Source organism: Schistocerca americana, chromosome 4, assembly GCF_021461395.2.
Source record: "Schistocerca americana isolate TAMUIC-IGC-003095 chromosome 4, iqSchAmer2.1, whole genome shotgun sequence".
Classification (NCBI taxonomy): domain Eukaryota; kingdom Metazoa; phylum Arthropoda; class Insecta; order Orthoptera; family Acrididae; genus Schistocerca; species Schistocerca americana.
Window position 1 is genome coordinate 669,554,305 of NC_060122.1, and position 72,089 is coordinate 669,626,393.

A 72,089-nucleotide genomic window follows, 5' to 3' on the forward strand; every position below is an offset into this window, starting at 1 on the left:
TAAAATGTTCAAATGCACCTACATTCTGTATTTCAATTTAAAAAACCTACCTGTTAACAACTGTTTGTCTAAAATTGTGAGCCATATGTTTCTGACTATTAGAGCGCCATCTATCGCAAAGCGAAAAAAGTGGTCCAACAAAAATATTCATATATCTTTATCTACTACATGAAAACGTAACAAAAAATGAGGGTTCCTATTTTAAAAAACGCAGTTGATATCTGTTTGACCTATGGCAATGACATTTAGCAGGCCAAGCATAGCACTGTTTGGTTTCCCCCTTCAAGCTATACAAGTTTTGTTCATTGTAGTTTTTTCGCTTGACGCTTATTTCGCGAGATATTTGGCCCAGTCACGATAAATGGACCACCCTGTATCCCTGTGTATATATATAATCTACTCTACATTTCGCATACTTAATACTTCATTTAATCCCTAGAATCCTCATTTTATATATATATATATATATATATATATATATATATATATATATATATATATATATAAAATGAGGATTCTAGGGATTAAATGAAGTATTAAGTATGCGAAATGTAGAGTAGATTTGTAGCTTTGCCAGAAAATACTTCATAGTAGTATACATAGGAACATATACTGGGGGAATGAAACATGCAGCCCATTCAGAAAGTACAAGGGAAGTGTACCCAGCATTTGATAAGTATATAGGGCAGGCATACCTGCATGGAGATAAGGACGACCTGTGGTCCAAAGAATAGGAATGTTTTATAAAGGGCTGTACCTATCAGAATGCAAATAGGAAGTGCACTCATATGGTCAACCCACAGGCAACGTATAGGTACTGATCTTAGAAGAAGGGGACAGAAGTCACACATTTATAAGATTTATTCTGGAAAGTATGAATTCTACGCACAACGAGCATTATTACAATTTATGTAATTTTACAAGTGTCAAAAAGACCACTTTCATGTTGCCCAGAGCTCCTCCAAACTACAACACATAATCAATGAGTACATACCTACCAAAAATAGTACGAAGGGTGAGAACAGAGAGTAGATTACTCATGTGTCATGAACTCCTGGAGTTTACGATTGGATCGATGGCAAAAAAAAAGAAAAAAAAGGACAATATAGCCCTTATGATTTCTACATATTAAGGTGCTGACTAAAACCTTAAGTGAAATGGTAATGTTTCATTGTTGTTGTTGTGGTCTTCAGTCCTGAAGTTGGTTTGATGCAGCTCTCCATGCTACTCTATCCTGTGCAAGTTTCTTCATCTCCCAATACCTACTGCAACCTACATCCCTCTGAATCTGTTTAGTGTATTCATCTCTTGGTCTCCCTCTACGATTTTTACTCTCCACACAGCCCTCCAATACTAAATTGGTGATCCCTTGATGCCTCAGAACATGTCCTACCAGCGATCCCTTCTTCTAGTCAAGTTGTGCCACAAACATCTCTCCTTCCTAAACCTATTCAATACCTCCTCATTAGTTATATGATCTACCCATCTAATCTTCAGCATTCTTCTGTAGCACCACATTTCGAAAGCTTCTGTTCTCTTCTTGTCCAAACTAGTTATCGTCCATGTTTAACTTCCATACATGGCTACACTCCATACAAATACTTTCAGAAATGACTTCCTGACACTTAAATCTATACTCAATGTTAACAAATTTCTCTTCTTCAGAAACGCTTTCCTTGCCATTGCCAGTCTACATTTTATATCCTCTCTACTTCGACCATCATCAGTTATTTTGCTCCCAAACAGCAAAACTCCTTTACTACTTTAAGTGTCTCATTTCCTAATCGAATTCCCTCAGCATCACTCGACTTAATTCGACTACATTCCATTATCCTCGTTTTGCTTTTGATGATGTTCATCTTATATCCTCCTTTCAAGACACTATCCATTCCGTTCAACTGCTCTTCTAAGTCCTTTGCTGTCTCTGACAGAATTACAGTGTCATCGGCGAACCTCAAAGTTTTCTATTTCTTCTCCATGGGTTTTAATACCTACTCCGAATTTTTCTTTTGTTTCCTTTACTGCTTGCTCAGTATACAGATTGAATAACATTGGGGATAGGCTACAACCCTGTCTCACTCCCTTGAAAACCACTGCTTCCCTTTCATGCCCCTCGTCTCTTATAACTGCCATCTGGTTTTTGTAAAAATTATAAATAGCCTTTCGCTCCCTGTATTTACCCCTGCCACCTTCAGAATTTGAAAGAGAGTATTCCAATCAACATTGTCAAAAGCTTTCTCTAAGTCTACAAATGCTAGAAACGTAGGTTTGCCTTTCCTTAATCTAGCTTCTAAGATAAGTCGTAGGGTCAGTATTGCCTCACATGTTCCAATATTTCTACGAAATCCAAACTGATCTTCCCCGAAGTCGGCTTCTACCAGTTTTTCCATTCGTCTGTAAAGAAATCGCGTTAGAATTTTGCATCCGTGACTTATTAAACTGATAGTTCAGTAATTTTCACATCTGTCAGCACCTGCTTTCTTTGGAATTGGAATTATTATATTCTTCTTGAAGTCTGAGGGTATTTTGCCTGTCTCATACATCTTGCTCACCAGATGGTAGAGTTTTGTCAGGGGCCTTGTTTCGACTCAGGTCTTTCAGTGCTCTGTCGAATTCTTCACACAGTATCGTATCTCCCATTTCATCTTCATCTACATCCTCTTCCAGTTCCATATTGTCCTCAAGTACATCGCCCTTGTATAGACTGTCTATATACTCCGTCCACCTTTCTGCTTTCCCTTCTTTGCTTAGAACTGGGTTTCTATCTGAGCTCTTGATATTCATACAAGTGGTTCTCTTTTCTCCAAAGGTCTCTTTAACTTTCCTGTAGGCAGTATCTATCTTACCCCTAGTGAGATATGCCTCTACATCCTTACATTTGTCCTCTAGCCATCCCTTAGCCATTTTGCACATCCTGTCGATCTCATTTTTGAGACGTTTGTATTCCCGTTTGCCTGCTTCAATTACTGCAATTTTATATTTTCTCCTTTCATCAGTTAAATTCAATATTTCTTTTGTTACCCAAGAATTTCTACTACCCCTCGTCTTTTTACCTACTAGATCCTCTGCTGCCTTCAGTACTTCATCTCTCAAAGCTACCCATTCTTCTTCTACTGTATTTATTTCCCCCATTCCTGTCAATTGTTCCCTTCATTGTCAAAGTAAAATGAAAAAAGAATAGCTAAACAGTAAGCAAAAGATTATTCATGGTTATTGAAAGAAAATAAATGTATACTGTTCAAATGTGAATTGTTATTATGTGTGATATTAATGTACATAATGAGCATAATGGTTATGTATAAAATATCGCATTTTCGATCTGAGGGATGGGGGAATATGTAGTGATTCGAGAATTTATGAGTAAATTCTAGATCCACTCGGCCTTCCACCGTCTCGAAAACACGATATTTTAGAATGTGTGGGAAAAAGGAAACCTGGTTACTGCATGACACCTACCTGTGTGTGCAGGTCTGAAGTTTGTAGTTAGTCAACCCAGAGAAGTCGTAGTGAAAGCACATCTAAGGACCAAGGAACTTCTGTGTTATTCTGTGCTGTTTTGTAATTATGACTATTGCTAGTGAAAAAAGAACAGTTGAGTTGAAATAGACTTTTAAGCTATTCTTAACACAGATTTACTAGAGGCTAGACGTGTTTATGAATTCTGTGGCTTTTACACCAACTCTGCTGTAAAAGTTTCTTAATTGTGTTCCTTGTCTATATAAACGATTTTGGAGATAATCTGAGCAGCCATCTTCGGTTGTTTCCAGATGACGCTGTCGTTTATCAAGTAATAAAGTCATCATTAGATCAAAACAAACTGCTAAACGATTTAGAAAAGATATCTGAATGATGCGAAAAGTGGCAGTTGACTGTAAATAACGAAAAGTGTGAGGTCATCAACATGAGTGCTAAATGGAACTCGTTAAACTTCAGTTACACGATAAATCGGTATAATTTAAAAGCCGAAAATTCAACTAAATACCTAGGTATTACAATTATGAACAACTTAAATTGGAAGGAACACACAGAAAATGTTGTGGGGAAGGCTAAATAAACACTTCGTTTTATTGGTAGGACACTTAGAAAATGTAAAAGACCTACTAAGGATACTGCCTGCACTATGCTTATCTGTCCTCTTTCAGAATACTGCAGCGCGGTGTGGGATCCTTACCAGGTAGGACTGACAGAGTACATTGAAAAAGTTCAAAGAAAGGCAGCACATTTCGTATTATCGCGGAATATTGGAGAGAGTGTCACAGAAATGATACAGCATTTCGGCAGAAAATCATTAAAAGAAAGGCGTTCTTCACTGCCACGGAATCTTCTCACGAAATTCCAATCACTAACTGTTTCCTAAGAATGTGAAAATATTTTGTTAACACCGACCTACTTAGGGAGGAACGATTACCACGATAAAATTATGGAAATCAGAGCTCGTACAGAAAGATATAAGTGTTCATTCTTTCTTCACGCTATATGAGATTTGTATTACAGAGAATTGTGAAGGTGGTTCGATGAGCCCTCTGCCAGGCACTTGAATGTGATTTTCAGAGTATCCATGTAGATGCACATGTAGATAAATGTGAGACGGCATGGGTGTCTTACAAGAAATCGAGTATTTATTGTGAGAAATGATAATTTTGTCCTTTGTGGAAGTTGAAATATTCTTCGAGTACCTACTAATTTCACGAGTAAAGAGGTAGTCTTATGTGTTCCTTTGTAGCGGGACTTTGAATTTCGCCACGCTACACTCGTTCCCTCAGATAAAAATTATACCGTCGCAGTGGTATGAGCGCTCGACGGCTGAGAGTAACTCTTTTTTGTTTTCTATCCGTTTCTTTATTGTCTCTCGAGAGCGGAAGCTTAATGCAGACGTGATCTAATGAAGACGAAAAAAACTTATTAATGTGTAGACATATTGTGGAAGTTGTTATGACATTTGGAGGTGGGAAGCAACGTAAAATAAATTGCATTTAATATCAAGAAGGTTTTTGATACATTAGAAATTCCTGGACAATGAAACTTATTGCAAGGTTTCGGAGCAGACTTTTCACGCAGTAATGAAGTAGATTTTTGAAGACCTGGACGCCGTACGAAAGAAGACATTTAACCTGGTAAAGGATGAACTCTTATCTACGCCATTTCCCCCTATCAGTTACATTTTGTTTGTCTCTGTTCTTTTTCAATAATTTTTGTAGTGGAAATTGGTTTAACTTTTGCTCAAAAACGCCACAAGGACAACCCCAACAATAGCTTTTCCGAATCACGAAGTCCGATAACTTTTCTGTAATACGAAGTCCGATTTGCATTTCTTTCTTTCTTTCCCTTTTTTCATGGTCATTAACGATTTAAAAAAAAAAAAAAAAAAAAAAAAAAAAAAAAAAAAAAAAAAAAAAAACCTTTTCACTCACGATTTCTTCCCACATTTTCAACCTTTTCTTTTATTTTCTTCTCTTTTTCTTTTTCTTTCTTATTAACCACTACACCTTTAACTAGCATCATTTTTTGGAGAAGAAGTTTTTAGAAACTGGCGTAGCCAGCTATCCAGAAAAGAAGTTCAGCTGTGCGTACCAAGTAAGTCGACTCAAATAAAAGAAGTGGGAAGGTTGCAATTCAACTTCACACATTCTTGTCATCAAAAACGTTAGAACGCTGGTACATCCTCTGTACAGTCCTGAACTTTCACCTTGTGACTTTCATGCATTTGGACCTATAATACAAGCTATTCACAGACATCATTTTGCAGTGGATGATGAAGTGAGTGCCTGGGTCCAGACCTGGATCCAACACCAGCCTACCAACTTCTTCAAGGATGGAATCGACCAGCTAGTGTTGCAATGGGATAAATGTGCCCACAGTTTTGCCGACTATTTTTGAGTGTGTGTACTGCGTTTAACTACATTGTTGAGTTAATAAAATCGTTACCGTTACTTTGCACTAGTGCCCAGGTTTCATTTGAATGCCTCTCATATATAAGAAAAGAAAAGTACAAAAGCATAATGTGATTCAATACAATTGACCTCCACTGTGCACTGTCATCATATGGAGGTGCATAGTGTCTGAACTTATTTCCATTTCTGAGGGTTGATAACCCTGGCCGGAATGGACATAGCCTTTATTTTCGGCCATTGGAGTTATCCTGAATGGTTATAAATTTATGCTTCTTTTAACACATACCTATATAAGTTTTCTCCCCTAACAAAGTGCTTGATGTAACCGCAAAATCCCATTGTTGTCAGTCAGCATCAGCACAGTGTTAAGTTTGTTAAGTATGCATGGACACCTGAGGTCCATTATCATCAAAGATCGCACTCACATGCTGAGTTTGAGGCCAGGGTGTACATGTTGTGCGTTTACAGTAGCTTTAACTGTGCAAATTCACAAAGCTCGTGTTCAGCATCATGATCCTTTGTGAAATCTGCGAAGCAGTGACTACTGTTTTCCGTATCAGCAGCCTGAGGAATTTATTTCACCTTATAGCTCTCACTTATTGAGTGGGGAGACCAGCTGTCCCACAACATCCATCAACAAGATAAGTTTCTTGTTGCTTTTACGACATTGCCGAGCACAGAAAATTAATGTCACATGAAGAACTGTCATTTTTAGTTTACCACTCGCACACCCACATATTGTTTTAACACACTAACATGTAACACTTTGCAGCCACGTTTCATATGTTTCTGTGCTTTGTTTTTGAGCAACTTTCATACAGTTGCATTACATAAAATTTCTGTAGCGTCCTTTCCACATACCTTACACATAACACAATAAAATACAAATACAATTACAAAATACACTTATCCTACTCATTTGCTGACATGCTATTATTGTCGCTGATATACATTATAGCCTGTAACATATTCTCTCCCCTTTTTATACATAGTGTCATTGTTTGTCATTTTACTTTATTTTCGTTACATTATTCGATTCCAATTATATGAGTGCACATTTTTCTATCGTTTGGTAATAAATGCTTCATATAACATTCATAGAATATTCATGTGATGACATGCTATTATCGACGCCGATATACATTATAGTCTGTAACATATTCTCTCTTCTTTTTATACATAGTGTCATTGTCTGTCATTTTGTTTTCATTTTTGTTATATTATTCGATTCCAATTATATGAGTACACCTTTTACTATCGTTTGGTTATACAAGCTTCATATAACATTCATAGAATAATAGATTGTGTTTTTATTTATAGCAAAAATTGACATAAATTTCATTTCAATTTAGAATGACTTCTTGTCAGAGCATATTTATCTGTTCAAAAGAGTCAAAGAAGTAAACAATAGTTACTATAGCAGATACTACATGCTGCTCAGATAACTACAGATGGCCTTGCCCCTCTAGTATTTTCCAGGAAGGGTCTACACACTACAGGGTTGTGGAAATTTCATGGAAAGACATTTATGTGCTCCATTACGTCTCGTTAACAGATTTAACTGTAATCCCAAGAACAAAATAGTTTGTTGTTTCCAAGCACAACTCAAATCTGACATAATAATTGTAAAGTCCTCTTTTAATTCATTTGGCCCTCCATTGTTGATATTATTAATCTTCGTTGATCCATTATGGATCGTGGGACGATGGGTGGCATGAACTTCTTGATGCAATAATTTACCAACAGCCGTATGTCTGTGTCGCCTAGCCACCAAGAGCTGTTGGCGGACAATTTGATTCATGGATCCAGTTATATGACTCCTTCCGTGTATAGTTATTTTACGACTATGACGAGTCGGGCCTGAAGATGGCGTCGATGTAATGTCGAAGCTGGTAGCACATAGAAGTTCATAAAATAAAATAAATTTCTAAAATACATATGGCTGTTGGTAAATTATTGCATCAAGAAGATTGTTGATATTATCTCGTCACTGTTGATCTGCAACTGAAATTTTGACTTACTGCATTCCAGATGACTAAATAATGGATTAAGTGCTATTTGTTGCTATGATCTTCTTTTATTTTATCCCATTCTTCTAGATCACACTGACTTCACAATCTCCATTTTCATACAACCATCAGTTTCACTGTTGTAGACAAAATTAAAAAACACATGCATTTCCATCAAAGGCATGATCACTACTACTAACATTCTGCAGTACTCACAATATTCCAAAGAGTTTAAAAAAGAAAAGAGTTTACAAACTGTCTTGACAAAAGAAAAATAGGCTCTAAAATATATCATTATTTTAAAATGAGTCCACAAATGAACTTTATAATTATTATCAGATTGTGCAATTAATAATAGGAATTTTAAGTACACCAGATATTTCGTAGTTTCAAATATTTCTAAGAGACAAATGATTTTATTTAGTCATCCAGAATCCTGTAAGTCAAAATTTCAGCTGCGAGGATGTATCCCTAGATGCAAGAACTAGAGCCAACAGATTACTAACAAAATGATTTCTTTTTACATATTTTAGTAAAAATCATAATACATTGTTTACAAAATCATATGAAGTTCATTCAGTAAACTGCTGATATAATGTTCACTACACATGAATCGATAGTATACATGGTATCAATTATTTATATAAAAAAAGGTAGTGTTAGATGAGGGTGTCACACTACAGGGCCTACTTGATGTACTGGGGTTTGTCCAGTATTTCGTTTTATTCAAATATTTTTCAAAATAGCCCCTTAAGCTTCCGTGTTTGCTATTGAATGGAGCTGGGTTGAATATTTCACGTCTGAGTCTCTCTTGTATGGCCTGAGACTTATATTTATCCAGGAAGGGTCTCTCAAACTGTGCATAATAGTGGCAACGTTCCGCCATGTTATTAGCCCATAGCTGAACGTCACAATTGTGTATCCAACAACAAGTCTGATTTCCTGGGCTTCAGTCCAGGTATGAGGTAAAACATTTTGAAATGCTCTGATAAAGAACATTGGGTTTGTTCTTTTTCCTTCAGAGGTAAATACCAAAAACTGTCGATGCCTAAGTAATCCCTCATCTAGAAACTAGGTTGACAAACACACCGCACTCTTAGTGAGAGGTGTGCTTATATTTGCTTGTGGCATAGTGCATGGCAATGCAGCTTGCTCTACAGGTGCAACTACTGGCAAATGTTGCATTCTGCAACCTTCTTTTTCAGCAGGCTAGCTACGTACTATGGGTAATCAGTGAAAGTATCTATAACTTCTCTAAAGGCATGGGTTCGTTTTCTGTCAAATGTTGTTTTGGAATGTCAATAGCTTTAGCAATACTGCCTCACAACCTTTCCTCCGCTTCCTTTAAATCTGAATCTGTTTTAGCTAGAAACTGACTTCCTTTCTCTTTTAGAGCTTCTATTATCTTATTTACTGCATCTACATACATTTTGCACTCAGACACTATCTTTTCAGCAATGGTGCTGGCCTTATCCGGCATTCTGGATTCAGCTTTTTCAGTTAATTCCTTTACATGTGCACTTATCTTACCTCTCTGTTTTTCGGAAAATTTTAACTCTAAACTCAACTGGTCCACTTTTAGACTTTTGAACTTCTGTAGGTTAGTTGTTGCACATATCTTGCAGCTCACTGAGTGCATTCGTAAAATTTTTTACCCATGCATTCTCTTGGGATGGCGTCTCCTGAAATTGAGATTTTGCTTCACTGCTGGTCGTTCCTATTTGTCGTCTACTGATGATACTTTTTCCATTGATGTATTTATATTTTGGGATATGTTAGGAATTATTTCTCGAATTAATTGTTTATTTATCAGTGTCAGCTTTCCAGATACTTTATCAGACAATTTAGTTCGTATAGTTTTGCACACCTCACTGAACTGTTCACCAATATTATTCTCGAAATCGTTAAATGCCTGATTTTGCTGTGTAAATTGTCGTCCTATACCCTTAAGCTATTGTGTTACACTTTCCTGAAGTTCCTGTTTTTTTGTGAACTGTTGTTTTAATTGTTGCATGGCGTCTCAGTAGTATTTACATTGCTTTTAAGAACTGTATCCTGTTACTGTATTTGCAATGTCTTGAGCAAGTAATCAAAGGAATTTTCGCTCTTGTGCGCATCTGTTTCACTATTTGGAAAAATGTTTCCCAGTGAGAACTGAGAAATTGTCTCGTTGAGCATCATAAAAGTGACATCATGATTAGTTACATTACCAGTGTCGTCATTTATTGAGAGGGGGACGCCAGTGTGATTATTTTGGTTGCCATCAGCCAGTTCACAGGTTGGTGTGTTACCTTCAACTGTCGCCAAGCTCAGATTTCCAAGCTCAGATTTCCGACATCTTGGCATATTGCATTTTGTAATGAATTTTCAACAATGACCGTTTCCTTTGACTGCATTGTGAATAGTTTTTAACAAAATTATGAATAAATTTTTTTTCAAAAATGAAATTTTATCAATACCAGATCTTTTCGATTAAAAATGGTTTAGCTACATATTCTGTAATAAACCTGATTATTATCTGACACAGTCTTATAGAGTTCGAATGGCTTATCTTGCACTTTAATCACGACTTTGTAAAAATTTTCGTCTTTTGTGTAGAAATGCACTTTCTGTAAAGGACATTAATTGGAAGGAAAGGAGGTAATCTACTGCCAGAGAGACGGCACCAAGTGCTCACATATAAGTATACAACATAGCAGCTTCCTACTTTACCACTGAAATCAGTATTCCCAGCTCATATCATTTGTAGGCAGACTTTAATTTTAATTTGCTCCTTCGATGTTTTTATCATTTCCAGTCTCATGGACATATAACAAATACAATGAATATTTCGTTAGTTTCTTGTCACAACAATATGAATAATTTATCTCAAAAATTTTTGTCTCAACATTTGAAAGGTATGTAAATATTTTGCTCAGCGCTGTCCTTTAAATGGTTGCCTTAGAATCGGGTTGTGGAAATGTGGTGTGTGTACTGTAAGACCTTCGGTACACACACCATCAGATTATTTGACTTGTTGCTCTAACGAAGTAGGCGAGTGTCAGCAATATGTCTTGTGGTCTTATTGTGGCGTGTTTATCTTCTGCCGTTAGGTCAGATGATAGAAATGCCACTTGCACGCTTAGAGTAGCAGATTGATGGTGACCAACTTTAAACAGAACTTGATTAATTTTCACACACATTTATTAAAATAATAAAAAGTATAGCCATTACGTAACTTGATTCTGGATGCTGTATATAATTGACAATCTGAAGTTCCTTTGGTCTTGGTACGTTAATCTTATTCTCCAATATATCTCTGATACTTGACAAAAGTGTCTATACATTTATCTTCATGGCTATGTACAGGAATATGGTAATCTTATTAGGCGCAGACTGAAACTTGACTATAGACTGGTACAGACAAGTGTAGAACTCGTACAGACTGGTACAGACTAAAGCAGACTGGTACAGGCTAATCGGAGGTCCATACGCTCGTTATAATACCTCGCACGTTCAGGTATCACTGCGCGAGTGTGATCCGCGAGGAGAAAAGGTTCTACGTTAGCAGCAATGTCATTGGCTGCGTTACATAGTAATACGTGGATCGGCGGAAGCAGAATTTGGTCTGTCGCTATGACAGCACCATCTCGTAGTGCGGAGACGGATGAGCGCTGCGCCTGCGCTGTTGTGCTTAGCGGGGCACGCTGTAGTGGGAAAGTTGTGTATGCGCTGACTACGCAGAATAATGTACACAACAGGAAATGCATTAATAATTGCTTGAATAATTGAAAAAAATTGATAGAAAATTATTGAAAAGAAATTTTGAAGGTAGTTTAGGGATCAGTGCACAATCTTGGGTGAACTTTAACTGATACCAATATCAACAGACCTTTAATACTAATACATTCAAGATCAATAAACCTAATTTGTAATATGTACTGCTTCACATTAATTCCATTATGTTTAGTCTTGATCGTGACAGTTTCAGTGCAGGAACGCTCCTCCAGGTACACTGTAAAATATTCTTCTCTGCACCGAACCTCTTGATGCGCGATCTCAGCAGCGAGTGAAATGAAAAACGGGATTGGAGTTGAGCTTTCAACTGTGATAATAAATTTTGCTTTTCTAATAACTTTTTATAACACTTTTAATGTATGGTTCGAATGCACATTTTTGACAATGCTGGTAGGACAGATCCAAGCATATGTCCTTATGCTGTCACTTCTCGAAACGAAAATGTGAAAATGCAGGAATTAATAAATTGAAGAGCATATTCCTTACTTTGTTTCATACAGATATTTAATGATTTATCAAAACATTATCCTTGTAGCTAGTATTCCTGGTCCTGTCAGCTTGGGACATATTTGGTCCAAACAGCGAGTATCCAGTACTTCTGTGAACTGCTGTAAACTGGTGTTTACCTTTCACATCACTGTTGTATGTCTTCTTGAGTGTTCAGTGCCGTCTGGAAAATTGTTGCCACAGCACTGCGATCGAGAACAGTTACAGCCATTCACTGTTGTCCCCTCCATAAAGTCGCTAAAGGATAATAGGAGTGACCCACAAAACTACTGTCCAATATCCCTGACACTGATTTGTTGTAGAATCTTAAAACATATTTTGAGCTCAAACATTATGAGGTATCTTGAACAGAATCACACCATTAGTGCCAACCAGCATGGATTCCAAAAACTTCGATCATGTGAAGCGTAACACACTCTTTTCTCACATGACATACTGATAGCTTTGGATCAAGGCAAACAGGTAGAAGCAGTATTTCTTGGTTTCTGAAAAGCATTTGACTCAGTCCCACGGCAAAACTTACTGTCATAAGTACAATCAGGGGGAGTTTCAAGTGAAATGTGTGACTAAATTCAAGACGTTTTATAAGGGAGGATGTAGCATGTTATCATGGATGGAGAGTCATTGTCAGACGTAGAAGTAACTTCAGGTAAAACCGTGGGAAGTGTATTGAGGGCCTTTTTACTCATGTTGTATGTTAATGAGCTTTCACCCGATATTTGTAGTAACCTCAGACTTTCCGGACATTATGCTGTTATCTACAATGAAGAACTGTATAAAGGAAACTGCATAAATATTCACTCACATCTTGACAAGATTTTAAAGAGGCACAAAGATAGGCAATTTGCTTTAAATGTTCAGAAACGTAAAATTGTGCACTTCACAAAACGAAAAAATGGAGTATCCTATGATTATAATATCAGTGAGTCACTGTTGGAATTGGCCAACTCATACAAATTACCTGAGGGTGTGCACTTTGTAGGGTTTGAAATGGAATGTTGACATAGCCTCATTTTTAGGTAAAGCGGGTGATAGACTTTGGTTTATTGGCAGAATACTGGGGAAGTGGAATCACCCAACAAAAGAAATTGATTATGAATCACGTGTGTGACTTTTCTAGAATACTGCTCAAGTGTTTGGGACCCTTACCAAATAGGACTAATAGGGGATATTGAGAAGTGGAGCAGGTTTGTTTGATACATGAGAGTGTGTCACAAAGATACTGAAGGGGCTGAACTTCATGATACTTGTAGAAAGTCTGTTAGGAAAGTACCAAGAACCGGCTTTAAATGATGGCCCTAGGAATATACTACTGCACCCCCACGTATCCCCGTCATAATGATTCTGAGGATAAGATCTGAAAACCTACTGTATGCACAGAGACATTCAGACAGTCATTCTTCCCACACTCCATATGTGAATGGAGAGGGAATAAACCCTAGTAACTAGTACAATGGGACACGCTCTCTACCATGCACCTCACTGTGGTTTGCACAGTACAGATGTAGATGTAGTTGTAGATTTCCAAAAATCATATCTTTTATTTGTAATTTGATTTCCTGTGGATCAATTTCATGTGAAATCATCAGTCACTGAATTTGCAGTGGTTAGCCAAGGTGTTCAAAGGATGTTACCCATCATGGATGTTTGGACTTTCAGTTCATATAAATGTCTCAAAACTGTGGAGACATTCTGCTGCCAAATTTCTTTATGTACAACACTTTCTGTATCTGCTGTTTTGGTGATCTAGCTAATCTTCAGAGTCAGGTTACTTTTGCCTTATTATAACTGCTTATTACAGACATTGATATTATCACATCACTAATGATATGATGGTATTAACTGATTTGCTGAACAGTACAGCATACTTTGATTCATTCTTCACAATGCCATGATTACCAAGAATGGTTTCTGCAGTGGCAAAACACATTGTTGGTTGATCTGATTGGACAGGCAGTAGTTTAGGGCGAAAGCACTGTCCCACATATACTTAATGAAAATTATTTCTATTTGGCACTTCTTTTGTCAATCCAAGGACTTAAGTGAACAAAATCCCATTGATTGTACATAATGTAGAATGACTCCTCGAAGTCTTTTCATGTAACCCAGATGCCTCAGCTCCCAAATTTTATAATAACAAGTTCTTATGGATTACCCCCAGCGTGGGATCCCTAATGAAAGTATATGGAGGAGTGTTGGACAAGTGCCACTTTCCAGGAAACGTAGAATTTACCATGTAAACACTGTCCTGTAACTATAGAATGTGATCTGAATAGATCTGTAAAGCCACTGAATGGATCAGTCTCTGCCGTCATTATCTGTGTAAATCTTCTGTATTGTTGCCACTAGGAGAAGATTCCAGAACTTCATTGTCTGTGCGATTTCATTAAAACCACTCTGAGAGCCACTGTTAAAGTCACCATGTTGGTAAAATTATCCAAGGAACTTTTGATCATTGCAACAGGTAATTGTTGTTGTGAATCATTCTGCTGTGTACCTCAGATCTTGCTGAAAATAATTTTCTTCCTTGTCACTGGCCACCATTTGGGAATTCCAAGTAGGTTATTCGCAGAAAACACAAACTGTATTGGCTGCAAATAAGTACTGTATTTTTTCACGGAATTTTGGAGTGCATGCATAGTATGTTGACACTGCAGAAAGGTAGAGAAAGGACTGAACTCATGCTACACTAGTAAGATACAACTCAACTCAAAGAATATGTGACAAAGATAATTACACACTCAATTTGTACACAATAAGCTGTTGTTCAGAGGCAAAATCCCCACTAACTCAATATGTCATAATGCAAACTCTTTGTACCAACAGAATTTAAATAACAGAATAGGCAGAAGACATCTGTTGAAGACAAAGAGTATGTTTCCTATCAGTTACTTAGTTACATGCTCCTTAGAACATTTGAATGGTTCTTTCATCAAAATGGTTTTGAACAAGTCAGCTTGCAGGATACATGTACATGACTAGAGCTGACATGAGTACAGAAATTATTTTTTATTTTTGCTCATGCAAGTACAAATAAAAACTATATTTTTTGTTGGCTACCAGTTTTTAAATTGAAATCTATCCATGAAATTGAAGGAACTGTTGAGGAGAAATGATTTCAAGCAAGAATAAAATTTGCCATGCTAAGTGTTGAAATTTTATACTATTGATGATAAAAAAAATTGTTCTGGCAGATTGAGCTCCTTTCTAAGCCACTAACAGCTTTAACAATGGGTGACAAAGGTCATCTGTTCCTTCAACTATGTAAGTATGGAAATCACTATTCTTAAATTGTATTGGATTATTTATGACATATTTAATTATCAAATATATCTGTTGTGATGCTGCATTTAAGATGCCAAGCTCCTTGAAGAGGTACCTACAGGACACCTGTAGGTGGATCTCATGTATTATTTATACTGCTTGCTTTTGTGCAATCAGTACATTTTTTCTAAGTGATGAATTTCTACAGAAAATTATTCAATAAGACATTTTTGGAAATGTGCAAGGTATCAGGAGGTTGATTTACTTTAGCAATTATATGATGAACAGAAGAATTAGAATTTGGCACAGCTAGCAAAAAAGGCATCTCACTTAACAAAATCCACTTTGTCTGACTTGCATCAAGTAGCAATGTGGTTGATGCCTATTCACTAGAGACGTAGACAGAACTTGTAATTCTGGAACTAATCCTCCCAATATTAAGCACTGAGCTTTCTTACACACAGACCTGTAAATCCCTGTAGAATAATGAAGCAGTTTAGAAACCACAATATTACCACAGGAATTAACAAATCCTCCACTATCAGTGTTGTAACTAACATACTGAATTTTGGAAAGACAGGAATGAGGCTCTATATCCCAGATCAGAGGAAACTGAAGTCCTCTGACCAACTGAAGTCCAAAATCGAAAATTTCTTTGTCATAAGCAGCATTAACTCAATTTTAAGCCTCTGAAAGCTCTAGAAATTACAAGGAACACTTACAGAACAAAAAAACATTGTTAGCAATGCAAGAAACAATATTGTCAAATGAGAACAAACTGGATTATGGAAATTATAGACTGCTCAAAAATTAAATAGACAAAAGTATACTTAAAAATACATTACACTTAAGGGCTCCAGTTGCAGTTTTACAAGACATTTTTAGTTCCACAATCGAATTAAAGTCTGTAAACAATAGATCCATGACAGTTTCATTAAAATATGCAAATAAAATGTACCAGTTTATGCTGATCAACAAAGAAATTAAAACAAGTTCAGAAAAAGTAAATAAGTCATGCAAGATGATAAAAAATACAATATCTAAAATTCCACAAAAACAAGTGAAAGGTGTATCAGATAATTTTAGAGCACAGATAAGTAAAGAAAGATAATTTAAGGAAATGGTTGGTGATATCTTTGCACATAGACGAACCAATCAAAACAAAAAGAGACTGGCAGAACTGTGTAGAAATAATGTCAAGACAGTTTAAGAAAATCCATCAAAGCAAAAAAAAAAAAAAAAAAAAATGTGATCACTCAGTTAGAATGTAGGTGACTCCAAGTTGACCGTATTGCAATCTTCCATCTATATCACAAGAAGTTTTTTAAAGATTCAAGTAAACAAAGGGACAACAACTAACCCAGACCACTACATAACCTGAGTGAAACTAAATTCAAAGCCAGTAGAATTCAGTCAAAGAATACCAGTAATTCCTAAGTTGTATACTAATAAAACACACTCACTGCTGTTAGCATGTGTAGTTGATAAAAAATAAGAACAACATTGAGAACAACTCAAACATAAGTTTACCAAAACTGTTCATATCCAAATTCCTATGCAAAGGTACAAAAATATGTGTGGTGGAATGTAGATTGTGAACAGGTACTAAAATCTTGACATTCAAAACATGCAATAGTAGCAAATCAGTAAATGTATATTACATGTTCGTAGTAACTTGAAATGAAGTTTCAGAATTGGTTAGACAAAGAAAAAGGCAATATAAAAAAGACAGTACTGTAAAGTTGAAGAAGACTTCCAAACGAACAACCCAGGACTTTTTTTATCAAACTCCTTGAACAAATTTGAGTGGGTACCAGCTATCGAGCCCCTGCTTTGAGATTAAAACTGGATTGTTTGCACTTATTTCTACTAGAAATTCCACTAGAAACCAATCCATATTCTCAATCATGAAACAAACAGGAAATTACTACACAAATTGAAAGGTTGGCAAAAATAGCAAAGCATTTGGTGAAGATTCAAGTGTTGCAGAACTCCTGAAGTAAATTAGCCAAAAAACCTTAAAAGTGTTTACAGTGACTATATAAAACATTTTGCAATCTGAGAAAATCCTAGATGACTGGAAAACTCCATTGACACATTCACCGCATAAACAGGAAGACAATATGGATATTGCACAGGGATTTCCCTTCGACATGTGCTATACATAATTCTGTCATATATCATGGACTGAGCACAGTAATAACTTGAATGTTAAGGTGATTAATATCAGGCAGGTTTCAAGCCAAACAGATGTTTCCCAGAATAAATTTTAGCTCTGAAACTAATTCTCAGGTATCTGTAAGTTTATAAAAAGAAAGTAGCTTGTAACTCCATGAATTTTGAAAAAGCTTGTGACTCAGAGACTGTCTTCCAAGTTCTTTTAGTACACTGATAAAAATGCCATCAATTCCCAGTTTTTATTTATGAGTGAATTTATTATTTTCCTAATTTCAGTTGGGGAGGTGGGTTGAACATCAGTTTTATCAAATTGCATAGGCATTGCCTCCTCCAAACACAGCCTTGCATTTTCTGATGAACAGTTGGATCCTATTTTCTCTACAACACTTAAAAATGATATTAAAATTATTTCATCTTCTGACTTTTTGTTAACAAAATTTTCATTGAGTATGATAGAAATACAGTATTCCTGTGCTCTCAGTTGAGCTCTTTCCCTTATAACAATACACCAGATTGTTTTAATTTTACTATCAGGGGTGCTACTCTCAGACATGATATACATAACTCTGGATTTTTAATAACTTATCTTAATACACCTCAGTATATTTTGCAATGTTTGATTGTTTATCATTATTCCTTTTGGCTATCAGATACAGGTCCCTTCTCTATTTACAAGAAATTTTTATCCCTTTAATAAGCCAAGGCAGTAATAAGAGATATTTTACTAAGCAAACACTACCCATCCACAGAAATAAAATATAAAAATATTATATCAATAAAACTTTACTCACACAATGAACTACAGATTGGGAAATTACTTATCAAAATGTTTAGTTCTCTTCATGACTTTATACTTCAACTTAATATAGCAACCTTAAAAAAATTGGGAGTCCCAGTTACTCTTTTACTTTATTAATCCTGTCTGGAAAAATTATTTTAAATTTATTATCAAGCTCCATACAAATTTTATCTTCACATCTAGTATTTAAATATTCACAGCCTGTAGTTTACAATTAGCTGACTAATCTTATTAAACAAATTACCATTGCTTGCATTATTGAGCTTCATTACTAGAGTTTCCATTTATACATAATAAAAAAATAGTAATGTTAAATATTTTGTTTCAAAATTCTATGATGAACAACATATGTCAAATTCTTTTACCATACATGACTGAATAGGCAATTGTATCTTTCCAGATTTTATCATTAAAAGTGGCAACAGTTGAGAAATATGGTACTGTTGTGCACAGAGCCCGGCCATCGAGCGACAACATCTCTTACTAACAAATTGTGATCACTAATGGTTTGTCAGTTAAAGGAAAAATATGATTTCCTATTGCGGAAAAGTTCAGCATTATGTCCTCCAGGAGACTGAATTCTTATATGGCTACAATCCAACGTACCAAGAACGGCAGTAAATCTGTCCAATTGACTAAAACCATACATCACGGAGCGCATTTCTTCTCTTGTAGGAATATTTATAAAGCGAGGAGACAGTGATGCTATGATGTCTGATACATCACTGATGATTCGTTGTGCTATTGTACGATGTACATTACTGTTGTCCCCAATAAGAATGTTGAATGCACCTGTTGCATATGCCCTTAAAGTAATCAAAAGTCTGTTTATCGGAGAAACAGAGTTATTCCGATCAGTAGGAAATTCTAACCTGACATTAATTTGATTTAATAACCACCACAATGTTTCTTTGGACAGACGAAATCTCTCTTCAAACTTCCTGTCACCATAATCTTCAAAAGGGTTTCCCCTTTCCACAATCACTCCAGCACGATTTCTGTCATGATTTAAATGAACAAGGTACAACCAATCTTCCTCAATGCCATCCATAACATCAAAACGCGCTGCCATCTTAATAACATATGCTTCTAAAACCGTGGGTATATCGAGAAAACCGGGAAAGAGCTCCGGTGAAATATAACCGCAATTGATTCCCTCGTTTAACTTAGATCGATGTTGATGCACCAGAATACTGCGCTAAACAGGATTATATATCGACTTAACTGTGATTAACTGTTAATCGAGTTTGGTGCACTCAGCCACTAGTGCTACTTTTATTATATTTCTTCTCAGTAGACAATTTGTACGATTGCTGACTATTTTTAAGTTGAATTTTATTGAAGAAGATTCACTATATCATTAATCAGTTTTTCTCATAAATAGTTATCAAAAGTATTGAAATAATTTCAATGATAATTAATTTTTTAAGTTCATTGAAAGATACAAATTTACTGAATTTGGCATATAATTAATTCTGATAAAATTATCCACAATTTAGTTGTGTATTTCTGATAATATCTCTGAGTTTGACCATTTTTAATCTGTGTTTGAATAATACAATATTCGAAATGAAATCATGTGAATTTTCATCATTTGGTTGAGGATTAACCTGTGGTAATAATGCACTTATTTCTTCATTTCTTCTGCTTATTACTTCAAAGTCCACATCAACAGTTTCTCTCAAATATTCTCCTTGTTTTTCAGGCAGTTTATTTATATTCTCTAGTCGTTCTTTACAATAATTTTTATATTCTATTTCTTTTCGGTCGGAATATGTCATTTTTTCTAATCTTATATCTACCATGTTTGCGAATTGCTGAATGCTTTTACTTTTTCTTTTTTACTTTTAATATCAAACAATATAACAACGATTCATTAATAAATATAGTTTTCAAATCAACATATTAGTTTCCCCATTTTAAGGCATCTGAAAAACCTTTAAATATTTGTTTATTTTCTTCGTCTACATGTTTTTGAATAGAATTTCTAGATTTTTTGTATTCTAATATTTCACAAACATCTCTTGCTTTATACCACAGATTACTATTTTCACAAAGTCTATGACTGATTCCATTTTTATAGAATAAAAATATATTAGATAAATCAAAATTCTATAGTGACAACATTCAAACTTTCGTGATATTTAATATTTCTCTTCTCTTTTATTTCAACAGAAGCATCATTGAACTGATCACACATGTTCCCAAGGAAATATGTCATACTCTTAAAAATTTTATCTACTCTGTGTACATCGAAATAAATATAAAGTGTGTGTTCTACTAATTTATAATCTGTACATTCATATTGTCTGACAAAATCTTTTATCTTGTTTAGGTCTTCCACTATTGTGATTGTATAATCTTCCTGAAAGGTGATTTTTGGACAATACACCACCAACTTTAAAATATTTTTCATGGTATATTGCTTGGTTGTGGCACTGTAGACAATTGTTTCTTCTCATTGCTTCAACAGAAATTAATTTTTTTGTTGTAGACATTCTTGGTCTTTTGCTTGCATTTCTCTCAATTGTTGTTCAATAATGTTTTGACATTTATTTTTTGAACAACATTCGTAAACTTCAGGTACCCGATTAGTACTCTTTTAAATTAAGATAATATTTTCCTACTTGTTTACATTGTTTTGTATTGAATGTAACTACCAAATTTTTAAAATTTTCAACAGTTAATAAAATGGACATCTTTTGAACAAGATTTGGTATCTCATTATTTTTAAGAAATTGAACATAATTTCTTTTATTTTTTGATATATTTTTAGGCACTAAATACTTAGTACTTGGAATATTATATAAAAATTATAAAATATCATTAGTAATCATACATTTTTGGCTTCAAACTGTGAAATCCGAATGTTTTTAAACCGACTTCCTAATTTAAGCTGATAATTGTTATGATTAATAAATTCAAAAATATTCATCATAGATTTTTCTGAATTGCAACCACATTAGATGTACTAGGACGCAGTCCTAAGCCTGCTTCAACTTACACTGGAATTAACTCCATTTATATTGAATAAAATATATTAGATGAAAATATTTAGCCTGATTTCAGTAGTGTGATTCGTATTCTGAATTAAGAGGATCATTATATTTTATTTCAATATTATCTATTTCATATATGTTTAAATATTCAATAAAATTCTTTCTAAATAGTTTAAATTTTTCAGGGGATTGTGTTATGGCCTCTGAAATTCCAAGTTTAATAAAACATAAAATACCATTTGATATTAAAATATTTTTTAATAAAACAATGGAACCCAAATATCTTTAAAACAAGTATCTAAATTTATCTGATAATTTTTATTGTTATTAAATTCAAATATATTCATGATAGATGGTTCTGAACCACAAACAGCATTGGAAGTACTTGGACACTGACCAAAGACTGCTCCAGCTGTAACTGGAATCAATTCCATTTATACAGAATAAAAATATGTTAGATAAATTGAAATTCTATAGTCGTGTTTTAATTTTTCAGACAGGAAATCAATCCTGGCTGGAATTCAATATAAAATTTAGTTCTGTAATTTCCATTATAGATTATCGTTTCTTTTTCATGAAATGCGTATTATACTGCAGTCTTATAAGTGAAAAAAATAAATATGCAATAGAAACGCTAGTGACAGTAAAAAATTTAAGAGTGCAAATACTCTATCCATACAACTGTCTATACCACAGAAACAAGAAAGTGGATTCATTTATTAAGGACTGATTTTAATTATCTAATAAGTAATTGTATTTATAAAAAGAGATGTTCAAGAAGTGTAAAATTTCTGAAATATACGAAGGATAGATATAAGAATTCATGTAAGGAATGTCTTAGTGAATATCGTAAGAGTCTGTATAAAGGTAAATAAATTATGTGTGTATGTGGAGGGGACTGATGACCTCAAATGTTAAGTCCCATAGTGCTCAGAGCCATTTTTTGTGTATGTGGAAAGTTCGTTTTTCATACTTTATTACAAAAAACACTTAAAAGAATTTCCATAAGATGAACATTCTAAACCATTGAAAAATCATGAATTATATAAGCACGGAAAAAATACGTTGCTTGTCAAGAAATAAGAGGCTGTAATTATTTTCCCTTTAACTGTTCACCTAGGAAAAACCTCTGAAGCAAATCTAAGTTTTGCCAACTAGACAATAAGAATAAAAAAATGGTTTATAAATGTGGAAGAGAAATACTTGCAAGTAATCTCAGAAGATATTACTATCAAACTACCATAAACGTCAACCTCTTAAATTATTCATTTCATTTTTTGCAAACTTAATTTTTTATCTTGTTCGACGGAAGCCTACTTGAGAGAGTTTACAGTTGGTCAACTCTTTGTTATTGAAGAAGGGAAAATTTATGAGCAGATTTAGAAAAAATGATTTAATTAATTTAACCATTTCACTTAATTTACCTCCTCCTAAGAGAACTCCCGATAAATTGAAAGTAATGGAACTCAAAGCTATAGCTAAATCTCTCAGTGTTCGAGGATACAGTAAATTTAAGATATCAGAATTACTTAATGCTATTGGCTTACAAGAGTTTAAATTTCATCCAGAGATATTTCAAAAGCTTAGATGAAGGCCAAAATGAGTACCTAATATAAATAATTTTTACAGATTTGATGATGATCATATTGAAAACCCTCGACCAGGAAAGAAAAAAATAGTGAGACCTAATCAGGTTTATCCACTCAGTAGCAAACTCTTTGAGTAAGAATAAGGCTAAGCCATCTAAGCAGCATTTATTTGAGATTAAAAAAGTAATATCAAGGTTTAATGAAAAATTTAAAGCTTGGTCTGTTGCCTTTAAAACTATCTTTGTCAGTGCTAATATTTCTAAACTCGATGCCGTTAGTGAGAAAAAAGGAAAGCACTTATTCTATGCTAGAAGTAACAAAAAAAACTAGTTTTTGAAAAGGAGATAAGTTGAATATAACAAACAAAAATCCAAAAATGTTTTATCCAGTCTCTACAGGATATAAAGGTAAAAAAGAAATAATAAATTTTGCTGAAGACAAAAAGACTGCAAGATGTATCACAAGAGTTAATAACAATGATAATCTTTGTCTTCCTAGACCAAAAATAGTTGCATTAACATACCAGACAAATATAATATAATATAATAACTACAAATGAGGCTAAGTAATTTACAGTTGAAAATAAATACAAATTACAAAAAGAACAAAGTGACATATTATTTAATCAGTTGGGTGAATGCAGTGAAGAAGTATTTATGTTAAATGATATTAAAAATGTTGAACAATACAAAAAAATATTGTATGAGATAAGAATTTCAAGTCAGTTATCTATAATGGTCCGTAGAAAGAAATACAGTGATGCCTGTGTAAAGATCACAACCATTTTGATGTAATTAATAGTATGAAGTCTTTCTTGGGATCAATATATTTCTGTAGTAAATGTAAGAAGCTGTACAATAACACAGATAAAAAAATTGAAAAAACAGAATGAAAAATATGTTTACTATGCTCCAGTTCAGAACAACAAACTGAGGAAAACAGAATATACTGTGAAAACTGCAATAGACACTATTACAATCAAAAATGCTTATTTATCACCAAGAGTTTGTAAAACAGCTTGTAAATGTAAAGGATGTAAAAAGATTTGTTTGAGGTCTAATTAACATAAATATGGCTTTGATTATCCAGAAATAGTAGTCAAGTAGTGAAAATTGGATACCACTAATGTTACATGGAATACAAATTGCAAAAATGTGGTCTCTGTGAAGGAATGTTTGGTGAGGATTTTATAGTCCAATGTTGCCCAAATTGTAATAAATATGGCTGTTATATTAATAGACAGTTCAACGATTTTTATGTTTACCAATGGTGGGAATGTAGAAAAATAGATACTGGTAAATAATTTGAGCATTGTGAAAATGGATTCCCTATGAGAGTGAACTGTACCTATACAGAAAGATACATGTGGGGTTTATAAATTTAAGACTAATGAAGAATTGGGTAGTTGGATGATATCTGAGAGGAACAAGTATTACTTATTCATAGTTCAATATGCTAAAGAATACGATTCACAATTCCTTTTGAAGAACTGTGTTGAAAATACAATAAAGACCTATACTGTCTATACAGGAACTAAATTAATGTTATTGGAGATGAGACAGGTTAAAAATTATTTTGTATAAGGGCCTCTTAGTACCCTTCCAAAAACATTTGATATGAAAGAACTGAAGAAGGAATAGTTCCTACATATGTTCAATATACAAGAAAATGAAAATTACATAGGATCAGTTGTAGATACTCGATATTATTGTGTTGACACTGTGTAGTCGAAAGATTCAGAGTTAAAGAAAGTTATGTGTTCAATATGGATATAGAAATTGTTTAATATCGCAATTCTGATGTAGATATCATGAGAAGACGTTGACTAGAAGTAAGAAAACAATTTCTAAAGGTAGATAATATGAGCCAAAACAATGGAAGCACAACGTACAAATGAGAAGTATGATGCATTTCTTAACACACTAATGCATCACTTTCATGTAGTCTTCCGCAAACCAACCTATCAGAAAAAGTAGGGTCACAGTAAGAAGTGGATAATGAAAGAAATAATTGAACTCAGGACTACAGTGAACTAAGTCAGAGAAGCAGGAAATTGTGGAGACATATTGACAATATGAGAAGACATACAGTAGATTAATAAGAGAAGCAAAAGACGTTTCAATCAACAGAGTCATAGAAAATTCAAATAAAAAAAGTAAAACAACGTGGGACACAGTCAACAGAGGAAATGGAAATGAGCGTTTGGTGTCATTGACCGGGAGGCCTGTAAGGAAGCAGCCTACTCACGCCTTATAAAATTCACATCAGTCTTTCCATTGTGTGCCAGCCAGTCGGCTGTAATTATCTCTGACGTCATAAATGCTGTGCAATACTTTAAAAATCAGGTAAATAACCTGAAACGTTTCTAGCATGTCAGGAGTAATACTAAATCAATATGTGTTGAATGTCAGTTCAATAACTTTAACCATTTTCGAAATTTGGATGTTTTTCTGTAAAAATCATTGGCGCAACAGAAAAGAGCTAGAAACTTAAAATTTTTTATTTAGATTCCTTATGCATAATAATTTAGTAGAAACAGTATTCTGGATCTCACAAATTAAAATTTTTGTTGAAATTCATGATTTTCTGGTTTTTGTCTTAGAAATTAAGGAAGCAAGATAGATTAAGTAGGAGAATAAATAAGGCTAGGATATTTAAATTTAAGTAGAACGGAGATCCGCTGTAATCATAAAGATGTGAGAAGTTTCAATTGAATAACTATAAAACTATAGCGATAGCGTATCTCCAAAGTGCAAGTTCAGAGCTCGTCTACTGCGTGTAGTGTAATTAAATTAATTCTCGCGCCCAAAATATTTGACTTAGCCACGTCAAATTTTTATTATGATTACTTACCTGTGTGCTGAATGCACATTTAAATTGAGAGCTTCATCGGCCATCAGCAAAGGAAGCGATGATTTATTCAATAACTTAAAGTGGTGCATTACTAGTCCAGTGGCTAGTCGGTAGAGCGGAATTGATCAGGCATTCTCTTAGCCGTCCGCACCGCGGCTTTATATATAAGAACGCGGGGCGAGAGAAATAGGCCCCAGATCTCTCCAGACGCTGATTAGTGCACCACCTGTGTCAGGAGTCACATCGCGTCGGTATCATTGCTATAAACAGCCTCGGATGCCGTAATAAGTTACTCGGGATACGCGTAACCATGAAATCGTTTTCGAGTGAAGTGTTAATTCTGGTATGACTTTAATGATCTATCTTCAGTTTGTGTATGTCGTTTTTTCACGTGCCGCCGCGGGACAGACATTCTACCATTATTTAGCGTGGCGTTTGATGAACATTATCATCAAATTATGGCGAGCATTCACTTAAACCTTTAATTTGAACAGTTATAGTTGCATCAGCGCATTAGACTCTGAACTGCTCTGGTAGTTGGATTGTGTGGATTCTTTTTGGCTGTTGACTTTCAGAATATAGTGAACATTTTAGAGAGAATCTTTTTTTTTTATTATGAATCCCAGACAATCTCCTAATTCCTCAGAGCTATAAGCTGTAGCTATAAATATACTTCTCAGATGAAGTGGGCACCAGGAATTCTATTTACAGGCTTCACGTTTTGTTAATCACTTTATGGTTGCCAATATTGTAGTTAGGGAGCCAATGTTGAGAATGGCAAAAGACTGCATAAATAACAGGAACATTTAACAACAATTAATTCCACCCACCGCCCCACATACGGTTAACCGGCCGGGAAATGCATCTTTTCTACATAACATTCTACAAATATTAACAAATAAATTCCACCCGCCACCCACATATGGTGCATCGGCTGGGAAAGAAACTGAGTAAAAGTAAAGTGATTTTTAAATATTCGGATTCGGAAGTGAAATGCGACACGCAACTGAGTAATAGAACAGTGATAGTGTTACGTGTGCATCTGGTCGACACAATTGGATTAACAACGCATCTGGATTGACAGAGCTGCCACTGAGTCTAGCGGCGCTGCCGGCATCGCAAGAAGCCAGTTTCGCCTCACCGCAGTCGTCCGCCGGAGCAACTGGAACCGTGCCTGTATTTGTGGTGCACGCAAACACAAAGCAGCCGTCGAAGTGCCGTCTACAGTTCAACGCGCTGCGTCGCATTAGTAATCCTGGTACGCCGCGCCGGTGACGCCATACGTCGTGCAGAAGGAACTAAGTTAAGTGAAAAGCTGTTAAAAATTTTACTAACCTGCACTAAAAGACTGTCGGCGATGGAACTGCCAGAAGAAACCGAGGTCAAACTTAAAACAGAACCTATGTCTGTTGAGGGAACTGTAAATCCAGACAACGATTCAAGTGTAAATATGCATGACAATAGTAATGTTAAAGTGAAATATGAAGTATTGTCTCCTGACAGTAGTGTGAAAAGAGGCAATGATTCAATAATAGAGACCCCTGTAGTAGAGCAGAAATCATAAATTGTTAATTTACTGGATGATAGTTTCTCTGATGAATTAAAAATGAAACAGTCATCAGAGATGGTAGAGTTTAAGAAGGAGAAGTTAGATATGACTGATCAATCTAAAGTTTCATTTAGTTTTGTTGATTCTGGTGTTGGAGCTAGTTTTTCGTCACCTGAGTGTGATAAAAAGCCAGCTAGTGAGCAACCCAAAGATACTGGAGCTAGTGATTTAAATGTAATATTACAAGCAATAGCTGCCAGTAATGCTAGAATGACAGCTGAGTTCAAATCTGATATAACTGAGGTAAATAACAGGATTGTGGCCAGCCAAACCAAGTTTAATAAACGATTGGAGGCAATGGACAATACCTTCCAGGCTGGTTGCAATAAGTTGAAAGAGGATCTGGACAGTTTGAATTATAAAATTGATTACAATCATGAGGATATTAAAAAAAAGGTTGCTCAACAATTTTCTGAAATGTATAAAACAGTAAAATCCGAAGTTGCGGAGATTCGCAAAGACTTCCAAATGGAAGATACGAAGCTGGAGCACAAGTTAACAGAAAAGATCGAGGCGGAATCTGAACTGTGCTCAGATAGGTTTAAAGAAGTTAACATAAAAGTAAACATATCTCAAGCAGAAGTAGACGCAATTAAAACTGATACTACTCATATTGTGCAAAGAGTAGATAATGTTGAAATGAGAGTAAAAAATATTAGTACTAACATTGGTAACATTGAGAGTAAAGTAGCTTCAGTAACTTCTGGTAATGGTAGTATGCAGCAAATTGTAGCTGCAAACACCGCTTTTATCGGGTGTCGGCAGTTCTTGCGGTTCGATCCAGATAAAAATATCCACCCGCTAGATATCTGGAACGATTTTGAAGATGTGATTCCACCAACTTGGTCTGAACGAGAGAAAATCTCATTTATTAGAAGCCATTTAGGAGGTGACGCCATGCGTTGGTCAGCTGATGTTATGTTGAAGTGTAAAACATTAGCGGAATTTAAAACAGCTTTCATTAATGAGTATTGGTCTAGCAATAAGCAAAATGAAGTGTTGAGAGAATTTTGGATTGGAAAACGCTTCAATGTAGGCAAGGAATCTATTAAAGAGTTTGCCAGGTCATGGATCTCACGTTTCTCACATTTGGCCGAAAAGCTAAAACCTGAAATGATAATACTAGGTCTTGAAGCCAAACTGCCATGGTATTGGCAAACTAGAATTATATCTGCCCCTAGAGACAGTCTGCATCGTTTCATTGAATATTTGGAACGTGTAGAGCGTGTTGCTGCCAAAGAGGAGCAAGCACGTAATAACAGAAATGACAATAACACTAGTAGTAATTGTAAGAACGAGCAGAATGGCAATGTAAACATGAGAACAGTAGGTGTTCGCAATCCAAAGAGAGGTAGGAATTGGAGAAATAATCATCAGAACCAACAATGCCACCCAAATGATAGTAATTTTTTTTTCGAACAAAATTATGCAGGTAAACAACAGTGCGGAAAGCTATGCTGTGCCAGTTAACTATAATGCAAATAAAGGAAACAGTAGTAGGCTGAGGCAGGAAAACTAGTTCCCGTCTATGAGGACACTGGCGCTCACCGGGTGGTTACTTTTCCTAAGCCAGTAATTGCAGTAATTGGTAAGACAGATCAGAGTACTTAAACTGAACATGTGGGTGAAGGGTCGGTAGCATCTAAAGATACAGCAGAAATATTAGATCACTCACAGTATTTGATAGATACCGTGTTAGAGACGCTTTCTAAGTGGGAAGAGAAAGAGAAGGCGCAGCAGTGTAACGGTAGAGAAGAGCTGCAAGATACTGAATTGTCAGGTGCAGAAGCAGAAGAAATTCATGCTTATATTTACGATGAGGATGATGTGCTCTTATCTTAAGTGCCTGTGCAGGATGTTGATACTGTACTAATAGATTTAGGACAGGAGGTAAGTGAGAATGTAGAGGATAGCCTGTTGGGGGTCGATGAACCCGCCGCCCCACATATGGTTAATCGGCCAGGAAATGCATCTTTTCTGCATAACATTCTACATATATTAACAATTAAATTCCACCCGCCGCCCCACAGGCCCCTTACGGGGCAGGTCCAGCAGCCTTGGTGCAGGTCTTATTACATTCGATGCCACATTGGGCGACCTGCCTGCTGGATGGGGATGAAATGGTTAATGAGAATTGATGAGAACATAGTTACAGATGGAACAACTGCTAATATACTAAACACAATCTTTAAAGATGCTGTACAAAATTTAAAAGGGGAAACAAATCATCAGTGATCGAAGCAGGCTGAAACACTTGCCCAACCATCCCACTCAATGTTCCTAGAACCAGTGACAAAAACAACTCATAAAAGTAATCCAGAAATCAATGCCCAAAAAGTCTGCAGGAGATGATGAAGTATTAAATTATTTAATGAAACATATAAATGAAGAAATAATCAGCTCTTTAGGATATGCGGACTGCTCTTTTATGTGTTCCCAGAAAAATTAAAAGTAAGCAAATTAGTACCAATATTTAAGAAAGGAGAAAAAAATGATCCAAATAACTACTGAACAGAGATGACTAGAGATGATCATACATGGTACATTGACCATATTACTGGAGAAACATAGTATTCTGATTCCAGTTCAACACAGTTTCCAAACAGGGACATCTACAGAAATCGCCATCTCAAGCCTCACAGAATTCATTATAGATGCATTAGACAAAAGAAACTCTGTGTCTCCTGTGTTTCTGGACCTGTGTAAAGCATCTGACAGAACCACCCATACCTCACTTATCAGTAAACTTGAAAGTTATGGTATTCGTGGCCATGCAGTCAAGTAGATAAAATCATACATCAGCAACAGAAAGCAGTAAGTGGAAACAGAAACTGGATGCAGATCTGAAATGAGAAATATTAATTATGGAGTGCATCAATGATCTGTACTTAGGCCACTTCTGTTCAACCTATTTGTCAACAGTATTGAAAGATAAAAAACATTATATGCAGATGTTATGGCACTAATGATGTTAGGAAAAATCTGGAAAGAAGTGCGTTTATGTCAATAAATACCAAAACACAGTGTCTTATACATAATGACCTAATTTTAAATGTAAAGAAGACAATGTTCACAGTGTTCACATATAGAGAAAAAGGAAGAATACATTGATATAGAAGAAGCAAGACTGGAAGAAGTTACCACTGATAAATATTTGGGAGTTGACAATAAGCTCCAGTGGAGTCAACATACAGATAATCTTGGCTGTAAATTATGCACTGCAATATTTGTTATGAAACAGCTTGGACATTATGCCAACAAGGAGCTTCTATGTACAATGTACCATGCTCTATTTGAGCCAAACCTACAATAAGGAATTACTCTTTGGGGATATTCAAGCAGAAAAAATACGTAAAGAATATTTACATTGCAAAAAAAGCTGTTAGGATCATCTTGAACAAGAAACAAAGAGACTCATGCAGAACTGTTTTCCACAGTCTAAAAATACTGACATTTCCATCTCTAAACATTTACAAAACGAAAATATCATTAATAAAATGAAATGCAGTACTAGAAAGAAACGCAGAAGTTCATACATATGAAACAAGAAACTGAGAGTTGCTGAAAAAGGTCCTCGATACTCAGGTGTCCAACTCATACAGTGCCTTCCAAAGAGTTTGCAGGACAATGTGAGAAAAAACACATTCCAACAACATTTAAAGGATTTTTTAACGGAAAAAGAATCTGATAGTGTAAAAGAGTATATGTATAATTGACTGAAAAATGCTACTTTACCTGTTATAGAGGTACTATAACCAACTGAACATATTATGATGTGTAAATAACATGAGAGCATGAATACTGAAAGAAAAACGTAAATTTGAGCATAATGTAGTACGTAAATAATTTTCAGGACCTAAATAATGGGTGAAAAATATATGCAACATTAGTATAAATATTGCCACTTTGATGTATTCAGTTGTAATAAGTAGGTTTAAGTTGACTTGTCATATATTGCAGTAAATGCTTTGAACAAGATGTAATTAAATGGGACCAAAAAAATGTAATCAAATCAAATATTGATCCATTCTGTTATTTGACAATCAATAGTGTTGAATGGATATATACAGATCTAAATATTTAACTGTAAATACAGTTGCTGTATTGGTTAAAGAACAAAAAGAAAATTATAGTAAAGAATCCAGAGCTTCGATAAACAGTTTAAACAATAATAATATTTCGCATGCTCTTAATAGTGGAGAAATAAAAATAACCAGTGCAAAAGTTGATGGTTTCTTTAAAGAAACTAGTATTGTTTACCAAATCATGGTTGCTTTCAGTATGGTTGTAAAAAAGTATTAAAGGTGAGATAATTAACAATAAAAATAAAAAACAATGGATGACTTGAATCAAAAGACTTTGACAAGAAGTGCAGAAATTCTATGTGCTGGATATAATTTAGTGGAGATGTGGGAATGTGATTGGCTTAACTCACCATAGTATAAAAATTTTAAAAGATTCCTGAAATTGTTGGACCATTGAAATCAAGAGATGCTTTTTATGATAGTTGAACTAATGCAATAAAATTAAGAGCTAAAGCAGATGGTGTTAGCACAAAAATAAAGCAGACTGATGTATGTAGTCTTTATCCTATTGTGCAATTTTATGACTTTTATCCTGGATGATATCTGAGAAAAATATATAGTCAAAGGTATTATTCGAAACACTGTTATGGTTTTGTAAACTGTAAAGTATTCCCACCTAGAAGATTGTATCATCCAGTTTTTCCTGTAAGAATAAATAAAAAACTGTTGTTTCCTTTGTGTATCATATGTGCAGAAGAGAAAAATAAGTGAATGCAGTCACAGTGATGACAAAAGTAGTTTTATTGGAACTTGTATGACTGATGAAGTGTAAAAGCTGTGGAAAAGGATATAAAATTTTTAATGTCTATGAAGAGTGTGATTTTAAAAATAAAAGGAATTTACTGTTTAAAAATTATCTGATAGACTTTCTGAAAATAAAATTAGAAACCAGACTACATGATTTTGAAACTGGTGATGAGTATATCGAAACAGGTAAACAAAAACTAGATATTTACTTAGCTCCTGAGAGAATAAAGGAAAATCCAGGAAAACGAGCTGTTGCTAAGATATGTCTTAATTCATTATGTAGGAAATTTGGGCAAAGGTAGAATATAAGTCAAACAGAATATGTAACAGGTTGATAGTATTTTTAAGAGGTACTATTGGATGATCGATTAGATAATATAGATATTAATTTTCTTAATGACAATATGGTTTCGATGAGGTTCAATTTCAAGGATTGATATGCACGAAATAACACAGCTATAAATATTTTTATAGCTACATTCACTACATGAAATGCAAGGCTTAGATTATATGATATGTTAGATAACCTGGGTGTATCTGTCATATGTTTTGATAAAGATAGTACTGTATATATTGATATTGTTATAAATACTGTTGAAAAAGGTGGTATGTTAGGCGAGTGTACTGATGAGTTACGAAATAACTGAATTACAGATTGGGCCTCAACTGGCCCGAAAAGTTACTATTATTTAAAAAATGATAAAAAAGCGGAGAAGAAAGTAAAGGGACTCGCATTAAATTATAAGAATATTCAAAAGCTGAATGTCAAATCAATGATAAGATTAACTGAGAGTAAGGTAAAGGAAAATATACAATTAAAATGCAATCACATCACTAGAGATGGTGATACTCAAAATTTGGTTAACAACTGGCTAAGAAAGAATTCTCATTTCAGTGTGATAAAAGAGTAGTTCTAGAAAATTATGACACAGTGCCTTATGGATATTAAAAATTATTTATTATTTAATAAGTTTTAAAGTAAATTTTCTGTTTCTTCTAATGCAAAAATAAAAATTCACTCTACATTCCTTATACCAATGATGTAAATCTGTTAGTATTTTTTTATTCTATTCTCCATCTTCTACATCTGTAATTACTGAGTGAGAAACTATTGAAAATACTGAAAAGGATTTAACATATTTTTGTATTATATTTGGTAAATTATTCATCGATAAATAAATTCCCTACCTTTTTAATGGTCATAAAAAGAAGAGTGCTTTAATCTATTAATACTTTCAGTATGGTCCTCACTACACAAATGTTCTATAATTGAAGATGCTTTAAAGTATCCCTGCAAATATTACATTCATCTTACTTCTCTTTTGGTTTATTATTTCTATCAACAAATAAGTCAAATTTAAATTCATCCCACACATTAATCATATTTGTTGTTGTTGTTGTTGTTGTGGTCTTCAGTCCTGAGACTGGTTTGATGCAGTTCTCCATGCTACTCTATCCTGTGCAAGCTTCTTCATCTCCCAGTACCTACTGCAACCTACATCCTTCTGAATCTGCTTAGTGTATTCATCTCTTGGTCTCCCCCTACGATTTTTACCCTCCGCGCTGCCCTCCAATACTAAATTAGTGATCCCTTGATGCCTCAGAACATGTCCTACCAACCGATCCCTTCTTCTCGTCAAGTTGTGCCACAAACTCCTCTTCTCCCCAATCCTATTCAGTACCTCCTCATTAGTTATGTGATCTACCCAACTAATCTTCAGCATTCTTCTGTAGCACCACATTTCGAAAGTTTCTATTCTCTTCTTGTCCAAACTACTTACTGTCCATGTTTCACTTCCATACATGGCTACACTCCATACAAATACTTTCAGAAACGACTTCCTGAAACTTAAATCTATACTCAATGTTAACAAATTTCTCTTCTTCAGAAACGCTTTCCTTGCCATTGCCAGTCTACTTTTATATCCTCTCTACTTCGACCATCATCAGTTATTTTGCTGCCCAAATAGAAAAACTCCTTTACTACTTTAAGTGTCTCATTTCCTAATCTAATACCCTCAGCATCACCTGACTTAATTCGACTACATTCCATTATCCTCGTTTTGCTTTTGTTGATGTTCATCTTATATCCTCCCTTCAAGACACTGTCCATTCCGTTCAACTGCTCTTCCAAGTCCTTTGCTGTCTCTGACAGAATTACAATGTCATCAGCGAACCTCAAAGTTTTTATTTCTTCTCCATGGATTTTAATACCTACTCTGAATTTTTCTTTTGTTTCCTTTCCTGCTTGCTCAATATACAGATTGAATAATATCGGGGAGAGGCTACAACCCTGTCTTACTACCTTCCCAACCACTGCTTCCCTTTCATGTCCCTCGACTCTTATAACTGCCATCTGGTTTCTGTACAAATTGCAAATAGCCTTTCGCTCCCTGTATTTTACCCCTGCCACTTTTAGAATTTGAAAGAGAGTATTCCAGTCAACATTATCAAAAGCTTTCTCTAAGTCTACAAATGCTAGAAACGTAGGTTTGCCTTTCCTTAATCTTTCTTCTAAGATAAGTCGTAAGGTCAGCATTGCCTCACGTGTTCCAGTATTTCTACAGAATCCAAACGGATCTTCCCCGAGGTCGGCTTCTACTAGTTTTTCCATTCGTCTGTAAAGAATTCGTGTTAGTATTTTGCAGCTGTGGCTTATTAAACTGGTAGTTCGGTAATTCTCACATCTGTCAACACCTGCTTTCTTTGGGATTGGAATTATTATATTCTTCTTGAAGTCTGAGGGTATTTCGAATGTTTCATACATCTTGCTCACCAGATGGTAGAGTTTTGTCAGGACTGGCTCTCCCAAGGCCGTCAGTAGTTCCAATGGAATGTTGTCTACTCCGGGGGCCTTGTTTCGACTCAGGTCTTTCAGTGCTCTGTCAAACTCTTCACGCAGTATCGTATTTCCCATTTCATCTTCATCTACATCCTCTTCCATGTCCATAATATTGTCCTCCAGTACATCCCCCTTGTATGGACCCTCTATATACTCCTTCCGCCTTTCTGCTTTCCCTTCTTTGCTTAGAACTGGGTTTCCATCTGAGCTGTTGATGTTCATACAAGTGGTCCTCTTATCTCCATAGGTATCTTTAATTTTCCTGTAGGCAGTATCTATCTTACCCGTAGTGAGATAAGCCTCTACATCCTTACATTTGTCCTCTAGCCATCCCTGCTTAGCCATTTTGCACTTCCTATCGACCTCATTTTTGAGACGTTTGTATTCCTTTTTGCCTGCTTCATTTACTGCATCTTTATATTTTCTCGTTTCATCAATTAAATTCAATATTTCTTCTGTTACCCAAGGATTTCTATTAGGCCTCATCTTTTTACCTATTTGATCCTCTGCTGCCTTCACTATTTCATCCCTCAAAGCTACCCATTCTTCTTCTACTGTATTTCTATAATCCATTCCTGTCAGTTGTTCCCTTATACTCGCCCTGAAACTCTGTACAACCTCTGGTTCTTTCAGTTTACCCAGGTCCCATCTCCTTAAATTCCCACCTTTTTGAAGTTTCTTCAGTTTTAATCTACAGGTCATAACCAATAGATTGTGGTCAGAGTCCACATCTGCCCATGGAAATGTCTTACAATTTAAAACCTGGTTCCTAAATCTCTGTCTTACCATTATCTAATCTATCTGATACCTTTTAGTATCTCCAGGGTTCTTCCATGCATACAACCTTCTATCATGATTCTTAAACCAAGTGTTGGCTATGATTGAGTTGTGCTCTGTGCAAAATTCTACCAGGCGGCTTCCTCTTTCATTTCTTAGCCCCAATCCACATTCACCTACTACGTTTCCTTCTCTCCCTTTTCCTACACTCGAATTCCAGTCACCCATGACTATTAAATTTTCGTCTCCCTTCACTATCTGAATAATTTCTTTTATTTCATCATACATTTCTTCAATTTCTTCGTCATCTGCAGAGCTAGTTGGCATATAAACTTGTACTACTGTAGTAGGTGTGGGCTTCGTATCTATCTTGGCCACAATAATGCGTTCACTAAGCTGTTTGTAGTAGCTTACCCGCGTTCCTATTTTCCTATTCATTATTAAACCTACTCCTGCATTACCCCTATTTGATTTTGTTTTTATAACCCTGTAGTCACCTGACCAGAAGTCTTGTTCCTCCTGCCACCGAACTTCACTAATTCCCACTATATCTAACTTTAACTTTAACCTATCCATTTCCCTTTTCAAATTTTCTAACCTACCTGCCCGATTAAGGGACCTGACATTCCACGCTCCGATCCATAGAACGCCAGTTTTCTTTTTCCTGATAACGACATCCTCTTGAGTAGTCCCGCCCGGAGATCCGAATGGGGGACTATTTTACCTCCGGAATATTTTACCCAAGAGGACGCCATCATCATTTAATCATGCCCTCGGGAAAAATTACGGCAGTAGTTTCCCCTTGCTTTCAGCCATTCGCAGTACCAGCACAGCAAGGCCGTTTTGGTTATTGTTACAAGGCCGGATCAGTCAATCATCCAGACTGTTGCCCGTGCAACTACTGAAAAGGCTGCTGCCCCTCATCAGGAACCACACGTTTGTCTGGCCTCTCAACAGATACCCCTCTGTTGTGGTTGTACCTACGGAACGGCTATCTACACTCCTGGAAATTGAAATAAGAACACCGTGAATTCATTGTCCCAGGAAGGAGAAACTTTATTGACACATTCCTGGGGTCAGATACATCACATGATCACACTGACAGAACCACAGGCACATAGACACAGGCAACAGTGCATGCACAATGTTGGCACTAGTTCAGTGTATATCCACCTTTCGCAGCAATGCAGGCTGCTATTCTCCCATGGAGACGATCGTAGAGATGCTGGATGTAGTCCTGTGGAACGGCTTGCCATGCCATTTCCACCTGGCGCCTCAGTTGGACCAGCGTTCGTGCTGGACGTGCAGACCGCGTGAGACGACGCTTCATCCAGTCCCAAACATGGTCAATGGGGGACAGATCCGGAGATCTTGCTGGCCAGGGTAGTTGACTTACACCTTCTAGAGCACGTTGGGTGGCACGGGATACATGCGGACGTGCATTGTCCTGTTGGAACAGCAAGTTCCCTTGCCGGTCTAGGAATGGTATAACGATGGATTTGATGACGGTTTGGATGTACCGTGCACTATTCAGTGTCCCCTCGACGATCACCAGTGGTGTACGGCCAGTGTAGGAGATCGGTCCCCACACCATGATGCCGGGTGTTGGCCCTGTGTACCTCGGTCGTATGCAGTCCTGATTGTGGCGCTCACCTGCACGGCGCCAAACACGCATACGACCATCATTGGCACCAAGGCAGAAGCGACTCTCATCGCTGAAGACGACACGTCTCCATTCGTCCCTCCATTCACGCCTGTCGCGACACCACTGGAGGCGGGCTGCACGATGTTGGGGCGTGAGCGGAAGACGGCCTAACGGTGTGCGGGACCGTAGCCCAGCTTCATGGAGACGGTTGTGAATGGTCCTCGCCGATACCCCAGGAGCAACAGTGTCCCTAATTTGCTGGGAAGTGGCGGTGCGGTCCCCTACGGCACTGCGTAGGATCCTACGGTCTTGGCGTGCATCTGTGCATCGCTGCGGTCCGGTCCCAGGTCGACGGGCACGTGCACCTTCCGCCGACCACTGGCGACAACATCGATGTACTGTGGAGACCTCACGCCCCACGTGTTGAGCAATTCGGCGGTACGTCCACCCGGCCTCCCGCATGCCCACTATACGCCCTCGCTCAAAGTCCGTCAACTGCACATACGGTTCACGTCCATGCTGTCGCGGCATGCTACCAGTGTTAAAGACTGCGATGGAGCTCCGTATGCCACGGCAAACTGGCTGACACTGACGGCGGCGGTGCACAAATACTGCGCAGCTAGCGCCATTCGACGGCCAACACCGCGGTTCCTGGTGTGTCCGCTGTGCCGTGCATGTGATCATTGCTTGTACAGCCCTCTCGCAGTGTCCGGAGCAAGTATGGTGGGTCTGACACACCGGTGTCAATGTGTTCTTTTTTCCATTTCCAGGAGTGTATATCGCTGAGGCACGCAAGCCTCCCCACCAACGGCAAGGTCCATGGTTCATGGGGGGAAGTAATCATATTTATAAAATTAAAAATTTATGGACTTATTAATTTGTTACTCTATGTAAGTGGAAACTCTACTGAAAAAGCTTAATAGTGCAAGCAATTCTATTTTGTTTAAACAGATTAATGAGCTGGAAGTAAATGAATTGTATTACATTACAGGCTGTGAATATTTAAAAACTAGATATTGAATAGTGGTGGGGAGAATAAAAATGTAATATAATGGAAACTGATAAAAATTGCTGCTTAATTAATTTAAAGGGAAATTTTGAAAGGATAATTAAATGAAATTGGAAAATATACATTTCCTGAGTGAACTTTAACTGGTATTAATATCAACAGACCCTCAATATTGAATGAAACGAATGTGGACAAATTTAATAAAATGGAAGCCTACATGCAAAGAAAATGGGAAAAGATGAAAAATCTTGTGTAGGAACATAAAACATAAGGAAAACGAGAAAAGAGCGTCACAGATGCCACAGGAAATTGTCACTGGCTGGCCGCTTATGTAAAATAATGGTGAGCCAGTCATCCTGTGAACAAATTAAGACCCTCTCCCTAAAATCTGGGTGAAAACATTGGATAAGTCACAGAACTTTAAAACTTTAACAACATGCATTTGACTCGCCATTGTGCAAAGAGGTTGGTATGACAATACTGGTTCCAGATCGCCCCTATTCTGCTCATGTAAGTTATTCTTGTTTGGTTCCATCCTCTTGATGCAGGATTCTCGGAGCGTCGTAGAATGAAAACCAGTCGGCAAATTCGTCGTGAATGTACGAATAATCTTTTCTATATCGATCGGTTTCTATTATATCTTATCATGCACAACAGGAATGCATGTTTTGTAACAATACTAACTCGGTGGAACTCGTCATTCGTCCACCTGCTACCACTTATAGAGACAGACAGCTTTTTTAACGATATTAGCTCAGCGGAACTCGTAATACATCTTCCCCTATCACTTCTAGAGACCAACAGTTTTTTTAACAATATTAATTCGGCGGAACTCGTAACACATGAGCCCGCTATCACTTCTAAAGACAGACAGACGAATATATAGAGATTAAAAAACTGATGAGCGTATCTCTACTTGTTTTGCTTGTGACACAAAAGCACCGCTCGTACGAAATAACTTATAATCTTACATATATATAAATGTTATATGTATAAAAAGAAAAGAACATGGGGAAGGAGAAAATAGTAATAATACGAATCTTCACAACTGCCCGCCCCCACTGTACACTGATGTCACACGCAGGTGCACAGCGTTTGAGCTAATTTCTCTTTTTATGGATTGTTAACTATGGCTGGTATGAGCATAGCGTTTATTTGTCGGCCATTTGAGTTATCCTATATGGTTACCAATTTGTATAAGCATGTCAGCTCCCCTAAAACATACATACGAAAGTTTTTCTTCATAACAAAGTGCTTGCTGTTAGCACATAGTCCACTTATTGTCAGTCAGCATCTGCCCAGTGTTTAGCTTGCGAGGCATGCCTGCTTGCTTTCACATGTTAATACAAAGTCAGAGTGCCCATGTCGTGAGCGCACATAGTCTTCACTGCACAAGTTCGTGAAGCCTGTATTCAGCGGCGTGGTCCTTTGTGAAATGTTTGATGCGGTGACAACTGGTTTCCGTATCAGCGGCCCGAAGAATGTATCACAGTTCGTCATTCGCACTTATTCACTGGGGACACCAGCAGTACATCCAACATCCACTGACAAGGTTAGTTTCTTGCCACTTTCATGACATTGTCGAGCACAGAAAATTCATGTTTTTACGACAGTATCCTCAAGGAAAATTTATGGTTTTACGATGTTGTTGAGCACAAAGAAAATTCATGTTACACGAGATGTTAACATTTTTTAGTTCATCACGGACACAGCCACACATCTCACATGCACACATAACACTCTGTAGGCAGGTTACGTATGTTTTTGCGTTTTGTTTTCGAGCATCTTTCATACCATTGCGTTACACAAAAATCTGTAGTGTCCTTTCCACAAACTATACACATGACAAAAAAAATACAACTACAAAAACAAACTTACCCTATTCATTTGCTGACATAACATTATCGTTGCATATATACATTACAGCTTCATTGTAATTATGTTTAGTACATTTTGTTAAATTATCATTTCGTTACATTTTGCAATTACAATTATATGAGTACATTTTTTACTCTCGTTTCGGTTTTACATTCTTTTCATAACCTTCATATAACAATAGATTCATTTTTCCTTTATGGCATAAACTGACATCCATTTCATTTCGATACACAGTGACTTCTTGCCAGGGCATATTTATTAAGTTCAAAGAATTGAAAAGGTAAACAATACTGTAACAACAGATTCTACGCACTACTTACGTAATTATGCATGGCATCTCCTCTCTGGCGTTCTCCAGAAAGAATCTACATACTATAGGGTTGAGGAAATTTCACGGAAAGGCATTTATGTGCTCAGTTACGTCTCGTTACTAGACTTAATTGTGATCCCCAGAGCAAAATAGTTTGTTGTTTGTAAACACAACGCGAACCTGTCGATACCAATCGTATCAAATACTTATTCAGTGTTTAAAGTGCACCTCAATATTTACTTGTTAATTTCATTGTATAAAGGATAACCATTTCATATGCTGAGGTATACAGAGTTGTACCACCAATACTATATATGTTATGTACAATGATCTTAAAATTGTGTTTTTATGAGTAGGGATCGTGTGTAGAACTTTCAATGTAAGTCAAGTCTTTTGATGCTTTCGTGAGTAGTCGCCGCTCACAGTGGTTAGGTTTTGACCCCTCCATTATTTGGTGGTACTCCACTTTTGTTTAGCATCGTGATATGCAACGTACTGCAAATGTATTCTTCAACAAATATTTTCACACTATCACATTCATACATATCAAACTTACAACTATATTTACTGCTGGCAGGTTCTTTCTTATGTTTATATGGTACCTAACACTTGACAAGCGTTTATCTTTCTTGACTTCAGGACGTGTCTCTCCATTGTCCCTGGAAGAAACAACTTACTACTAACTTAAAATTAAATCTTCATACATTAGAGTGCAGTGTGTCTATGGTGACTAATATCTCTTTCATGTATTCAACCATGTACTCATTTACTTTAGTGTGCAGTCGTGCATCACAAACGCGTTTAATGTCGTCTGTGTGCCTCTACTTATCTTACAGATCTAAAAGGTAGAGTGTGTTATCAGTGTGATATGACCTCTTATTCAGTTCACCACTCATATTGTACTCGCTTGTTTACCTGCAGCAAGTGTTTTCTGGCGCCTTCATTATAATTAGTGAGTGTACGTTCAATACTTAAATTTGTAAATATGTAGATATAATGTACATCGTAGTGTAACGTCAGTAAATGACTTGTAGTTTAGGACCCCTTACCGTGTATATAATCCCTTAGCTTATCTATGTTTGTGAGTATTTTGTAGATAGTCGTAGTTTTAGTATAGACTCTCCGTTAGTTTCCTTTGTCCTAGTTTATGCAATAGGCTCTAAAAATGCTAGTGCAGGCCATAGCTCAAAGGGTTCTTGTTTTTGGATGCTTCAACACTTACGGCTGTTTGGTGACTAACTTTCTCCTCAATGCACTTGCGCTGCATCGCTCTGTTACTCCTAATGTCGCGGCAAGTCGTATATTTCTGTGCACACTACCGTGCATTTCACAATGCCATTTATTCATTATCTCTCTGTTTCTGGCAAATTCTGGCTTTAAACCTACCAGATCTACTCTTTGACTCAACATGTGTAATTCTGTAGGTAGGTTTTTCAATATATCTTGCAGCTCGCTGACTGTGTTGGTGTTACTTGTTACTGGCGAAGCCACTTATAATTGCGTCTCCTGAATTTAAGAATATGCTTCACTGACATTTTGTAACTCACCTTCAACTTATTCCTGTTTATTGTCTACAGATGTTACCTTTTGTATTAACGTATTTCTATTGCAAGACATATTGGTATTTATTTCTTGTTTTAGTTGTTTAGCGAGGTTTGTGAACTTACCAGATAATTCGTCAGGTGATTCATTGCAAATAGTTTTCCTCATCTCACCTTACTGTTGACTAATACTATTCTGGAAATCTTTGAATGCCCGATTTTACTGTGCAAATTGTCCTATATTTTCCTGAAATTCCTGTTGTTTTGTAAGCTGTTGTGTTATTAGTTGCCTGAGTTTGAGGTGTAGCGCCGTATAGGGATCCTGCCTTGGAGGCGGTTAAGTGAGAGATGTGTCTCAGAGCTGGGTAGTAACAGATGGTGTCGAGAGAATTGACGCACACGTAGTTTATGTATCAGGAGATAGAGGGCAATATTGGATAGGGGGACTGTGATTTTAGTTTCGATTGTGCCCACTAGAGTGCACTAAAGTAATAGAATGTTTTTCATAAACTGTTCTAGTTTTTTCATAAAGTGTTGTTATGTCTTTTTGTGTATGTAAAATGTTATAAATGTGTTTTAGCAGTATGAATGATGCGTGAGTGTGGTTTAAGGTTAATATAAAGATAATTGTTTAACGAGTTACGTAGTAGGATTTAGTGAGGGAACATTTCGAAGAAGTATGGATATGGACAAAGGGAATTTTTGTAGAATAGGTTTGTAAAGTAGCTTTATGGTAAAGGGAAAGTTATTTCAGGTATAAATAAAAATAGTAAATAACTTTATGGATAAATAAAACTTCAGCATATTAGATAATTAAGTCGGTAAAAAGTGCAGTCGTTAGGTTTACTATTTTGCCATTGGTTATTAATCAAAAGCGCGGACTGACGCGGGAGAATGTTGTTTTGCTATTGGCTCTTGAGTAAACTGAACAACGCTAAAGCAATATTCTTCGCGCGCCTTTCTCTGCTGGTAGAGAAGACTTAAAGTATTCTAAATGAGAGTCGAAGCCTAGCCATGAAACAGATCGGACGTGTGTAGTAGTAGTTCCGATGGAAATGATAAGTTGCCCGATCTAGCAGTGTTTCGTACATTAAAAGTGTTGGAAAGTGACGACATAATTATTCCGATGTGTGTGTAGAAATTTCGTAATTTTTAAGTGGATTTTGTGACGAGAAAAGACATAAATTCCGCGTGGCGTATTGAGCAGGTCGGTGGCTAAAAAACTGTGACTGCATTTGGTACCGACAGACTTAATATTTGGCGAGCATTCTCAATCAAAAAAATCAGTATTTTTGTAGCTATTACGGTTTTGGGAAATGCAACACCATAAACTTGCTAACGTGAGTGAAAAGGATTATGAGTGACTGTGTTAAGACTAACACGGGCTCCGCAGTGATACTTGTTCACCTAAGTTTCAGAATATATTAATTGAGGACAAAATTTACAACCCTTCATTTATATGAAAACTTTCTCCCGAAACGTAGATTAGTGACTTAAATTGCAGCCTGGTTCACGTCGAAGTACAGTAGGTTTCACTCGGCTTCCCTACTGATGATCTGCTGAGACAATGTTCACAGGTAGGTCGTAATGGGACGGAAAGAACTGCGTCGCCGCAAGTTGTGTCAAATTGTGGGTGTCACTAGTTTTTACATTGCTTTTTTGAACTGTATCCTGCTCTTGCATTCGCGACGTAGTGAGCAATTAGTCAGAGGAAGTTTCGCTGTCGCATGCTTCAGTTTCACTATTTGCAAAAACATTTCCCAGTGGGAACTGAGAAATTGTCTCATCGACTGTCATAAAAGTGACATCATGATTTGTTATATCACCAGTGTCATCAATTCTTAATAGTGTGACACCAACCTGGTTAGTTTGGTAGCCACCAGGCAGTTCACGAGTTGGCGCGTTACTTTCAACTGTTGGCAAGGTTGGATTTCCGCCATGTTGGCATATTGCATTTTGTAATGAATTTTCAACAATGGCCATTTCCTTTGGCTCCATTGTGAAGAGTGTTTAAAAATTATGAAAAAAAAAGATTTCCAAAAACGAAATTTTGTTTGTATCGGTATTTTTCATTAAAAACAGATACAGATGCGTAGTCATTAATGATCCTGATTATTGTCTGATACGTCATTACAAAATCTGAATGAAGTGATTTGCATTCAAATGTCGGCTTTCCACAAATTTTGGTCTTTTATATAGAAATGCACTTTCCATGAACGATATTAATTGAAAGGGAGAGATTATTTACTGCGAAAGAGACGGTGACAAGAGCGGCCACATAAGCATACAGATTAGCAGCTTCCTACTTTAACTACTGAAATCCGCATCTGCGTCTCAATAGTTCCAACCTTATGGACATGTAACAGTTGTAACAAAGGCCTCATTAGTTTCTTGTGACGATAAAACAGATCATTTATATCAAGAAATCCTTTGAAAGGTCGCCATTGAATAGTAGTGGGGGGCTGGGGGATAAAAATGTAAGATATATATTGGAAACTGATTAAAAATTGCTGCTTAAACCATTAAAAGGGAAATTTGAAAGAACAATTGAATGAAATTGGAAGGTACATGTATTCTGTGTAGTATTTAACTGGCTTTAATATCAACAGACCCTCAATGTTCAACACATATATTCATCATTTAACTTTACATACTTCTTTTTCTTGTTACTGCCTTTGGGCATAGAGCTTGGTATGACAATAATGGTTCCAGATGGCCCCTCTTCTGTTCATGTAAATTATTCTTGTCTGCTTTGATCCTCTTGATGCAGGATTCTTGGTGCGTTGTGGAGTGAAGAACAGTTGAGTATGTTCATCGTGAATGTACGAACAAACTTTGCTATCCCGATTAGTTTCTATTACACCTTTTAATGCACAACTGGAATACACATTTTTTAACAATATTAACTCAGCAGAACTATTCATATGTCACACGCTACCACTTATAAGAGACAGACAGCTTTTTTAACAATATTAACTGGGTGGAACTCGTAATACACTGCCTGTTATCACTTATAGAGATGAACAGATTTTTTAATAATATTAAATCAGCAGAACTAGTAACATGTCCACCTGCTATCACTTCTAAAGTCAGACAGATGAATATATAGAGATTATAAAACTGAAGAGTGTATCTTTACTTGTTTTGTTTGTCACCCAATAGTGTCACTGGTACAAAATAACATATTATATATATATATATATATATATATATATATATATATATATGTTATACGTATAAAAAGAAAAGAACGAGAGGAAGTAAAAAATGATAATATGATTCTTCACAATATGGAGAGAAATTTTGTATGGAGATTGTTAATACATTTAAAATTATTTTACCAGACAGATTAAATAAAACAATAACTAGCTGGAACGTTCAGTTTTCGAAGAAGGTAGTTTTGTCGCAGAAGTAGATCAATATCACATTCACTGTGGTGTTGTGGACTTGATACTAGACAGTTGCATAGAGGGTCGTGAGTTCAAAACTCACCTCAAATGTAAAATTTCTATTTCTATATGCGGTTCGAGTACATTCTAGTAGTATCCACAAATGTCAAGAATTATTGTACTGGAATGTTCTGTAACTGTATATATACCATATGTGTTCTGACCAGAGGCAGTTCGCTCCACGCTCTTGTATGTGCAAGAGCTGAATAAACCTTCGTTAAATGAAGTTAGTGTTCGTCATGCATCTAATTACACCATCTTCTACGTGACATTATTCTGGTGGAGGCGCCGGGTTATGTATGGGACTTCTGATAGCGCACATTATCGATGACACAGTGGCTCCCATCAGGCCATGACAGAGCCTCCGTTTACGTGGCGAGAAACCCAAGTTCGAGCCATATTCAACAGCTCTCAATTTATCAGAGACAGAAGAAGAAGACGTTACAATGACAGTAACTGTGTGCCACCATCTGAGACATCCTTCTGGGTTCTCTGGTGACGATGGCCAATATCCAAACAAATGGCTGAAGGTATATGAGCGATCGCAAAATTTAACAAATGGGATGACACCGTGTGTTTGGCTAACGTATTTTTCTACTTGGAGGGCACTGCCAAGCAATGGTATGAGAACAACGAGGAGAAGTTCACAAGCTGAGAAGTATTCCAGGTGGAACTGCGCAATTATTTCGGCGACACACAACGACAGAAGTGCAAGGCTGAAGATAAATTAAAGTGCAGGTCACAGCGTCCAGGAGAAACGACAGCATCCTACATTCAAGAGGTCTTGGACCTGTGTAAAATAGTGGATCCTACAATGAAGGAGGAAGATAAGGTTGCACATCTCATGAAAGATGTTGCTGAGGACATGTATCAAGCCCTACTCCTGAAGGAGGTTTCGATAGCAGACGACTTCATAAAATGATGCCAGTATATAGAGACAATGCATCAAAAAAGAATTACACGCAAGAAGCTTGAATTGCTTCCAAACATCGTGTCGTTGTCTGTGATGGAGGAAGAAACTGATTTCACAAGTGTTCTTCGAGAGATAGTGAGAGAGGAAGTTCAGAACGCACTTGATTGCACAGCGAGCAAAATACCGAGACGCTTCAAGAGGTCATAGGGGAGGAAGCGGAACAGACATTGAACCCAATCTCTCGTCCTCCATTTCCCTTTAAAACGGTGAAAAGTTGAAAACCCAGATGATGTTACGTTCCTAAAATGCTGCTTGAGGAACCTGTTTGGGCAACAAGGAAGAATAACATCGGGAGGACCCAGGATAACCAATCACTATGTTTCCACTGCGGACGACCGGGACATGTGGTGCGCTATTGTCGAGAAAGACGGCGGATATCTGATGACGCCCATGCCAGAAGACAGCAGAAAGATCTTTGAAGACGCCAACTCCGGAACGACGAAGATGTGGGTGCAGGACGACGTAGGTCACCATCGCCGCAAGATAGCCGCTGGAGATGACACTCCCCAACACGCCGATCGAGGTCTCCATCGCCGTTAAGAAGCTCTAGCTGATCACCTAGCCGCCGCAACCTGGAAAACTAAAGGGTGCAACCTTCCTTGGAGGTGAGGCCACCTAAGAGAAAAATCCTCTGCAAAAATCATAGGAAACTGCGTCGATATGCTCATGGATGGCCGACTACCCTAAGCTCTTGTGGACTTTGGAGCATCATATTCAGTCATTTCGGATAACTACTGTCGCCAGTTGCAGAAAACCGTATTCGTTGACAGCAAAACATCTCTGCTGAAGGTGGTTAATGGGAAATATGTAAACCTTACAGGAAGATGTGTCATTAGTCTGGGTATAAGTAGCCACACACAGCCCTTAGAATTTATCGTCTTACATGAGCGTAGTCATGATATCATTCTCGTGAAATCTTCTCAGGCAGTTACAGATTATGCTCGCTAGAAGATTATGCTAGTTGAAATGAGATACTGTGGACAGGAAGATGCACATGCGAGTGTGTGGAGACTACGTGTGCTGGATGAAGTGATCATTCCTTCAGACAGAGCTGGAAAGGCAACTGTCACGCGTCATGCCTTGCATCAACCCATGGATCTTGTAGTGGAAAGTAAGAGAAACATACCACTGAAGAATAACTTGATCATCCCAGCCTCTGTCGTCTCGTTTAAGAACGGATTCGGTGAATTGTGGATAGTTAACTGCCGCCGTGAACCGCAGATCCTTCCAAGACGCATGTGCATAGCAAATGCTGAGCCGTTAATTGCAGAACAGCTGAGTGTCATAGAAACCTCCCATGCCGAGTCCGTGGGCGAAATTAGTGCTACGACTACGAGACAAGATCTTCTAGCTCGACTATCACCAGATCTCACTAAGGAACAACAGAAGAAGCAACTTGCCATTCTTCAAGAGTTCTCTAAATGCTTCCATCCACAGGTGAAGAGAAAATTAGACAAATCGACGGTGAAGCACCGGATTAGCACTGGAGACCATCAACCAATAAGCCAGAGAACATTCTGTGTGTCAGCAACGGAAAGTCGAATAATTCGGAACGAGGTAGAGAAAACGATGATGAATGACATCATTCAGCCTTCGCAGAGCCCATGGTCGTCACCAGTGGTTCTCGTCAGGAAGAAGGATCGTAGTTGGCGCTTTTTTGTTGATTACAAGAAGCTTAATAAGATAACTAAAAAGGACGTTTACCCTCTTACACGAATTGATAAAACACTAGATTGTCTGAAGGGGGCTAAGTTTTTCTCAACCTTGGACATGTACTTGGGATACTGGCAAATCGAAGTAGATGAGGCTGATTGTGAGAAAACTGCATTCATCACCGCCAAGGGCCTGTATGAGCTTAAGGTAGGGCCGTTTGGTTTGTGTAATGTACCAGCAACTTTTGAACACATGATGGATAATCTTTTAAGTCACCTGAAGTGGACGATGTGTCTTTGTTATTTAGATGACATTACAGTGTTCTAAGAGACCTTTCATGAACACATAAAAAGACTGAGGGTCGTTCTCAAGTGTCTCCAACAAGGAAACTATTTTCAGATATACTCACAAAGGTATCGTGAAACAGATTAAATTTTAAATTAGCATCAGCAAACTACCTTGGAGGACTGTTTTTCGTTACTGTATGGAGCTATGTCATATACTGTAACTAGCTGTACATCATGCTGAGAAAGACCATTCATAGCAGGAAAGCTTTCTTTATTAAATTTTTCTTGGTCTATAAAAACATTATCTGTCAGTGTACTGCTTTCCTGCACTACCTTAGTTAGAAAAACAATAACAGGTGTCAAATTGAAATTACCAAGTTATACTTTTAGGTCATTATTTCTATCAAGCTCTTCCAAAAAGGCTACATTGAAACTCCACAAACAATAATTTGCTTCCATCTGTCTGGCAGATAGCACAACAAAGAATCAAAATTTTTCAGAAATAGCTCAAAATTGCTGAATGAGGACTTGTACACAGCTATAAAAGTATCATTATTTAGTGTAAGCTCACAGGCACATGTTTCTACATGTTATTATTTTTTAGATTCTAAGTTTTTCACACAATGACAAATTTTAACATATATGGCAATCCCTCCTCTCTCCATAGTGTGTATCTTTACATGTGCTGCAAGCCTATACCTTTTTACATTAAACTTTTCGATATCTGTGACTATATGATGTGAAGATAGGCGTAGTACATCTATTCCACCTCCAATTTCTAAACCTTCTACACAGACAAGAAGCCCATCTACTTTTTAATCTCCTGATATTCTGATGCAGTTTATTAATATTATTTTTCTCTGTGTATTTCTATGAGAATCTTGTGATACTTTAATATCTCTATTACCTGCCTGTCTGAGATTCTCACTACTCTTAGCCCAAGAAAGACATACTCCAAGGAGTTTCAGCAGTCCCCTTAATAATTTTGCTATTATCCTATCCATTTTACCATTTCCTTTCCTAATGAGATACCGGCCATCACTTTTGAAGTACCATCTACCACTAGTATCAACAGGAACCAAACCCTTGCCTGACAAAGTAATCACCCAAAGCAGTTGATCTATTTCCATATAGCCCCTTCTGAAAGGGCATTTCAGTTGGGACCGACAATACCACATAAAAGCAGGAACCAATTGAACATTTGCATGGTTGATTGCAGATGCTATTTTAGCCAGTTCACACTCAATATTGTTGTCTTGATCCCTCTCAGTACTTTTTCCTGCTCCACCCACCATTACAACATGATCCTCCTTTGTAGAACCCTTGTACAATAACCCTACTTCCTCTTATCACTTGGATAAGACACGTACTGAGCTTGAAAAAATTTCTAACCAGGTAGCTGTCACCTAATTTTTCCCGCAAGAACTGGCCCACACCTCTTCCTTGGCTAGTACCTAACAACAGAACTTTCCTCCTACTTCATACTTTTTTTGAAACAGTTGGTTTCCTGGTGAAAGTCTATTGACTATGAACTACCTTTGCATCTACTTGCACCTCTTCCTTAGTTAACTGAGGTAGCAAGGCAGGTCTGTTGTTTGTGCTAATGATGAAACTGTCAGGTATTATTTTCTTTCTGTAGTCCATGTTCCTTGCTACCACTTCCCACCTGCCTTCACAATTCTTCCCCTTAGCCTCCATAGTTCCTCCCTAGCCATATCCAGTACAGCCTTAAGGGCTCTAATCTTCCCTTCATGTTCACCTATTTTCCTGTCTTTTGAATGTACACGCCTGGAAATTGAAATAAGAACACCGTGAATTCATTGTCCCAGGAAGGGGAAACTTTATTGACACATTCCTGGGGTCAGATACATCACATGATCAAACTGACAGAACCACAGGCACATAGACACAGGCAACAGAGCATGCACAATGTCGGCACTAGTACAGTGTATATCCACCTTTCGCAGCAATGCAGGCTGCTATTCTCCCACGGAGACGATCGTAGAGATGGATGTAGTCCTGTGGAACGGCTTGCCATGCCATTTCCACCTGGCGCCTCAGTTGGACCAGCGTTCGTGCTGGACGTGCAGACCGCGTGAGACGACGCTTCATCCAGTCCCAAACATGGTCAATGGGGGACAGATCCGGAGATCTTGCTGGCCAGGGTAGTTGACTTACACCTTCTAGAGCACGTTGGGTGGCACGGGATACATGCGGACGTGCATTGTCCTGTTGGAACAGCAAGTTCCCTTGCCGGTCTAGGAATGGTATAACGATGGATTTGATGACGGTTTGGATGTACCGTGCACTATTCAGTGTCCCCTCGACGATCACCAGTGGTGTACGGCCAGTGTAGGAGATCGGTCCCCACACCATGATGCCGGGTGTTGGCCCTGTGTGCCTCGGTCGTATGCAGTCCTGATTGTGGCGCTCACCTGCACGGCGCCAAACACGCATACGACCATCATTGGCACCAAGGCAGAAGCGACTCTCATCGCTGAAGACGACACGTCTCCATTCGTCCCTCCATTCACGCCTGTCGCGACACCACTGGAGGCGGGCTGCACGATGTTGGGGCGTGAGCGGAAGACGGCCTAACGGTGTGCGGGACCGTAGCCCAGCTTCATGGAGACGGTTGTGAATGGTCCTCGCCGATACCCCAGGAGCAACAGTGTCCCTAATTTGCTGGGAAGTGGCGGTGCGGTCCCCTACGGCACTGCGTAGGATCCTACGGTCTTGGCGTGCATCTGTGCATCGCTGCGGTCCGGTCCCAGGTCGACGGGCACGTGCACCTTCCGCTGACCACTGGCGACAACATCGATGTACTGTGGAGACCTCACGCCCCACGTGTTGAGCAATTCGGCGGTACGTCCACCCGGCCTCCCGCATGCCCACTATACGCCCTCGCTCAAAGTCCGTCAACTGCACATACGGTTCACGTCCACGCTGTCGCGGCATGCTACCAGTGTTAAAGACTGCGATGGAGCTCCGTATGCCACGGCAAACTGGCTGACACTGACGGCGGCGGTGCACAAATGCTGCGCAGCTAGCGCCATTCGACGGCCAACACCGCGGTTCCTGGTGTGTCTGCTGTGCCGTGCGTGTGATCATTGCTTGTACAGCCCTCTCGCAGTGTCCGGAGCGAGTATGGTGGGTCTGACACACCGGTGTCAATGTGTTCTTTTTTCCATTTCCAGGAGTGTACTTTGCAATAACATGGAAGAGACCCATTTACTTCTCCAATTCCCAAGGCACTACATTCTGTCCAATGCAACCATCTATCTAAACAGCGGCGTAGAACCTCAGAACTAACTTTCCTTTGGCAGCTTGAACACTTTGTGATCATGGTTGTTAACAATCATTTTATAAAAATTTATCGAGACAATAACAGTGATATGCTATTAACTACAGATCGCAAGTGCACTAAAGTTATGTGGAACACTAATATATGTTGATGGTATTAATATAATAACGTAATGCACTTATAACAAAATTAAGACTCAAAACCTGTATTCCCTTGTGTATAAGCTTAAGTTAATGTATCTGCGATATGGACTTCGTGCATTTGAAAAGAAATAGGAGATAGACCTTAAAAACTTTAATTCCTTAAGTAGATACTGGAATACTAAACATTTGTGTGACGAAAAAACGTTAATTCTTCACTTAATACTTAAGAAAATATCTTAAATTTCTATGAAAACCTACGACTGAAATCCATGTAAGCCAACCATTTGGACTTTTTACTTTATTTTATTTCTTTATTTGAGAAATACGTTGAAACAATTGAAACCTTCAATAGATAATATGAAACAGGCTCTAATAGAAGTCCATATTGTGTAATATTAAATTTATTTTCAGTTATTACGTAATGAACTGCTTATTTTTACAAGCATGTGTGGTCTGTGCCAACTCAGTTCCTCAACAATACTGTCAATACTAAGGTTCTGCTAGTTTTCATAATAATCCAATTGAATATTTAATATTCTTAAATAAAATACTTTTTAAACTTCATACTTCTAGTATGTAACCACCATCAATATAGTAACAATCCTCACGATATTCTAGCGGCTCTTTAACATGATACAGTGAGTTGACATAAAGTCTGATCTGGAGCTATCACTTCTTGTTGCTTAACGTTGCTCAGATGACTATTTCAGCTCAATTTCTAACCTCTTCTGATCAAACGTCTTTTCTCTAAGAGCTGCAGTCACAACTGGAAGTTAAGAAGACAAATCCAACATACAACACTCAAAATAAATATGAAGCTTCTAATTAATATTATACCCTTGTTTACAGTAACTGTGTGTTACAAAGTTGTTGCAGTACATGGTACATTGCAAGTCCAAAAATGTTCTGTCTAATTAACAAATGTTAGTTGAATAAATATATGTAACAAGTTTTCTCTTGTCGCCATTTCTCATAGGCATTGTCCCAAACACTTGTATTCCATAGTGTGCGCCATAACCCCAAGGAAGGAACCAATGACAGGAATAACCTGCCTGATTAGTTGGTACCTTGAACATTGTATGATGCTTATTGTCGTCCTAGCTTACAGATATGCGAAATCCATTCAGCTTGTGATATATGTGCATAAATAAAATGTACATCCAAACAGCAGATTATGTTATACACTGCTAAAATAAACTTATTATAGTGACAATCATCTTCTGTTGGTTCAGAAAATGCTTGTGCTTCATCAAAGTGATATGTCACATTACAGGTACCTCCCCTTACGTTAACGGTGTTGTCACTACTGTGAAACACTAATCAAACAACAGATATTTAAAGTTCAGACTTGTGCTAACATCCTCACATTAATATTATTCATCCTTTAATCTACCATCTCAGTTGTAATTGTATCTCTCTCTATCTCCCTCTCTCTCTCTCTCTCTCTTTCTAGTATCTCCTCATTAGTTATGTGATTAGATGGTAGATCATATATATATATAATAATTTTGTATCATAGATAAGATTGATGTAGAAACAAATGAGGTAGAGATACACTCTTCGATTTTTTAGTTGCTTTAGATTTGTCTGTCTGTCTCTATAAGTGGCAGTGGGTGGACGCATGATGAGTTCTGCCACATTGGTATTGTTCAGAAGTGTGTATTCCAGTATTCCAATTGTGCATCAGAAAGTAGTAAGGAAATTTACCGAGATACCAGAGTTTATTAGTACATTCACAGTGACGATACCCATCTGTTCATCTCTCCTCGACGCGCCGAGAATCATGCGTATAGAGGATCAAAGCAGAGAAGAATAATTTGCGTGAGCAGAAGAGGGGCAATCCGGAACCATTATTATCATACCAAGCTCTATGCACAATGGCGGCAACAAGAAAAAGAAGTACATAAATTTAAATCTGAATAAATGTATTGACTATTGAAGGTCTGTTTTTATTAGTGCCAGTTAAAGTTAACTCAGGATATGTGTACCTTCCGATCTTTTCGATCATTTTTTCAAAATTTTCTTTTCATTATTTAAGAAGCAAATTTTTATTCAGTTCTTTCAGTACATATATATATATATTACATATTATATCTTTCCCCCTCCCCCCCCCCCCCCCCCCGCCAACTATTCAATGGTGACCATTCAAAGGACAGCGCCGAATGGAATATGACCAGCCCTTTCAATTGTTGAGATAAAATTTGTTGAGATAAAATATGTTGAGATAAATGATCCATTTTATAGTTACAAAGAACTAATGAGACGTTTGTTTCATTTGTTACATGTCCGTGTAATTGGAACTATTAACAACTTGAAGGAACAAATTAAAATTAAATTCTGCCTACAAACGTGACACGCTGGGAATGCGGATTTCAGCAGTTAAAGTAGGCAGCTGCTACAGTGTATGCTTATACGGCTGAGCTTGGCGACGCCTCTCTCACAGTAAATAAGCCCTTTTCTTTAGATTTAATATCCTTTCCAGAAAGTGCATTTCTGCTTCTGTAAAGTAAACATTTATTTGAAAAGTACAGATACAAACAAAATTTCATCTTTAAAATTTTTTCCCTTCGTGATTTTGTTGAACACTGTTCACAATGGAGTCAAAGGAAATGGCCATTGTAGAAAATTCATTAGAAAATGCAATATGCCAACATGGCGGAATTTTGACCTTGGCAGCTCATGTACTGGCCAATGGCTATTGAATCAACCAGGTTGGCGTACCATTATTAAAAAATGATGACACTGTTAATATAGCTATGCTTGATGAGACAATTTCTCAGAGCTCACTGGAAAACATTTTTTCAAATAGTGTACTGAAGCACACGGCAACGAAATTTCTTTTGATTACTTGCTCATGACGTCGCGAACGCAAACACAGTTCACAAAAGTTTTGCAGATACTAGTGAGACACACACTTTGACACAGCTAATGCAACAAATAACACAACAGTTTGCACAGCAAAATCAGGCATTTAACGATATCGAGAATAGTATTAGTCAACCGTTCAATGAAGTGAGCAAACCTATTTGCACTGAATTATTGGACGAGTTATCTAGTAAGTTCACAGATCTCAGTAAACAACTAAAACAAGAAATAATTACCAACATGTCCCACAATATAAATACGTTAATGCAAAAGGTAACATCTGTAGGCTATAAACAGGAATAACTTGCAGGTGAGTTACAAAACCTCAGTGAAGCATATTCTCAAATTCAGGAGACGCAATTACAAGTGGATTCGCCAGTAAAATATGTCACGAGCACAGTCAGCGAGCAGAAACCTATATACAGAAATACACAAGTTGAGTCTAAGAGTATATCAGTTACGGTTAGAGTCAGAATTTGCCAAAAAACAGAGAGATGAGTTATGTGCAAATGTAAAGGAAATAAATGAAAAGTTGAATCTGGGATGCTGCATAAGGGCAGCGCCCTTGCTGAAAGGGTAGTGTCGCAATGTAAAATTTATGTAGATACTGAAGAAGAACCCCTGAAACTTCTAGCTAAACGAAGCAGGGGAAAGGTTACTACTGACATTCCAAAACAACATATGACAGAAAACAAACCTATGCTCTTAGAGAAGTTTGATACCTTCACTGGTTACCCACAATATGAAGTTAGCCAGTCGAAGGAAAATACGTAAGGTTGCACAACACAACAACATTTGCCAGTAGTTGTACCTGTCTAGCAAGCACAGTTGCCATGTGCTGCCCCACAAGTGAATGTAAACATGCCTGTTACTGACAGCACGGCATGTTTGTCAACATTACTTGCAGATGAGGGATTACTTAGGTATCGACAATTCCCAATATTTACTTCCAAAGGGAAAAGAACATACCCTGTGGTCTTTATCAGAGCATTTCGAAATGTTTTACCTCGTACCTGGACCGAAGCCCAGAAAAGTAGGTTTCTTGCTGGGTACACACAGGGTGACCTTCTGCTATGGGCTATGGACATGGTGGAACGATGTCACTATTACGAACAGTTTGAGAGAGCCTTTCTGGATGAGTATTGGTCTGAGACCATACAGGAGAGGCTCAGACGTGAAGTATTCAACCCAGCTCCATTCAGTAGCAAGTATATTTTGAAAAATATTTGAACTAACCAGATACTGTATGAACCCAGTATCTCAAGTAGACATGATGAAAATTTTAGAGCCATGCTCCTGCCTACATTAGGGAAAAACTCGTTACCATCCCAGAACACGACACCATATACTATCTATACCGAACTCAATAGATTTAATAAATGATGAGAGGCCAGTACAACTGAAGCCTGTTAATATGCTGATAGCGACAAGGAGATCTGCGGACCAACAAGTAAACAATGTATTCATAGTACAACACGGATGGCAACATTACCACACACAGACCTATGATAATTGTAATGGTAACGACAGCGGCAATGGAGAAAGCTGTAAATGCAAAGGTGGATATAAAAGAAATGGGCAGAAATTTAGCAAAAACAGTTATAACGGGCGAGTAGCAAATGGCCAGCCTGTGCAATATGTACAGACACAAGCTACCAGCAATAATCAGCCAATCACTCAGGAAACGAAAAACAATAACAGACAACCGAATAACCTACAGACAGCAGAATTCCGCCACCAAAGTAACACACATATGCCGAATAACATGCAGAGGCAAAGAGAATTTCAGTTGAGGGCCTCTCAGGACACTAATTGGTGTAACCGAACACCAAAGATAAGCACAGTGGAAGTTATGCTTAACCTAGAGGTCGATGCCACCGCAATGCTGGAAAACTTGAACCTGTCATGGCAGGGCCCCATTCGGTGACCTTGGAGGGGAATGGGTGCATGAGCTTGGTGAACACTTGCTTTATCAGATACGATCATGGTACTGATGTGAGAGATTATCTGTATCAAGGTACACAGAAAAACTTGGCAGAGAGGAAGGTACAAGCTACCATTAAAGCCAAAATATTTGAGCTTGATGCACCCATTGTGCTTGGCACAGGGGCTATGACTAATTTGATGTCACAAGGATTCTTTCAAGAATTGAAGAAACGTGGACATATACTCACACTGCCAGTGCAAAATTGCAAGGTACAAAATGGTTGAAATGGCTCTGAGCACTATGGGACTTAAACATCTTAGGTCATCAGTCCCCTAGAACTTAGAACTACTTAAACCTAACTAACCTATGGACATCACACACATCCATTCCCAAGGCAGGATTCGAACCTGCGACTGTAGCAGTCCCGTGGTTCCGGGCTGCAGCGCCTAGAACCGCAAGACCACTGCGGCCAGCTGCAAGGTACAAACTGTCACTGGTCAGAAATCGAAAGGAGTCAAGATACAAGCCTTAATTGCCCTAAAATTAGGACAGTTTTCTGTACAATGCAATTTTTTGATGGCAGAGGAATTATAGTTGTTTGTTTAATGCATATGAATATATTTAGTACATCAAGTACAAATTGATCTAGGAATAGGCCAATGTCAGTTCAGTGTAAAAAACCAGGTATTTGTAATAGACCTGATCAGGGGAAGTACTAATAGATGTAAAACTGAAGTTACTCATGACTTTGAAGTTCAATTGATAAATTCCATAGTTGTGTTTCTCAATGCCTACAGTAGCGAACAGCCATCAGCAGAAGAAATAAGCTTTGCCACAATAAACAAAAAGGTGAAGAGAATGAAAGTGCTTGTGTAAGCATCAGCAAGATGAACTTAGGGAACTGATACTTGCTTACATATATGTACTTGAAAAAAGACCAGGTATCATTAAGGATTTCGTGTATATAATGGAAGTGTGTCCTCATGAAACTTTTTGTTGTACCTCACACCCTACACCACGAAAAGAGATTAACAGGATGCTTGAATGGGACATAATACAACCATCGTTTTCCCCCGGTTGTAGCCATATCTTGGCTGTGAGTAAGCCAGATGGCAAGGTGTGCTTGTTCCTCAATGTGCATTATATTAATAAGATTATTGTACCAGTCCGAATATGTCCAGGCAATTTAGGAGAACAGCTTATGAAATTCCATAATGCTAAATTTCTAGTAAAATCGATCTCTGGTCTTCATATTGGCAAATAAAACTACATTAAGAAAGTCAGAAGTATACCACCTTCGTATGTGGGGGCAGGATCTTCGAATTTCAAGTATTACCATTTGGATTGAACATAAGTGCAGGTGTCTTTATCTCTGTTCTTGACAGAGTGCTATGGCCCAAACTTTCAAGTAAGATAATAGAATATGTGGATAACCTTTTAGTCGCTACACTCACTTGGGTAGAACATTTAAGGTTAATTGAACAAGTATTGAGCAGTTTTTCTGAATCTGGAGTGACAGAAAATCTCAAGAAGTCTAATTTCGGACAAGAAAATGTAAAATTTTTAGGACACATAATCTCTTCGGAAGGCATGCTGCCAGATCCTAAAAATTGTGATGCCATAAGGAACTGCCTATTCCGCAAAATAAGAAAAAATTAAAGGCATACTTAGGCCTAGTGTCATTTTTCAGGAAATTCATCCTGAACCAACTTAAGAAAAGTGATGCTTTACTCTGTCTTCTCTGGAAAAACAGACTTTGGGTATGGGACAAGTGATGTCAAACTGATTTCGAAAACATCAAGCGAGCCTTATTAATTGCTAATAGTTTATCTCAATCAGACAAGAAAAAAGATTTTTGTTTATGCATCAACGTGTCATCTCACAGTCAGGGTGCATGCCTTTTTCAAAGGGTAGAAGAATAAGGAAATCTCGTCCCTAGAGTAATTAGCTTCGCCAGTCGCACCTTATCCGAAGCTGAATGTTCATATTCAGTCACAGGTTAGAGGGTTTGGCTGTAATTTGGTCCTTTAAGAAGTCTGAATGCTTCATTTGGGGTAAACACACAAAAGTGTACTGTGACCACGGTCCCTATCGTTTTTGTTAACTTATAAATTGCTACACTGATGGATAGCCAGGTGGTATATGTGTCATCAAGAATTCGATTTTGAAATAGTATACTTAAATTGAAATCAAAATATAATAACTGATGCTCTTTCTAGACTACCACAAGGCTTAGAGGAATTCAACCGTCTTTTAGAGCAGGAAGGTGAAACTGGAGCTATGTCGATGGAGGACTAATCGCTCTGACCATACTATGTCTACATGTGCAAACATGGGAGAAATTACAGCAGGAAGACACATGCTGGCGTAAGGTAAGAGCAAAACTTGCACATAATGACGACGAAAAATTAAAAAGGCTTTTCACTATTCACAAAGGTGTTCTGTTCCATACGAAACCTCCCAAACTAGAGAAATGACATTTGTGTTTACCAGAGGAATATGTAGATAATTTTATCATATACACACACAATACTGGGGACCATTATAGCACTGTAAAATGCACTGATAAAATAGCTAAATGTTGTTATATCCCCAGCCTTAGAAGAAGAGTACTGAAGGTGGTAAGAAATTGTATTGTTCGAAAGAAATAAAAACATCCTACCATCTCCAGACAGATATAACTTCATCCCATTGTGGCTAAGAAACCTCTAGAAAAGGTATCGTTAGATGTGGCTGGACTCTTTTCCAGAGGTAAAGGGGGAGTAAAATATATAGTAGGCCTGTATGATATTTTCACTAACTACATAAAACTGTACGCTATACAGAAAGTTACAGCCAGTTCAATTATAAGACGAATTAAAGAGGATTATTATGCAAGAGTAGGAAAACCAGAAGTCATGTTAACAGATAATGCCTCATATTTTGTGGAATGTATATGGAAAGAGTTTGTAGATTCCAACCAAATCCAACACATTTTAGTATCCAAATTTCATCCCAAAGTGTCACCCATAGAGAGGGTGTTTAAGGAACTCAACGGGTTTGTGAGGACCTCTGTAACTCATAAACATACCAAGTGGATTGAATATGTCACTCCTTTCTTACAAGTCGTTAACAACCTTCCCCATACATCAACTGGATTTACACCAAATGGGCTGATGTTCAATTGCAAACAGGTAGACGAATGGGAAAAAACTTTATCCAAGATATTGATACCAGAACTATCACTGGATGATAAAGTACGACAAGCAGTAATCAACCTTGAAACCTGGGCTAAATATAGGGAAGGAATTTACGACAGAAAGCTGAAACGTACAACACAGTTTTATATAGGACAAAGGGTGTTACTTAGAACACATCCAAAATCCACAAAGATTGTAAAACTGAAGCTAAGTGGCAATTACTATACACTGGACCATAAATAATTACTGAGATCCCCTACCTGGGAGGATACTGATTGGCACATGAGAACACGGGTAAGGACAAGGACCTTACCAACACAAAGACTTGAGAATGTTTATTTGTTGAAGAAGGGCTGTATACCCTCTAAGTTGTACATATGTACAGTAATATTAGATTTAGGATGCTGGAAAATCACATTCCAGAATTTATGTTATTAGCTGATAAGAAAAATTTTTGTTTGTGCTTTTTTTATGTGCCAAATGTGTAAATTATAAGGTGAGTGAATGAAACAAGGAAGAAATTTATTTTTATGTGTCTGGAGATGACGCCACGTCTCGCGCGTAGCCCAGTTGTAAATTAATAAACGGACTTGTGAAACATACGGTAGTGCGCACGGCAACACACAACTCACCGCGACGGTAGTGGTAACAAGGCGACACAGCGCAAGGGCATTGGGGAGAAAGTTAGTCAACAAACCGCAGGCGTCTGCGTGCCAGACACAGCTGGAAGTATTGGAGCACCCGACACAAACAAACCCTATGAGCTACTGCCTGCACTAGCATTTTTAAAGCATATTACATAAACTGGGACATAGAAAATTAAGGGATTGTCTATACTACAACTACGACTATATACACAATGCACACAAACAAAGATAAGATAAGGGATTATATACACGGAAAGGGATCCTGAACTACAAAATATTTACTGAAGTTACGTTACTATGTACATTGTACCTATATAGTTACAAATTAAGTATTGAAAGTACACACACTAATTACAGCTGAGGGAACAGTAAACTCTTGCTGCAGGTAAATAAGCGAGTGTAATATAAGTGACAAGCTGAATAAAAGGTCGCATCATGCCTATAACACTTTGTCTTTCAGATTTATAAGTTAAGTAGAGACACACACATGACATTAAATGAGTTTGTGATAGCATGACTGCCCACTAAAGTAAATGAGTACATGGTTGAATATACGAAAGAGGCATTAGTGACCATCAAGACACTGTACACTTATGTATGAAGATTTAGTTTTAAGTTAGTAGTAAGTTTTTTCTTCCCGGGAATGATGCATCGACATGTCCTAAAATTGAAGAAAAATAAATGCTTGTCCAGGGTTAGGTACCATAATTATAAACGTAAGAAAGGGCTTAACCGCAAGTTAATATAGTTGTAAGTTTGTGATATGTCTGAATGTGATAGTGTGAAAATATGTGTAGAAGGATAGAGTTGCAGTATGTCACATATCACGATGCTGAACTAAGGTGGAGCACTACCAAATAATCAGTGTGTCGAAACCTAACTACTAGGAGTGTCGACCACTCACGAAAGCTTCAAACACCTGATCTACATTGAAATTTTTATACACGTTTGCTACTTATATAAACACTATTTTACGCTCATTGTACATAACATACAGTATTGATGATACAACTGTGTATAGTTCAGCATATGAAACGGTTATCCTTTGTACAAGGAACATAAGTAAATATTGAGGTGGATCCTAAACACTGAATAAGTATTCGATACGATCCGTATCGTCAGGTTTGCGCTATGTTTATAAACAACAGACTGGTTTGTTCTTGGGATCATAATTAAGTCTAACAATGAGACGTGACTGAGCACATAAATGCCTTTCCACGAAATTTCGCTGGCCCCTTTGAAGGAGCGGTTCTAGGCACTTCACTCCGGAACCACGCGGCTGCTACAGTTGCAGGTTCGAATCTTGCCTCGTGCAGGACTGATGACCTCAGATGTTAAGTCCACTAGTGCTCAGAGCCAATTTTTTCATAAATATGCTCCAACAAGAAGTCATTCTAAATTGAAATGAAATGCACGTCAATTTACACCATAAAAGAAAAACGAATCTATTATTGTATGAATGTTACGTAAAGAATGTAAAACCAATTGAGAGCAAAAAGTGTACTCATGTAATTGGATCTGAGCAATGAAACAAAATTATGATGTAACAGAATGTACTAAAACAAAATGACAATCAGCAAATGAATAGAATAAGTTTATTTTTGTAGTTGTATTTTTTTGCCATGTGTATAGTATGTGGAAAGGGCACTACAGAAATTCTCTATAACACTCAAAAAAAAGTGTAAAAACATACAAAACCTGCCTGCAAAGTGTTAAGTGTGCGTGTAAGATATGTGGATGTGCGTGTGATGAACTAAAAAATGACAATAGCTTCGTACAACATGAATTTTCTGTACTCGACAATGTCGTAAAGACATGAATTTTCTATGGTCGACAACGTCATAGAAGCAGCAATAAACTTACCTTGTAGGTGGATGTCGGATGTACAGTTGGTATCCCCACTGAATAAATGCGAGCGACGGGATAAACACATTCCTCAGGCTGCTGATATGGAAACCAGGTGTCACCGTGTCGTAGATTTCACAAAGGATCAAGCTGCTGAACACGAGCTTCACGAATTTGTGCAATAAAAACTATGTGGACGCACGACACAGGCACTCTGACTTTGTATTAAACATGTGAAAGCGAGCAGGGACAGTAATGGACGTCAAGCTACAGGCCCATGCTTCGCAAGCTAAAAACTGGGCAGATACTGACTGACAATAATGGGACTATGCGCTTACAGCAAGCACTTTGTTATGAAGGAAAACTTACGTATATACGTGTTAAGGGAGCGTACATGCCTATATAAATTGGTAATCACAGGGGATAACATAAAGGCTATGCCCTTGCCTGCCAGGATTATGAATCCACAAAAAGAGAAATATGTTCAGACACTGTGCACCTCCGTATGACGTCAGTGCACAGTGGGGGACAATTGTGAAGAAACATATAATTATTATTGTTTTTTTCTTTCTTTTCTTATATTTTCTTCTTTTGCTTTTGTAGCATAGGTGACATTGACATAGAAACAAATGAGATAGAGATACACTCTTCGATTTTTAGTTGCTTTAGATTTGTCTGTCTGTCTCTATAAGTGGCAGCGGGTGGACGCATGATGAGTTCTGCCACATTGCTATTGTGTAGAAGTGTGTATTCCAGTATTCCAATTGTGCATCAGAAAGTAGTAAGGAAATTTACCGAGATACCAGAGTTTATTTGTACATTCACAGTGATGATACCTGTCAGTTCATCTCTCATTAACGTGCCAAGAATCCTGCATCTAGAGGATCAAAGCAGACAAGAATAATTTGCGTGAGCAGAAGAGGGGCGATCTGGAACCAGTATTTTCATACCAAGCTCTGTGCACAATGGAGGTAACAACAAAAAGAACTATGTAAATTTAAATTTGAATAAATGTATTGAATATTGAAAGTCTGTTTATATTAGTGACAGTTAAAGTTCACTCAGGATATGTTTATCTTCTTATTTTTTCCAATCATTCTATCAAAATTTCCCTTTTCATTATTTAAGCAGCAAATTTTGATTCAGTTCTTCCAGCATATATATATATATATATATATATATATATATATATATATATATATATATTCCCCCCCTCTCTCCATACCACTATTCAATAGGTGTATATTTCACTTTGGTTAAGTTTTTTTAACATTTATAACAAATAATCACTCTTACTATGGACAAGGGACCTCAGACAATGGATATTTCTTATCCATAAGGATCATTAAACAATTTTTAAAAACATTTTGTGGTTTTCTTTTGTGCATCACTCAGTACTAGGACCTACAGTTCAGTAGTCATTTAGTCAAATTGTCCATAATTCATCTAATTGAGTATGTCTATTCCAGAACCGGGCCTTTTCTAGCCATCCTGCTGAAACATTTGTAAATCACTGGACATGTGATACACCATATTCAAATAAACCCTTAAAGTTGTGAGTACCGGTACTTCTTATGCAACTAGAATCACCCAGTCCTGTGGATTTTATGGAATCCTATGGATTGCATTCAAGAGGCAGGAAAAGTATGTAAAAACCAGCATCTAGCGCTACTTTTTGCACTCAGTTCTACATACTTATTCTTCAGTTGTACATAAATGGTAACATGTGTACAAAATATTGCTTCAGTGCTGTAGGATAGGCCTATTTGTACTGCACTCAAAATTCTCACTGAAATTCGCAGTAATGGAATCATATTGAAATATTTAACTGTAGTACCTTACTTGAAACTTGATTGTTCTGTGTTAATTTGGAGAAGCACCTTGGGTATTCAAATTAATATGCATTCTCCACAGTGAATTACACAGAAAAAATCTGCGCTACTGAAACAGCAACATCTCAGGCACCCAACAACCACTGCAGACAAGCCTTACTTGAGCATTCCAAACAAATTGGGACGTTGGACTTGTGACACAAATAGCTTGTCTCCCTCTTCTTTTTTGGTGGACAACTGTGACATGTCATGGAGATGTACTTCAACTACTAGAGCTCAACTGACAGAAAATCTTAATTCTCATGGAATGAGTTTGTTCATTATTCTTTTGGACACTGATGGTTGATCAGTTCTGTCACCAGAGAAGTTCATCCTGCTAAGTACAGTTCATTTTGAATGACAGAGGAACTATATTCATTGATAACATTCATATCAAGAATATGGAAGAACACAGCAGTGGGCCAGTGATGTGAGTGTCAGCTTGAACAATATTTAGCGCTCTTTTCATCTTCAGTTTCAACGCCATCGTTTGAATTATTATAGAAGCTATAATTTCAGGTTTTTCACTTTCCATGTCGTCTTTTATGGAATGATGCATTGTTGATCTAACAATTACTACTCTTCCTTCCTTAGGCATGTGGGAAATCAACATGATGTGTCTGGTAAACGCATACAGCGTTATTCGAACTTCATGTCCACAGTAAGGCAAGAAAGATGCCAAAATTTCCCTTTGATTCTTTTGCATTGTTTCCACTATGGTCAAATATTTTTTCTGCAGCATGGCTGTAAGTTTGACTGACACATACCAGTCATCAGCAGTAATGTTTTGGCTACTATGTGCTATTGGGTCACACCATCTGAAGGCAACCTGACTGGGAACGGCGTATTTCTCCTCATCTGGAGTAAGTCCTGCTCCATTGGTACCTTTTACACGGCAGAGAAAGGTGTTGAAAGCATAATTGCTCCTGGAATAGGCAAGTCATTGCAGTTTCAGGCCATACTTTACTGGTTTAGGTGGAATGTACTTTTTAACCTTACAGCGTCCTCTAAAGCCGATTGGCATTTCATCAGTCATAGCATTAGCCCCAAGAATATTGGACCAATGCAAATTTTCATTGAATTTATGTAGAATTTTTATTATAGCAGCTGCTGGATCAGAAATACGTAACTCACTGTCATCAAGGTATCAAATCTTAGGCAGTTCAGAATTACAGCAGATCTTGCTGACAGCGTAGTGATATGGAAAATATCATGGCCATTCTCACCAGTACAAAAGAGAGAACATATGGCTTCATTATTCAATTTCAGTACACCAGTGTAGATTAGAAGGCTGATAAAATTCTTCAATTACACATTGTACAAGGTCTGACTTTTGTTCTCTTTGTATTCATATGTTTTCCTTGAATTTTTCGTTCCTTATGTGTCCAGTGAGTATTTTGTTCAGCATATCATCAATGAAAATATAACTCCAAGCAGTGGCGGATTTAAAAAATTTGCGCCCCTAGACACACCATATTATATGCGCCACCCTTAAAAAAATGTTTTAAATAATAACTATTAGGTGATCACTTTACAATTGGTGTTTTGGGTGGGAACACTGTGAGCTGCTTCCGTACTCTGCTATTCGTTGTTCTGAAGGACGCATCAGCCGTCTAGTCCTACTCAATCAAAATGTAAAATGTTTCCTGAACTGTACTTCGTGTACGGCAGTGGATAAAACAAACTTAAAACTGAATTGTGTTAACACATTCTTCTGTTGAAAGACAACAGAAACGAACACAAGAAAAATAACTGTTCTTTTATGGCCTAAAAATTCAGCAGAGCGTGTGGGACCCACAACGGATTTTTGCTATACGAGGGTTGTTTTTTAAGTAAGGGTCGTTTTTATTTTTAAAAAAGATACAAATAATTTTGTAAAAAAACTTTTATTTTCTGATTCTACACACTTTTAACTATTTTTCTACATGGTTGCCTTGTTTATTTAAGCACTTGTGATATTGTACAACTAAGTTTTTAATTCCCTCTTCAAAGAATTCGGCCGCCTGGTCTGACAGCCAAGAGTCCACAGCCGCTTTCACTTTATCGCCGTCATTGAAGTGCTGCCCGCCAAGATGGTGTTTCAGGTACAGGAAAAGGTGAAAATCGCTATGAGCAAGGTCGAGGCTGTATGGTGCATGGTCCAAAACTTCCCAGCCAAAAGAATCAATCAAATCCCGAGTATTTTGAGAGGTGTGAGGCCTAGCGTTATCGTGCAGGAGCAAAACTCGTTTTGTCAGGATGCCGCGCCTTTTGTTTTGAATTGCTCTGTGGAGCTTCTTTAGAGTTGCACAGTAGGCATCTGAGTTGATTGTCGTTCCTCGTGGCATAAAGTCCACTAGCAAAACACCGCGCCGGTCCCAGAACACAGTTGCCATAATCTTGCGCTTTGACAGCGTCTGTTTGGCTTTGACCTTGACGGGTGAGGTTGTGTGTTGCCATTCCATCGATTGTTGCTTGCATTCAGGAGTGATATGGGATACCCATGTTTCATCTCCAGTGACAATTTGACTCAACATGTCATCCCCTTCTTCCTCGTAACGAATCTAAAAGTCCAATGAAGTGGCTGAAGTGGCAAATCTCTTCCCTTTGTGGTCCTCTGTGAGGAGTCTGGGTACCCACCGAGAACACAGTTTCTTAAAGTTTAGGTTTTCAGACACAATTTTGTACAAAACCGATCTTGAAACTTGTGGAAATTCCAAAGAAAGAGTGGAAATTGTGAATCTTCTGTCCTCACGAATCTTTGTTTCGACTGCAGCCACCAAATCATCAGTGGTCACAGAGGGCCAGCCTGAGCGTTCTTCGTCATGGGCGTTTTGACGGCCATTTTTAAACTCTCTAACCCATTGACGCACTATACCTTCACTCATTGCATTCAAGCCATAAACTTCTGTTAACTGACGATGAATTTCTGCAGCTGATAGACTTCTCGCGGTCAAAAAACGTATCACGGACCGTATCTCACACGCGGCGGGCGATTCAATAATCGTAAACATTATAAAGTAGCACAGCGATGCGTACACGTCAGCTACAGAGCTGCAACTTGCATCAGTGTGAACGGGAAGGATGCCGGCAAGTGGAGCGGTGGCTTGTTGCGGCGTCCGCGCGTACTACAGGACTATACGCGCGAACGGCCCTTACTTAAAAAACAACCCTCGTACCACAGTCTAATATAACAGTCGCGACACTCACTGCTGTAAAAGTTCTTGCCGTTTGACAGGTGGAGCGACACTAGTGCTCCAAGCGGCAGGTAAGGTGAACGTCAGATGCGTCGTAAGCATAATGTTTGTTTGCATCCATTTCCTACGTTATTTCCGAATTATTCGAGTTAGTTTCTTGCCTCCAAGAGTTTGTGTAGTATCAGAAGGCATATATGTTTCTAAAAATGATTCTAAAATAAGCGCAAATGTGAACAAAAACCATGAATATAGTGGCAAGCTACAACACATTCGTGAAGAAACACTTGTGACATTGGACAGAATTGCAGCTTACCACGTCGATATCAAAGGAATATAAAAACACAGAATCACATGTAAGAAGCACAGACATGTACCTCTACATGCAAAAGCGATGGACAGCTCGTTTATCGTTCTGTAGGCCTACTGTGTTTGTCATTGTCGCCTGTTGCCACAAGTACGACCTTCATCTTTATATTATTCTAAGTGGGACAAGCAACTAACAAATAGTGGGAGAAATATGCTGAAAACATTATAATGAGCTGATTATATTACATTTCACGCAAAACCAAATATTTGAATAATTTTCAAACAATCTGTCTGTAGACACTTTCCTTGTCCCATGATAGTTTCGCTCGAAGTCTAGCGATCTGCACATTCTGACACTACACACGCTTTTGTAAGACATGAACAGCTGCACTTAATCTAACCACTTCATCGTCAAAGCAGGTCTGTGTCGATGATTCTCACGAATCTGGCACTAATACATGGAGAGTTGAACTGGCTGCTTCTGTGTCATAGGACTGTTTTACAGCTTTAGATTGACTGTCGAACCTTTGTGGCACTTTCCTCTTCATCGTCAGTTGAGGTGGCTTATTTGGAATGTCAAACAGTGTGAGTACTGCATTCCACACGAGTTTGTTATTGTCTGCGTTCATGAACTGGTTTTGTTCGAAATGTAGCGAACAAAACCTAATATTATTATACAGGTAAACCGGGTCTTTCTTCATAAGGTCTTCTCGTCTGCTATTAACTAGCCATTTTTTGCTCCTAAAACGAAACATTCATCATTTATACACATAGAGTTTGCAAGTGAATCCTGACGATACACTTTAGTAACATGATGGTATATACCTCTCAGGATCCTTAGGAAACCTGAAAAAGACAGCTGTGGTGTCTTCTTCCTATTGCTGCTGCAATGTATTGCGCTACAAATGCTCCCGATGGTAAAAAACATTGTGTAAATCAAAATAAACAGTCACTATTCGATTTCACGATCGCGCCAGACTCACAGTTCAACCTACCGGCCGCTTGGAGCGCTGCTGGCGCTGAAGGCAACAAAATCTAGGCGAAGTGTCGCGACTGTTATGTTAGACTGTGCCTCGTACATTCACTTTTAATATGTATACATTCACTTTCAATATGTTCTTTTACACGAAACTGTTGAAAATGAAAATAAAAAAAGTTGTCTTACGATCTAAAAATTGAAAGGAACGTGTCATATATTAGAAATTAATACTTACTTTTACAGTTAATTACATACCTTTCTCAAAATTAAAATTAATCTGTCGTTTTACGATCTAATGCCTTGAATGTGTAGCAGATAAAAAAAACACTTTCGTTATTAATACATGAATCTATAGGAAAGAGTAACAAATGAAAATAAAATAGAGATTTCGTTGCACGAACTAATAACTAAATACAGATGAATAAACACAGAACTGGATTTGCGATTACATAATTTTACAGAATAATGTGAAAAAATCAAATTTGCTTCATAATCTAATAGTTAATGTGTAAAGCATTAGGGTCTGTGTAGCTAGATGCTGCATAATAAGTGTACACAATACCTTTACCCCATGTATGGGCTGAACAGCTTTGTACTGCAGCTACTGCTCTCACCATAGCTCTTTCTAACGGTATTAGCAAAGCTTGTATGTATTTATCGACAGAACTGAACTGCGTTATTTATTAACACTTTTTCATCTGAGCGCACTCTTCGATAATGTATATTTCCACGATAACTATGCATTTCAGCAGACGCCAAGAATTTGCATCAGTTGTAATATACTACAGTATCAGTACGACTTGACTGTACAGCGCCGAGCGGCCTGGGTCATTCGGGTGCCTTCGGTCACGTCAAAATGTAAACGAAGTTTAGTTCCGCGTTCTGCCATCGGCAGTTGTAGAATAAACAGGTAATACGTAGTTTGTAAATCCAATGAATGTGCTCTAAGTGATAATAAAAATCACATTACAATCTTAAATTTTTAAAACTAAACTCACCAGTCAGCAAAGTTTGCATCTGTGTCTGACGGCAGAAAACTCGTTGATCATATCTTCATAGTTCAGATGGTTATCAGTTAGGAGGTCGGCTTCGATGTGAAGAAAGGACAAGGTGTTCAATCTCTCCTCAGACAAGACAGAACGTAATTACGATTTTATTCTTTTAAGAGCAGAAAACGAGCGTTCTGCTGAAGAATTTGTAAGTGACATACATAGAAATATTATAAGAGCAATGTCACCATTCGGAAAACACTGACTGCAGCCTCCCTTTTCGTAAAAATGTACTCATTTCGACTGGTAAATCACTAATCTTAGAAGATTTCAAAAGTTCCGCGAAATGTACCCATTCACTAGGAAAGGAAGGCTCTAAACCTACGATGCTTGGAGTTTTGCTGCACATTCAGCAATATCGTCAGGTGAACTGTTCCTAAGGTTACTGAAAACTGTGATGGAGTCCAACAGCGTTCTGTAGCTTTCCTTTCTCCTCACTAATTCGGCGTACAAGTTGTCGATTACTGGAAGAAATGTTTCGACTCTAAATTTTTCCCTTCCAGCCAGAAAAACTTCTTCAGAGTCCCCTTCCTCGCCATCATGAAGTTTGCGTTTTCGTGATCTTTTATAGGTGCATTCATAATCTGTATCAGTCACAGTCTCCATGGATTTATTTTCATAACAGACGAACATGCCACGAACAGATGCAATAAATCCTACAAGTGATTAATATAATTCATGTACTATTTTAGAATCAATATTTACACTTCACAATTTCAGATTTGCACTATTAAATCTCTGGAGTATGTCCTTCGAAACTCTCACCCTGAATACTGCTTCTAGTCTGCTGAATTGATTCAGTAAAGCTGAAGTCTCATTTCGCACAAGTTATTTTTCAAACGTACTATTGGCAATATATGTTAGGGCGTGGAGCGTGGAATGTCAGATCACTTAATCGGGCAGGTAGGTTAGAAAACTTAAAAAGGGAAATGGATAGGTTAAAGTTAGATATAGTGGGAATTAGTGAAGTTCGGTGGCAGGAGGAACAAGACTTCTGGTCAGGTGACTACAGGGTTATAAACACAAAATCAAATAGGGGTAATGCAGGAGTAGGTTTAATAATGAATAGGAAAATAGGAATGCGGGTAAGCTACTACAAACAGCATAGTGAACGCATTATTGTGGCCAAGATAGATACGAAGCCCACACCTACTGCAGTAGTACAAGTTTATATGCCAACTAGCTCTGCAGATGACGAAGAAATTGAAGAAATGTATGATGAAATAAAAGAAATTATTCAGATAGTGAAGGGTGATGAAAATTTAATAGTCATGGGTGACTGGAATTCGGTAGTAGGAAAAGGGAGAGAAGGAAACGTAGTAGGTAAATATGGATTGGGGCTAAGAAATGAAAGAGGTAGCCGCCTGATAGAATTTTGCACAGAACACAACTTAATCATAGATAACACTTGGTTTAAGAATCATGAAAGAAGGTTGTATACATGGAAGAAGCCTGGAGATACTAAAAGATATCAGATAGATTATATAATGGTAAGACAGTGATTTAGGAACCAGGTTTTAAATTGTAAGATATTTCCAGAGGCAGATGTGGACTCTGACCACAATCTATTGGTTATGACCTGTAGATTAAAACTGAAGAAACTTCAAAAAGGTGGGAATTTAAGGAGATGGGACCTGGATAAACTGAAAGAACCAGAGGTTGTACAGAGTTTCAGGGAGAGCATAAGGGAACAATTGACAGGAATGGGGTAAAGAAATACTGTAGAAGAAGAATGGGTACCCTTGAGGGATGAAGTAGTGAAGGCAGCAGAGGATCAAATAGGTGAAAAGACGAAGGCTAGTAGAAATCCTTGGGTAACAGAAGAAATATAGAATTTAATTGATGAAAGGAGAAAATATAAAAATGCAGTAAATGAAGCAGGCAAAAAGGAATACAAATGTCTCAAAAATGAGATCGACAGGATGTGCAAAATGGCTAAGCAGGGATGGCTAGAGGGCAAATGTAAGGATGTAGAGGCTTGTCTCACCAGGGGTAAGATAGATACTGCCTACAGGAAAATTAAAGAGACCTTTGGAGAAAAGAGAACCACTTGTATGATCATCAAGAGTTCAGATGGAAACCCAGTTCTAAGCAAAGAAGGGAAAGCAGAAAGGTGGAAGGAGTATA